This window comes from Dermacentor andersoni, chromosome 1, assembly GCF_023375885.2.
Source record: "Dermacentor andersoni chromosome 1, qqDerAnde1_hic_scaffold, whole genome shotgun sequence".
NCBI classification, from domain to species: domain Eukaryota; kingdom Metazoa; phylum Arthropoda; class Arachnida; order Ixodida; family Ixodidae; genus Dermacentor; species Dermacentor andersoni.
The window spans coordinates 316,086,043-316,158,131 of record NC_092814.1 but is presented as its reverse complement, the minus strand read 5'-3'; the positions used below and the strand labels follow the sequence as shown (position 1 = coordinate 316,158,131).

The 72,089-nt window shown below is 47.0% G+C and overlaps 2 protein-coding genes across 2 annotated transcripts; one reads left to right on the top strand and one right to left on the bottom strand.

Annotated features, from left to right (window-relative positions):
* Window positions 1-31,166: 31,166 nt before the first annotated feature.
* LOC126548249 (uncharacterized) lies at window positions 31,167-45,457 on the bottom strand. Its single transcript, XM_072285939.1, has 2 exons — window positions 45,385-45,457; window positions 31,167-33,656 (listed from the first exon to the last, which is right to left on the bottom strand). The coding sequence occupies exon 2, from the start codon at window positions 33,653-33,655 to the stop codon at window positions 31,358-31,360; it is 2,298 nt and encodes a 765-aa protein (XP_072142040.1). The 5' UTR covers window position 33,656; window positions 45,385-45,457; the 3' UTR covers window positions 31,167-31,357.
* A 3,472-nt stretch (window positions 45,458-48,929) lies between these two features.
* Window positions 48,930-71,340, top strand: LOC126548250 (uncharacterized). Its single transcript, XM_055063401.2, has 6 exons — window positions 48,930-49,797; window positions 51,424-51,533; window positions 56,326-56,435; window positions 67,690-67,848; window positions 69,467-69,564; window positions 70,222-71,340. The coding sequence occupies exons 1-6, from the start codon at window positions 49,397-49,399 to the stop codon at window positions 70,676-70,678; spliced, it is 1,335 nt and encodes a 444-aa protein (XP_054919376.1). The 5' UTR covers window positions 48,930-49,396; the 3' UTR covers window positions 70,679-71,340.
* Window positions 71,341-72,089: the final 749 nt, after the last annotated feature.

Below are 72,089 nucleotides of genomic sequence, written 5' to 3'. Positions count from 1 at the left end.
GTCGTCGTCTTCACACTGCTGGCCTTTCGTGATCGCGCATATTGTGCCGTAGCACTACCCCCGGCTGCAAAAGCGCCGTCCCGGAGCGACTAAAGATCGGACTCGGAAGCAGTGTAGTAGGCCTTGAGCCTACTGACGTGTACGACATCACTAGATGCCACAGGAGAGGACGAGGTTGAGGCCACAGGAGCAATTTCGTAAGTCACAGGCGTCACCTGGCGCAGCACGCGGTAGGGCCCTGTGTATCGCGAAAGGAGCTTCTCTGAAAGTCCGACGTGACGAGAGGGCGACCACAGGAGCACGAGCGCACCAGGTGAAAACTGTACGTCACGATGGCGGGCGTTGTACTGACACTGCTGAGTGGTCTGTGAGGCCGTCAGTCGAGCACGGGCAAGCTGGCGTGCATGGTCAGCGAGGGCGATGGCGTCGCGCGCATACTCGCTTGTTGAGACCGCAGCAGGAGGAAGTGCCGTGTCTAGGGGCAAGGTAGGTTCGCGACCGTACAGTAGATAAAAGGGAGAAAATCCGGCGGTGTCGTGCCGGGAAGAATTGTACGCAAATGTTACGTAAGGAAGGGCAATGTCCCAGTCGTGGTGGTCCTTGGAAACGTACTTGGCCAGCATATCGGTAAGAGTACGGTTTAACCGCTCTGTCAGGCCATTGGTTTGAGGATGGTATGAAGTAGTCAGTTTGTGTTGAATGGAGCAGGAACGCACAATGTCAGCGATAACTTTCGAGAGGAAGTTTCGACCACGGTCAGTAAGCAGCTGTCGCGGGGCGCCATGAAGCAAGATAATGTCACGCAAGAGAAAGTCCGCGACGTCAGTGGCGCAGCTGGTAGGGAGAGCCCGAGTGATAGCGTATCGGGTGGCGTAATCAGTCGCGACGGCTACCCATTTGTTCCTAGAAGATGACGTGGGAAAGGGACCGAGCAGGTCTAATCCAACACGAAAGAACGGTTCCACAGGGACGGTGATCGGCTGGAGATGACCGGCAGGTAGCACCTGAGGTGTCTTCCGACGCTGGCAGGGATCACAGGCAGCAACATAGCGTCGAACGGAGCGAGCGAGACCAGGCCAATAGAAGCGGCGGCGGACGCGGTCGTACGTGCGGGTTACCCCAAGATGTCCTGAAGTGGGTGCGTCATGCATCTCAAAGAGCACAGTCTGTCGTAGCTGTTTTGGCACGACAAGAAGAAGGTCAGAGCCGTCAGGGAGGAAGTTCCTTCGATACAGAATGCCACCCTGGAGGACATATCGGCGAACGGATGCGTCGGTAGGTGTAGAGCGCAGACGCTCGATAAGTGCTCGCAGCGATAGGTCTCGGTACTGCTCATCGGCGATGTTACCGAAGGCAGAGACAGAGAAAATGCCGTTGGCGCTACTACTGTCGGCGTCGTCAGGCTCGTCGACCGGGTAGCGAGACAGGCAGTCAGCGTCCTTGTGCAGTCGGCCAGATTTATAGGTGACAGTATACGAATATTCTTGGAGGCGTAAGGCCCAGCGACCAAGTCTTCCTGTAGGATCTTTCAGTGAGCATAACCAGCAAAGCGCGTGATGGTCTGTGACAACGGAAAAGGATCGGCCATATAAGTATGGGCGGAATTTCGCAACCGCCCAAACTAGGGCCAGACACTCACGCTCAGTGATGGAATAGTTGCGCTCCGCGGGTGAGAGGAGCCTGCTGGCGTAAGCGATAACACGGTCGTGGCCACGCTGGCGTTGTGCCAGTACTGCTCCAATTCCGTGACCGCTGGCATCAGTACGGACTTCGGTAGGCGCAGAAGGATCGAAATGGGCCAAAACGGGAGGCGTTGTGAGAATGTCGATTAGATGAGAGAATGCAGAGGCCTCGTTATCGCCCCACTGGAAAGGAGCGTCTTTTTTCAAAAGGTCGGTTAGTGGTCGTGCTATGGCGGCGAAATTTCTCACGAAACGGCGGAAGTACGAACAAAGGCCGATGAAGCTGCGCACATCCTTGACACACTTCGGAACAGGGAAGTGCGTAACAGCATGGATCTTGCCTGGGTCCGGTTGCACTCCGTTCGCGTCAACGAGATGTCCAAGGACGGTAATCTGGCGACGGCCGAATTGGCACTTCGATGCGTTGAGTTGCAGACCGGCTCGCCGAAAAACGTCCAGGACTGCTGAGAGGCGCTCGAGGTGCGTAGCGAACGTTGGGGTGAATACGATAACGTCGTCCAAGTAGCACAGGCACGTGGACCATTTGAAACCGTGAAGAAGGGAGTCCATCATGCGTTCAAAAGTGGCAGGGGCGTTACATAGACCAAACGGCATCACTTTGAATTGATAAAGACCGTCGGGTGTGACAAAAGCAGTCTTCTCGCGGTCGAGATCGTCCACGGCAATCTGCCAGTAGCCGGAGCGAAGGTCAATAGAAGAGAAATAGCGAGCACCGTGGAGGCAGTCAAGGGCGTCATCAATCCGAGGTAGGGGATACACGTCCTTTTTGGTAACCCTGTTAAGGTGCCGATAATCCACGCAAAAGCGCCATGAGCCATCCTTCTTTTTGACCAGTACTACAGGTGACGCCCATGGACTATATGATGGTTCAATAATGTTCTTGGCAAGCATTTTGCGAACTTCTGCGTGAATAACTTGACGCTCAGCTGGTGACACTCGATACGGGCGGCGATGAATAGGAGGGGCATCGCCGGTATTAATGCGATGTTTGACAGCTGTAGTTTGGGCTAAAGGACGATCGTTAAAGTCAAAAATATCGTGGTAGGAAAACAGAACGCGGTAGAGTTCACGAGCGTGCTCGGAGGGCAAGTCGGGGGCAATCATTTTCCGTAAGTCAGCGATGGTAGAATTTGCCGACTGCGATGGTAGAGGAGTATCGGATGAAGTGTCGTCTACTGCAATGGATGCTACTGAGTGATCCTCGAATGAACAAAGCTGGGCCAAAGACATCCCACGTGGCAGCACTTGTGTCGTCAAGCCAAAGTTGACCACTGGCAGGCAGACGCAATTCGCCGTAATAGATAAAACTGTATGGGGTACTGTGATCCCATGTGTAAGGAGGACGTCTTGCATAGGAGCCGCGATGTAGTGACCGTCGGGGACTGGTGGGGATGACACTAGGCCAACGTAGGTCAGTGCCGAAGGTGGCAAGCGAACGAAGTCGGCGGAACTGAGGCGACTGGGGTGTGGTTCAGCAGGATCCAGAACAGGCAGGTCAAGGCGGAGAGTACTGGCGGAACAATCGATGAGAGCAGAATGTGCGGAAAGGAAGTCTAAGCCGAGGATGATGTCGTGGGGACAGTGGGCGATGACTGTGAATAGCACGATTGTTGAGCGATCGGCGAAGGAGACGCGGGCGGTACACATACCAATTACGGGGGCTGTTCCGCCATCGGCGACACGGACAACAGGCGTCGTGGCGGGCGTGATAATTTTCTTGAGCCGGTTACGAAGGTCAGCGCTCATTACGGACAAATGCGCCCCAGTGTCTATGAGAGCAGACACAGAAACACCGTCGACTTGCACGTCAAGAAGGTTCAGATGAGTGGGCAAAGTCAGTAGAGGATTTGGCGGCGTAGGGAGCAATGCAGCGTCACCTCGAGGCGCTGCATCGTCTAGTTTTCCGGCTGGGAGCGGCGTCCGAAGGGAGTCGGCGAATAGGAGCGACGGGGCTGGGGAGAGCGAGATTGTCGTCGTTGGGGCGAAGGCGAACGAGAATAGGGGCGGTTCGTTGCAGGAGAATCAGTGGCGGCATTATCGGAGCGTGCGGCATAGGGACGAGAAGGGCCACCTGAGGGGCGAGAGTAGGCAGTATAAGTAGGCCGGCTCGGGGAACTCCAGCGACTACGACAGTGCCGAGAAATGTGCCCGATTCGATGGCAGTGGAAACAAATAGGCTTGTCGTCAGCAGTGCGCCATTCAGATGGGTTGCGGAAACGTGGTGGGTAAGAAGATGCGGGACGGGGCGAAATCGAAGAAGCCGGGTGGGTATTAGGGCGATGGGCCGAGCAGATGGTGTGAAGACCCATGTTTTCAAACTCCTGGCGGACAACTGCCTGGATCAGTGAGACCGTGACTGCAGATGTGTTGGTGGGACTGGAGTCGAAGGCAGCCGGATAGGCGGCCTCGATCTCACGCCGGACGATCCTGGTAACATCGGCAGTGTTGTTGGGACGAGGAGCGTCGGCACAGGAAGATGTCGCTGGGGTGTTGGGCAGACGGGCAAACTGCTGGTCAATACGTCGGCTTTTGGCGAGTTCCAGGCGGCGGCACTCTCTTATAACAGCATCCACCGTCGCTACGTTGTTGCAAACGAGCAAGTTGAAGGCGTCATCGGCAATGCCCTTGAGGATGTGGGAAACCTTGTCTGACTCAGTCATGTGGGTGTCAACTTTGCGGCACAGAGCCAAGACGTCCTGAATGTACGTGACATAGGGCTCTGTTGACGTCTGCACACGGCCGGAAAGCGCCTTCTGCGCGGCAAGTTGTTGACCGTAGGGGTTGCCGAACAAGTCTCGAAGCTGTGTCTTAAGTGAATCCCAACTGGTGAGCTCATCTTCGTGCGTGCGATACCAAACTCGAGGTGTGCCACCGAGGTAAAAGACTACGTTGGCGAGCATAATAGTAGGGTCCCACCGGTTATTGCGGCTGACGTGTTCATACAGGCTGATCCAGTCATCGACGTCTTCCCCATCTTGGCCCGAGAATACGCCAGGATCACGGGGAGCGGGGAGAGTGATGTAGGTCGTCGAAGTGGCAGCAGGTGTCGGAGCCGGCGGAGTCGGGTTGTCGTCGCCGGGAGCCATGAAGGAAGGCTCGACGTACCGTCCACTGCGAAGCTCCGTGACGAGGTACAGGGAACGTCCACCTCCACCAGATATGTTACGTAGGAAGACGCAGACGAAAAGCTATGTACAAATATATTTACAAGGAAAATACGCTGCGCTTGGCCAAGAGGCAACAGCCCGCGCTAGCTTCTAATCGTCGTCGTCGTCTTCACACTGCTGGCCTTTCGTGATCGCGCATATTGTGCCGTAGCAATATATATATATATATTCATCTCATCTATGGGATCGCATTCGCGCGCTGTTTCTTTGTCTCTGTGTGTAGTAGAGTTAAGAGAGCCAGTTTAAGGGCGGAGAAGAAGAAAGAAGAGAAAAGCAAAAACTGCAGCGCCGTGGTTTTAAAGCGCACCCGTGGTAGAGAAACGGAATGCGATATAAGCGTGCGTAGCCATGATACGCACACGACAAACTGCCTTAAAATATTTAGACTTGAGGGAAAGCTTCGTTAGCAAACGATAGCACGGCAATCAGCACTCGAATATAATTTATAACCCTAATACTAATTGTAAATATTCATCTCATCTATGGGATCTAATGCGCGCGCTGTTGCTTTGTCTCTGCGTGTAGTAGTTGAGAGAGCCAGTTTAAGGGCGGAGAAGAAGAAAGAAGAGAAAAGCAAAAACTGCAGCGCCGTGGTTTTAAAGCGCACCCTTGGTAGAGAAACGGAATGCGATATAAGCGTGCGTAGCCATGATACGCACACGACAAACTGCCTTAAAATATTTAGACTTGAGGGAAAGCTTCGTTAGCAAACGATAGCACGGCAATCAGCACTCGAATATAATTATAACCCTAATACTAATTGTAAATATTCATCTCATCTATGGGATCTAATGCGCGCGCTGTTGCTTTGTCTCTGCGTGTAGTAGTTGAGAGAGCCAGTTTAAGGGCGGAGTAGTTGGAAGGCATACTTTCTAGGAAAAATGGCCGCTCAAGGAGAAGAGCGAACTCGAGCGGCTTTAGAGGCTAGGAAAACTGCCTTAAAATATTTAGACTTGAGGGAAAGCTTCGTTAACAAACTATAACACGGCAATCAGCACTCGAATACGACGAGAGAAATTACTGAGACGTGGAAAATTCCCTTGAAAAAAATCTGGTTTGCTAGACAAATGCTTGTATGTATTGAACCTCTTAAAAGATGAGGGGTGAAATATGCGCTCACCGAGAGGGCATCTTCAGCACAAGACATCCACAAGGCACCTTACAGAGATGTGGAGAGCTTCGCGGCCGGAACGAAGCCTCCCTTCTCCGCCGGCCAAGAGGGGGAAACGCGCTTTCCGATCGCTCAAGGTTCGCAATATTCGCAAGAAGCTCTGGGAAGCATCCTGCTCTCATAGGGACAGTGGCTCATCTGTCCTGCTTCGGTTTGATCATGTATTTATTGACAGGATACGATACGATTGGGATAGCACATTCAATACTCTTGTCAGATCATCTTCTCGCTCAACTAAACCCGCCGAAACACTTGCTAGGACTAAATCCCCTTGAGTATACGGTATACTGGGAATAAATTTTCCATTTTAAACATTATGCAAGAAGCCTAGTCAGCAATCTTTCTAAATTTTTTTCCCTTGGACACGTCTTACTCGCCACATATTATTGCTATTACTAAGGCTTGGGGCTCTATAACGTAAAACTATTCCAATATGTTTTATTCCAATCTCCTGACGTCAAATTTGCGTAACTGCCGACGCAACGATCGGGCAGTCACCCACCGGGTTGTCTAAACAGACCAATCAAACGTTCACCTCGTTAAAAGCAGGTCACATTTGTCTACTTCAAAAACAAATAACGTTGCCTAAATTTAGCTGTTTTTTTTTTTTCATTTGTAATTGGCTGCCAGGAGGCAAGGAACACGCTCAAGTGGAGGGGGATTCGATGGGGCTGAGCCACTGCACCGAAAATCTATAACCGGATGAAGAGGGTGGTGCCGGCGTCTTTGACTGGTCCGCTTTCGCTTACTTAGCATGCGGTGGCTGGTGGAAACTCGCGGCGGCATGCAACGGAAGCTTCAGAATGACGCTAAAACGGATCCCTCAGCAAAGAAGAGTTGGCAGAAGGAGGGCGTAAACGTACCGAAAGTGCAAGAAAACGTTACACGGCCACGCAAAAAGAAACCTGTGCTCTGCGGCAGATGCGAGTAGCCAGTGCCTGAGCGATCGGCGGCAGCCATCTTTTATTCCTTTCGGAACGGGGCAGCCTGAACAGAATTCAGAACAAAACTCAGTTTTGTTCGGCGTATTAATGCGTCATTAACGCGTATGCGTGTCGTATAACGTAAAGCTATTCCAATATGTTTTTATTCCAATCCCCTGACGTCAAATTTGCGTAACAGCCGACGCAAGCATCGGGCGGTCACCCGCAGGGTTGTCTGAACAAACCAATCAAATGCTCCCTCGTTCAGGGGGTGGGGGGGTCCAAAAAAGCTTTTGACCGATCGCGGTGCGCTGATTGCAAAATTGGAATAGAAAAGTTTGAAATAGTTTTACGTTATAGCGCTCCACGTCACTTTGACGCGGTTTTGCGGTTTTGTGACGTCGCGTGACAGGCAGGGGAAGTCGGTGCAGCCCGAAAACTTTTGACCTATAGCCGAGGGTTAATGGCGAGAAGGCGTCGAATCAGGAATAACTATTTTTCCTTTGTGCGGACAAATCATGCATAATCAGTGTGTACACGTCATATCAGATGGGGAGCTATCACGGTTTTCGTGACGTCGCGAGACAAACAGGTGAAGGGGGGGGGGGGGGGGGGTCCAAAAAAGTTTTTGACCAATCGCGGAGGGCTGATTGCGGAATTGGAATAAAAAAGTTTGGAATAATTTTACGTTATAGCGCCCCTGGCTACATGATGGTGTGCATGATTCTAAGGTTATCCCCTGGTGTCAAAGTGGCTCGGCATGTCAGAGAATTCGGGAGAGGAGGCGGTGTTGCTCTATTTCTTCAATCTCACCTTCACCTTTCTGTACTCCTTGCCCCACCTGATACTGAGTCTTTGTGGTGTAAAGTTCAACTTCAAAATATGTCTTTGATTATAGGGGTCGTTTACCGTCCGCCTGGTTCTAATATTGATCATGTACACAATCTGTGTGAATTTTTGCATAGTCATAATGTTTCATCCAACGTTATCTGCATGGGCGATTGTAATGCTCCTGGTGTTGATTGGTCTTCTATGAAAGTAAGCGGACACGAAGTAGCTATCAGGCGGGAGTTGGTCCACATTTCATTGTCCTGCGGCCTGCACCAGATCGTTCAGGATTTCACTCGGCAAACTTCAGTCCTTGATCTTGTCTTTCTTACTGAATCTCTTTTTAATGCCGATTACGAATACGATGTTATTGATGGCATATCTGACCACAATGTTGTGTTAATTTGAATTCCTGGCATCGTCCTTAAATCCCGCTATATCTACCGTACATTTCCTGACTTTAACCGCGCTGATGATTTAGCAGTAACAGACGCCCTATGCGATTATTTTCATGAGTTTGAACTAATGAGTACCCCTAGTGATACTAATACCTTGACAACATTCTTCGAAAATCTTCTCAGTAAGTGTATCAACCATTTTATTCCTTTAAAAGCAAACAAAACACAACTGAAGTTCCTTGGATGACTAGGGACCTTTTGCATTTATCACGTCGTGTAGCCAGATTACGTCGATCGAAACACTCTGACGACTCAACAAAACTCATGCAATTCCATAGCGCTAAAAAGGAACTCTGTTCTAAAATGGTTGCTGCAAAATAATTTTATTACAAGGTAACCTTGCCGAAATTAATGATGGCTAATTCCGGAAAATTTTGGAAAGCTATCCTACCACCTGGGTCATCCTCGCACACATTAATAATTGACAATGTTGCAGTTTCTGATTCGCAGACAATAGCTTCTTCTTTTAACACCTTCTTCCACTCTGTCTTTACGACTGATAACTCTGTAACCCTTCTTTTTGATTCCGAACCATACCCTCCAATCGATGGCATATCACTGTCTCCAGAGGGCATACTTAACTTAACCCTAAACTTAGACACCAAGAAGTAGAGTGTTCCTGACGGTATCCCGACTGTTTTTCTCGTTCGATACTCGCTTTGGTGCAGCAGATATCTAACAATTATCTTTAGGAAATCTCTCTCAACCGCCACCCTTCCTGCCTCGGGGAAACTTGCTTCAATTCTGCCATTATTTAGTCGCGTAACGTTCAATTATTATCTAACTATAGGCCAATCTCATTAACAGCACACTCATGTAAATTACTCGAACGCACAACCTTTAAACATATTATGGAATTTCTTAAAACTAACAAAACTTTATACACTTTCCAGCATGGTTTTAGACGTGACCTCAGCACTATAACTCAAGTCACATAATTTGTTCATGACATCAGCAGTTCTTTAGACTTAGGTGACCAGACTGATGTTATTTTTATAGACTTTGCAAAGGCATTCGACACTGTCTCACGCCCTAAGCTTATGCACAAGCTGTTTGCTATACTAAAAAATGCATCTTTGGTTGGCTGGATATCATACTTTCTTTCCCAGCGTTCTCAATGCGTATGTTTGAACTCTACTAACTCACCCTTGATGCCTGTTTCATCAGGGGTTCCCCAAGGCTCAGTACTGGGTCCTCTTTTAATCCTGCTTTATATTAATGAACTCCCCGTACACATCTCAGTTAAAATACGCCTTTCTGCAGATGATTGCGTTTTATATCATACCAATAAACCTCCTACTGATCATGTTGTCCTCAACAATTGTTTGGCTGTCTTCTGTAACTAGTCCAAAGCATGGCAAGTGAATATCAACTTTTCCAAAACTGTCTCTGTGTCCTTTACACGACGCCCATCCCATCCCTTCTTTGCCTAAGTCTTTAACAATATTGCTTTGAATAGGGTCTTAGAATTCAAATACTTAGGTATCCTACTAACACACGATTTGTCATGGTCGAAACACATTGATGTCACATGTAACAAGGCCCTTAAAATACTAGGTTACTTACATCGTACGCTGCGTCTTGCTCCTCAAGAAACTAAACTTCTTACATATAAAACCCTCATTTGCCCCATCCTCGAAGATGGCTGCGTTGTATGGAATCCATACAAACACTATGACGTCAAAAAACTAGAATCAGTGCAAAAAAAGGCAGTGCGTTTTGTTTGTAGAAGATATGACAAGCAATTTTCGCCGTCTAACTCTCTTCCCCTGCTTGGTCTCACTCCTCTTGCAGAGCGTCGCAAACCTGAATGCCTAAAATTCCTTCACATGTTAATCAATTATCCTCGCCTCTCCTCGCTAGATAACTATTTGACTTTTTCCAAACCCTCATGTACGAGGAGTCACCATGCTCTAAATATCTCAAGCCTTTTTGCCCACATGGATTCCTTTAAACACAGTTATTTTTTTCATCAACTATTGAAGTCTGGAACGCATACTGGGTAACATCCGTTCACTACCACTGAAACAATTCACGCAAGCTTGTTTATAAATGTTAGTTTATTGTTCATCGCACTCCCGCAATAGCCTCAATGAGGCTGCAGTATGTATAAATAAATAAAATAAATAAAATAAAATGCAACGCAATGTGTATCGCAGCCCCAGATTTGGTTTGACAAACAATGTGCAATGATAAATTTTTGTAAAATAAGTCCCCTTGCACATATTTCAATAGGAAAAGGCCACAACTTACATGCGCGTTTTTTCATCCAGTAATCCGTAACTTTTGTTTCACACGTCGCCTTACAGCGATTCCACTTTGGAGGTCAGCTAGATGTTTGTACAGCTGCGGCGGTGAATGTTGAATCCGTACTGTTTCGACGTCGCCTGCGTTGGAACCATCACGATCCCGCTCGAACGCACCAGCAACTGCTGCGGCATTTATACGGCGCCTTGAGCCAGTGAACAGAACCTCTAACACTTCCGAAGAGTGTGATGAACTCACTTATGCAGTTTCACCACGTTTTATTACTCGGTTCTCAGATTGGCCTATGAATGTGAAGGGAATTTTATTTATGCGCGATATCGCCATACCCATACATTTATTGCCGCCAGACGTCAGCTACTACTACAGTCCCCACTACGACGTGTCTCATAATCAAATCGTGGTTTTGGAATGTAAAATCACACAATTTATTTTTATTAAAGTATCTTATAAGCACTGTCCCATCCTTCGTACGAGCTAAATGTCAGGCTGTGACACGCGAGAAGCGTGTCGTATTGTTTCTTTACGAATTCAATGCAAATGTGTTGGCTGTTCGCCTGACGTGGAAAATTTCCGATCCACCGAGACTGGAGCGCTCATGCGGATCCGTAATTTACGAAGAAGAGGAAAACAGCCGCACGAAATCCAAAAATAAAATTATGGGGGTTTTACGTGCCAAGACCACTTTCTGATTATGAGACACGCCGTAGTGGGGGACTCCGGAAATTTCGACCACCTGGGGTTCTTTAACGTGCACCTAAATCTAAGTACACGGGTGTTTTCGCATTTCGCCCCCATCGAAATGCGGTCGCCGTGGCCGGGATTGTTCACGGCCACCCTGGTAAGAAAGCTGTAAGCATAAAGCTTGACGAGGGGACCACCACCAGGCAACAACAGCAGTGCACACATCCGCAGTACAATGTTTTTATAATGGTAGCTTCGTTAATACAACACGTGGTATATATGCGCTTCCCTGGGCATAAATATATCTACGCACATGTATATGCATTACGAGCACGTTGAAGTAGGCGTACATAACATAACCACCAGGGAAATGTATTCATACTGGCGCCAATGTGTGTGTGTGTGCGTGTGTGTGTGTGTGTGTGTGTGTGTGTGTGTGTGTGTGTGTGTGTGTGTGTGTGTGTGTGTGTGTGTGTGTGTGTGTGTGTGTGTGTGTGTGTGTGTGTGTGTGTGTGTGTGTGTGTGTGTGTGTGTGTGTGTGTGTGTGTGTGTGTGTGTGTGTGTGTGTGTGTGTGTGTGTGTGTGTGTGTGCGTGCGCGCGCGGGGGGGGGGGAGGGGGAGTGAATGGTGTTTTCATTTCTTTTCACATTGAAAAAGAGGCGACAGGACTAAAAGCTGGAGTACAGCTTGACGAGGGTCCCGTCCCCTTATACGTTTGACAGCAGAGCACTGCAGAAACATCACGAAAAATGCAACACTTGAAACAAAGTAATATTGAAAACAAATGCACTTTCAACAAAACAAAATCTAGTATAAAAATTACACAAAATACATACATACTTATATACGCATACAATTTCGCATTTATGCATACACACACATGCAGATACATACTATATGCACAAGCAGTGCACACAGATTTATATACACGTATGGACAGGTGCGCTAACATGCACTCATGACTGTAATATGTGAATAAAAATATTATGAGATTCTAGTATATTTGGCATAACTGACAAAAATAGTCTTATTTCATTATTGGAGTTGCATAAAGGATCAAAGTCTTCCTGTGCGAGTTGATTAAGTAGAATGGGTACTGTAAGTGTTAATGATTGTTTATCGTAATTGGTCCAAGGTGTGCGTACGTGCCATTCCTCTTATGCCTAGTATCACGGATGCTACGGTTAGCTTTTAAATCAGCCATGGTAAACACAATAGAGTTATTAGACTTCAAGTATGACCTGTAGTTCAAAATTAAACGATAGCTGTATAAAGAGAATACAAGCAAGATTTCAAACTTTGAGAACAGATTTTTCGTAAAAAATAAACGAGGGACATTGGTAATGTATCGCACGGCTCTTTTATGGAGTAGGACCATTTCTGGAGCAAATGCAATTTCCTAAAGTTTACCTTGCTAGTAGTGCCCCAAACGAGGTTACAATATTGCAGAACTGACAATACTAAACTATTATAAAGTAAAATTTTAATTTTAACAAGAAGAAAGGATTTCAATAGACCTATTATACCTACAACAGAAGATAGCTTTATACTTACATGTTCCACGTGATTATTCCAACTTAAGTCTTTAGCGAATGTTACGCATAAGATAGAGACCGTGTTAACAATTTCTAATTGATCCGTATCTATTTTCATGTTTATTTGTACTTCGTAACTTTTTGCCTCTTTGCATATAGATAACAACTTTCGTCTTGCTGGCATTTATTCGCAAACAGTTTCCATCAGCCCAATCTTTAAATTCTCTTAACGCTCTGTTCCCCTGAAGCTGTAGTTCAGTTTCTGACGTAGCAGTGATAAACATTGCTGTATCATCAGCATAAGAAAAAAATTTTGCCCGTTTTGAACTTTGTGGCATATCGTTTACAAACATTATGAACAGGAGTAGTCCAAGGATGCTTCCCTGAGGCACTCCAACTCTTACAGCCTGAAGACTGGACTTTTCCCTTTCCAACTCTACATATTGTACTCGATGCGATAAATAAGATTCAAAGAGCTCCAGAGCGATACCACGGATACCATAAGCTAGCAGCTTAGCAAGTACGATTTTGTGATTTACAATATCGAATGCTTTGGAAAAATCTATATATGTTCCCATAAGTAATATTTTATTGTTGAACGCTTGTGCGTGCGTGCGTGCGTGCGTGTGTGTGTGTGTGTGTGTGTGTGTGTGTGTGTGTGTGTGTGTGTGTGTGTGTGTGTGTGTGTGTGTGTGTGCGCGCGCGCGCGCGCGCGCGTGTGTGTGTGTGTGTGTGTGTGTGTGTGTGTGTGTGTGTGTGTGTGTGTGTGTGTGTGTGTGTGTGTGTGTGTGTGTGTGTGTGTGTGTGTGCGTGCTTGTAAACCTTACAAAAAATAACAACACTGCGTATGGAACGGTGAAAACATTTCTTGTTCACATTTATGTCTCTTTTAGCTCTTGATAGGCGACAGCTTAAAAGACTTGCTCAGTACACGCAGACAGAATTAACCGCATGGAAGCAAATGAATGGGTTGGTACGCATTTCCGCGATTTACATGTGGTCACCATATGTGGTCACCATCGGGGGAAGAAAAGAGGCAAGAAGAAAGCAGCACGTGGGGACAATTTGTCTCCAAAGAATGGAGCTCGAAAACGACAGATGGAAACAAGCGGCAATTATGACGCACCAACGAACATGGCCAATATTCGAGCGACGCCGACATTTACGTTATGGAAGTATGCGTCACTTGCGACGACGGTTACCTTCGGCTTTAGCCCATAATTTCTTCCCAAAGAACCCTCCTTTTTGTTGCGAGAATCTTAAATTTTAGCTCCCCAAACAATTGGACACTGCACAATCTGAGTGATGAACAGCTCGTTGAAAACCGCGCGAGACATTGCAAACTGGCAGCGGACTTTATCGGCTACAAATGTCCTCCGATAGAGTAGGATACAACTTACAAAAACAGCAGTTGGCAACCAAGGCACACGGACCGCGCGAGGTTGTTACACCGCCAGCCAATCACAAAAGCAAACAAGATCGTCCTCATGCGACAATTTCAAAATTGCGTCGTACTTGATACCTCCGGGGCGTCTGCTGTTCTTGAAGAGCCTTTTCATCGGCGGAAGCGATGAGGTGTGCCAAACATGTGCACATGGCCAAAGCGTATGGAGTCTGAGCATTTCACTCTTCAAAAGCCCGCGATACAGTTAATTTCACTGCTGACTCCGTTTTACTCATGCAACTTCACTGCCAACTGAAGTGAAGTTGACAATAAATAGTTGCAGTGTAGCAAGCGTTTTATTTCAGTTCAATAAACAATTAGGTTTTCAGCATTCCGCTATAATAGACGAATGAAAATGCCCAAAATTACACGCTTATAGTTTTATTATTGTGGTTACAGCCTTATTTAGGTAACAGGGAAAGGTTGAAGTACAAACTATTCGCAGTCTCGCGAAGGAACAGTGGCTGGCGGTTATGAGAGCGTGGGCGGGGCTTTACTGCAGGCTTGAGTTGTATCCCACTGTACGTGTAGTGCGCGCCGATGAACGCGCCGCAGATGGCGGCCTTACGAAGGGCGCTCGGGAAAGGAGGTAGCCACGCGCCGCAGTTTTCTGCGTCATTGATCGTGCTTCTGTGTCTTATTCACGTTTTCAGAGCAAAATATGCAGCACCTTTCGCATGTGTGGGGTGGCCAAGCTTCAAGGAATGTCGAAGATGAATTGTTGTGCGGGGGGTGCTCAAATACTGGCAAAAGCGTGCCAACGATACGGTCCCAAACATTCCCCGCAAAGCTTCATCAGCGGAGCAATGGTCAGCGGAGCTTTCTCCCAACTAGCGTGTGTTATGAAGATTGGTTCATTAGACGCCGCTGATTCCGAATTCGATTGTGGATTTTATGGCTCGTAGCCCTAACACGGCTAAGCATGGCTGGTGAAGGCACGTAAAGTTGGTTTGCTCAAAACTAAGCTCAACTGATTGTTTGCTGCTTACAGAATAACCTCTAAATTGTAATTAAACGCAAATACACGCAAGTCATAATTACTATTACTATCATAAAATGGTACATTTTATTTAATTATTTCTAATAGTTTTCTTTGACGCCGTAGTGGCGCTGGCAGCGCAACACGCTATCCGCAATCGCAAAGCCCCATTCTAAAACTCATCACTCCTGCGTGCCCCAACGCTAGCACCCGCAAAGCTCTTTGGGGCCCCAAGCTATTGGGGTCCCTATTCCAAAACTCTCTCATAGTGCTTCTCTGACTTATTTACGTTTTCGGAGCAAAATAAGCAACACCCTTCGCATGTGTGGGGTGGCCAAAGCTTCAAGGAATGTAGAAAAATAATTGTTGCAGGGTGGGGGGCTAAAATACCGGCGAAAACGTGCTGGCGATACGGTTCTAATCATTCCCCGCAAAGCCTCATCAGCGGCAGCAACAGTAGCATTGGATCGCCGCTTCGGCGGGAAATTTCTTGTTCTCGTCCTTTCCTTTGTCGCGTCGGTGTTTTTTTCCACTCGATCATAGACGCGCAAAGGACGAAGTTCCTCTGCAGTGCAGCATGCGGTTTAAAGGCATTTCGCTAAAGTTCGGAATGCCGCTTGCCGCTTCTCTACCGCGTTGCGCTAGCTGGGCAGCACGACGACACGAGCGCATTATGTTGTATGTTAAAGCTACTGAAGCTTGCAAGAACTGAAATTGTTAGTTTTATAAGGCCCGGTAAATCATCGCACCAGCTGTCACGCACTTCATGTTTTTACATCTATTTTATGCTTCGCTTCGCACATGTTTAACTGTTGCTAGTTGCTTCATGCATAACTCTTGTTGATTCTTTTGGCCTACGATGTTTTCAGCGTGCCTCGTTTGTAAAGGGTCTAAATCATGCTGTGTCTTATCGGAACGATACCAGGCAAGTGCTTCTTTAACAGATTTGCTCTTCTCGCCCGAGGACATCTTAGATAGTGTGTTTTCTCGGGAAATGTGTTAATAGGTAATTCAGGGCCAGCATGGCTAATAGTTGCTGCGTATGGTATTTCTGTTCTGCGTATGGTATGGTAATTTTCGCCTTGCCACGCCGAGTGATTTGTTTGTTTCACAACATAGCCCCTTTTTGCATGTGAATTTCGTACTCAGTTGAAGTCTTCCTGATTATGCTTACGCCGCAGAGGACTAAACCCGGCCTTGCCGCCAGCGCCCATCTACTTTGGCTGGCGCTGCTCTGCCTTTAAATATATCATGTGGTATCATCTCTCTCTAGTAACATTCGAGAAAAAAAACTATTGAAAAGTTGGTCAGAACTTAGCTTTGTACGCTTCCAAGCAGCTCCCTTAGGGAACTTAAAATTGCAAAAACTGCAGCGGCAACGGCAGTTCATCGGAGTATTCAGCAGAATTGCATCGGCGGTACAGCGCTAACACGCGCTCATATTAACCCGTGCGTTTGGTGACTTTATTGACTAGTCTACCCGTTTCCATCAATAACTTTGCAATTACTCTTCTTGAGGCGACTTTGGCTGCACTTGTTCGGCGATGTCACATGTATTCATCGGCAGAAAAATCACAACGGCATATGGAGAGATCGCACCATGCGGATTTGTTTGATATAAGTCTGCACTAACGACGGGTGCTTATTATTGAGGTACAGAAGCAGCATTACGGCAAGGGTAGAATTAAAAAAAGAAAGGATCGAGACATCGCATTACTCAACAAAATTTATCCGCTAGTTAACATGAGCTCCAGTTCATGTAAATGGGGTTCATGGCGTTTGTCTGTGGGACCCACCTGGCACGTATGTGGACCATGTTGTCCCAAACACCGCTAAAATCGTGTTCATACCCACTCCCACAGAGGTCAGCCTCTTCCCTACAGCTGTCACCACAGAAGAAGCAGTCTGGCGCCCGAACAAAGGAGAAATCGCGGCCGCGAACTTCAGCCATCCTTGCTGCAAAGCGTTGTCGTCTGCTACTGCTCCCGCGCGTACGGTTGGAAGCGCCCGCACAGGAGACGTTCATTTTGATTTGAGGGATCGCCAGCCGTTTGTGCCCAGGCGCGAGTAAGAGCGAGCGCGAGAGAGAAAGTCTGGGGGCTTTTGCTCCTTGAATAAATGACTTTGCTTAGGCACTACAGAGGAGATTTCTTGGTGGGTGTTGTAGGCGCTTGTCCCTTGACGTGACGGCATTGCGGAGTGGGGTCGAGTTTGTTTACGCTCGGACGCTGGCTGCCGGCGCGGTAAAATAGGTGAAGCAGCGGGCACTGACGACCGATTTGGCAACCACTGTGTCGGACAGACTGTCTCGCACCTGCGGCGCTCGTGTTAAGTCAGTCGTGGCAGATCATAGCTTGCGACCGTAGTAGTTCCCCGACCACATATATTGAACATCTAGAAGGCAGAGCGCCTTAGCCACCGCGGTTGAACACAAATGGGTGAAAGGCCGCCGGTGACGATGACTGACTCAGCACCAGCGGTGCAAGCGTGAGAAAGTCTGTCCGACATACGTTCAGAGGCAAAGTTCTGACTGGTGTTGCAGAAGTCGCGGGGCGCGGTAGTGCTGAACTTGACGTCACAAGTTGGCACCTGGGCGTAATTATATTTGTTCAATCGTGTTTTTTTTAGTAATTGTAACAACGTGTCATTACTTCGCATTATTGGCGGCGCCTCCAGGACACCAAAGCTGTACCCGGACTGGTAAGTGGGTTGGGGCTCGCCTAGGCCTGCGCGTGCCAGGGATGTATAAGATTGGCTGTCCGCGATTTTTTATGCGAGCACCCCCTGATACGCTTCGGCCTCCACGGCTCCAACACACGGACCGCCCTGCTTCCAGCTTTGATCCCCCGCTACCCCTTGGGTGCCCTGGAGATCCTGCGCCACCTGCTTTATTATAACCTCAGGTGCTCTCCTGAGGCCTCCATTTGCCGGTTACATGTGTCCTCCTGGAGCAGTGCTGGTAAAAATGCAATATATCGTCGCGACGAAAAAAAGCGACCCGCGACACAACGCCAGTCAGAACCTTGCTTTTTCAGACACAGCGATCACCAAATGGGGCGACTGCTCCACTGCCTCACCGCGCGGGCAGCCAGCGGCTGAGTATAGGGCTGAGCGTAAACGCGACCGCACTGGGACAAAGGAATGCAACACGCGCTAAGAAACTTCCTCCGTTGTGCCTAGGCAGAGCCATATATTCAAGGAGAAAAAGCCCCCAGATTTTCTCTCTCGCGCCTACGCACAAACGGCTGGCGATCCCTCAAATGAACGTCTCGTGGCGGTGCACTAGAACCGTCTGCTCGAGCGTGCGAGTTGCCCGATTCCCCGGGCCGCCCGCGCTTTGGCCACGCCCCTTAACGTCACTGCTCAAGGTGCTCTGCCATTGGTTGCCGCTCGCGAATTTTTCCAAATGTTGCGATCGTGATCGCAGCGGCGCGTGCCATTCGGAAAGTTGGTATTGGGAAAGGAGGCTTCGTCACACGACGGGCGCAGCACCCTTTCTGGCCCAAAATCGCTTGCATGTAAAACAGGCTTTGTAGTGTTAAAATGAACAGTAATAAGAGCAGTAAATAGAAGCAACAGTCAAGAATGTGCACGTGCAACTTACAAGAAATGAATACACATGTGATGAGTAGATTCTGAACAGGTATGAACACGAACGAAATTTACAAGTTTCAGACAGGCAAGTGAAATATATCAAAGCGAAAGATATAGCGTGCGCGATAGAAGAGTATCTATAGTTACATACCTCTGCAGTTGATTTAATTGTGCGGCTACGTTGTAGCTCAATGTTTGCATAAAGCAATTTGTTTGAAGGCGCTTATCATCCATCTTTCCTATCCTCGTGTTACACTGGTGCAGGGGCGTGCTACGAGGGCTGACACATTTCTTAGAAATTGTGTGGTTCTTAAGCATGAAATGCTTTTAGCTCCCGTAGTGGGCGACCTACGAGTGACCTTGAGCCAAAAGCCAGAGCCGTTATTCGGACATCGTTATGAGAACAAAATGAGATTATCCAGGCAACGAGTCAAAACTTGAGAGTGCGGTCCCTGGCCCCCAACCCTTTGTACAGGACCGCTACATACGCAAGTTACTGCCCAAGCAAGTTACAAAAAAAATTGCTTTCGAGTTCTTCCTAATGTTTCTTCCCAACATCACTTGAGCTGTAACTCCTAGTACGCTGAAGTTTTATTCGTCATTTCCAATAGGCGACGATCAAAATGCAGATATAGGGCACCATCCACTTCACTGTCATCTTTTAGCGCTGAGACAGGCTTGCCTGTGCTCTTTTGAACGCCAGCGGTTTCCTCGAGAGATGGCGCCAAGCTGCGTGGCGCCTCCTTCAGGCGCTTTTCTTCTAGCTGGGCAGTGCGCTCTGTCTACCTGGCGTCTTTCGCTGCTAGTCGTGCTGCCCACAGCCGGTTTTCTTCTTCTAGCTGGGCAACGTCCTCATGGGCCAGTACGCATTATGGCGTGACGTGGTGCGGTGTGGTGTGATGGAGTGTGCTGTTCCGGACATGCACTACACCCATTTCAAGAGTGTGGCTATGGTATCATCTCCGACCAATTTGCTTTGCCGGTAGCCATTTCATACTTACATCTACTCTCGATTAGTGGAGAGCCAGTAAATTTTTATATGCAAAACGTAATTGGCGTAGGAGACGATATTCGTAAAGAGCTTTGACGTTCATTATTCAGTTTTCTTGAAATAACGGTTTTGTAAGATGTAAATAGTGAACATTGTTAATGCAACGAATAGCTTTCTTTTCGAATAGCAACAACCTGTTATTGTTACACTGAGTAGTTGTAGCCCATACTAAGGTGCAATAGCCTATAGGCGAACCAAAAAGGGAATGATAAAGCTGGAAGATTACACCAGGTGGGAACATATGACGGGCATCTAAATAGCACAGAAATCGCAGCAGACAATGTTTTTACAACAAAGTCTATGTGTGAGTTTCACATCATGTGTCTATGAAATACAATGCCCAAAATATTGAGTTCCTGTACTACATCAAGCGAGTGGGAACCTTTGTTTAAGTCAAAACGTGACACAAGTTTGTTTTTTGTAGCAAAAACAATGGCTTTTAGATTTTTTACTTTGATTTGTAGACTGCAGTGTTTACGTAAGGACCACTCGAACACTTTGTACAGCACATTATTGGCGTGTAAAAACAAGTCTGATTCGTTATCAGAAGAAACATAGAGGCTAGTGTCGTCTTCGTATAAAACAAAATTTGTACACTTAATGGTCAATAAAATATAAGTCACTTACATATACGTTAAATAAAAAGGGGCCCAAGATGCCTCCCTGGGGCACGCCACTCAGTAATGGGCGAAAGGATGACGTAGAACTGTTTATAACTACGCACTGCTGTCGACAGGAGAGATACGACTGCAAAATCGAGTGAACGACACCTCATATGCCGGATTGTTTTAGTTTTGTTAAAGTCTGTCATGATAGCATGAGTCAAATGCTTTGCTGTAATCAATGAAGATTCCAAGAGTCAACTTTCCCGCTTCAATGTTCTTGAGAATGATTTATTTTTGTACCAGGAGCGCAGACTCAGTAGACCTGCCATTTGTAAAACCGTGCGGACATTCAGACACCCTGCTTCAAAAAAAACAGTTAACTATGTAGTTGACATAAAATGATCTTTTCAAGGTGTTTGGAAAACATAGGCAAAACAGATATTGGTCTGTTTTCTCCCAAACCTTCTCACAAAAGCTTTCTCCCATAACATCTATAAATATATACTGTTCGAAATCTAATTTAGTTTGTACAAGCCTGATTTCGACGCAGATTCTATGCTTAAACCAGCCAGCTTATTTCGGGTATTTTTTTTTTGCAAGCCTTTGCCAGACTTGTTCTAAGCCAGCTTGTTGGCGCGATCTCCTTTCTATACACTGATACTGAGGTCCTCACCATGACACTCCATGACCTTGACGTGTAAGATCGATGACGCTTTCTTTTGGCTGAATGAGATCAGCCGTCGAGTGTCTGAGCAAGCTCGACTGTCATAATTTCTAGCATCTAAGGGTTACCGCAGGCCTTGATCGCTTGTCGGAAGGACCAGCAAGGCAGGACCAGTTCATTGAATACAAAGCTCACACAAGTTTTTCAGTGCGACGAAATTATGTGCAAGAAAGGCGATTGATTATTGATGATTTTATTTTTGGTTCATGGATGTCACTATCTTGGACTGTTTTTGAGCAACTTGTCAATTTTGTCCGCAATTTCCATAAGCTTGCCTAGTCGTGAATCACCGAACGCATTTGTACAATTACTTTTGCGCGTGTGAATCGACCTTACTTTCGTGCATTTGTTGTAACAGATAGGAATCGCTCTTTGGAATAGCCCAAGACGGCTGCACTACAAGGCTTCCGTAAATTAGTTTGTACTCATGCAGGTCCCCTAAAGTGCAGCGATTCACAGTGACTGTGGCGTCCCGATGCTGGGGAGCACGAGTTTGCAAGTTCGATACCCCCACCGCAAATAACCCATTCCGGTGGGGATGGTTTGCAAAAACGCTTGTGCAACAACTATGCTTTGAGTTCACGATAAGGAACACCAAATGGCCAATATTATTTTCGGATCCCTCCATTCTAGAATCCCTCATATATAGGTACTCTTTTGCTTTTGGACATTAAAAAACCAATCAATAAGTACGCCTCCGTTTTTACAATGCGGCCCTGCTTTGGGCCCGTCGCATGAAACGCAAGCGTCATCTGCGAACGGCGAGTCACCATTTTAAGTCATCAAACAAGCCTGTAAATGTAAGCCTCGAAACTTTTGGGCAGGTATGAACGACACCGGGAATGACTGAACAAATATGACAGCATTATCAAATGTCTTTCAAATTCTGATGAAGCTGTTTCACTACTTACTTTTATATTCTAAAATAAATTTTAGAAGCTGTTCGCACTAACACAACTACCGTCCGATGCAGGAAACATTTTAAGTTTCCAAGCATTCCTTGGCTAACGAAAGGTTTACCAACTAGTATGAGAAAAAAGAAAACCTATACAAAACGTCTAAACAGAAACCTTTTAATTTACGCTGAGCTGCACGTTGTTAAAATTATTGTAACATACTGAATAACTTGCTAAAGAAGTCTAAACGAGAGTATTACGAAAATGAATTTGCAAAACACAACAACAATCCCCCAAAGCAATGGCAACTTCTTAACGCGTTCATGAATTTACCTAAGTCCGTTAGCACTGCTGATAAAATAAATTACAATAATAAAACCCTTACTGATTCTTCAGACGTAGCAAACGCTTTCAGTGACTACTTCTATAAAATATACAGCAGCCGTCAGATGACGACTGCTTCTCCCATTCATCGCTGCACTCAATCCTTTTCTGTCTTCCCCGTAACTGCAGATGAAGTATGCTCCGCGGTATTAGGTTTGAAGAATACAAACCCTGGCTTCAGGCACGTACCCAAGGGGGGGCCCCGGGGGGGCCTGGGCCCCCCCCCGAAATTAAACGCCCCCCCCCCCCCCCCCCCATATCAACCCACGCCACCACTCCTCATACACGTTCCTAAAGCGCCGACAAATCAATCTACTTGGCGGTCAACATTTTGCCGCCTTTTACAAGCGAAAGCAATGTATGAATGACTTCTGTAGTTTTTTTGGGCGTCCGTTAACAGAAAAAATCATGATGTGGACCGATCCTGGTGATAGTGAAGAAAGGGTCGAAGATCAATGGCACATACCCCTTTGGACTCAGGAACCACAACGCGCCTTTCGGAGTCTTCGGGATGGGCCCACATATGGGGAGCTCTTAACGCCTGCTTCGCCTCCGCCGCGGGTGGGCCTAGTATCGCAATATCTTTGGAATGTCCTACGTATGGGGAGTTTTTAATGCTTGCTTCACCTCCGCCGGGGTCGGCCCGGTATCGCACTATCTTCGGGATCGGCTCACGTATGCGGGGTGCTTAACGCCCGCTTCACTTCCGCCGCGGGTCAGCCCAATATTGCATTATCTTCAGGCCGACCCGCAGCGGAGGTGAAACACTTTGCTTCTCGTTTGAGAGCTTTAACTGTAGTCAGCTTTCGCAGCCATGCCATCTTCACAGAGTGAAATGGTTGTCAATTTTTGCACTGCTTTCGGATGGCGGTAGTTATCAGCATCTCCTGGGGTGCGGAGACCAGTTTTCTCATCGGCCCGCGCTACTAACACAAGGTGAATTCAGTTGTCACCATCTGTTGTAGCAGGCAGGGCGTAGTTTGCTGTTTTAATTATAATATTTTATTTATAATGCCCAACAAAATTTTATCTGACCATCTATTCAACGATCACGCGCATCGCTATTGCTTCGTTAGTTCAACCTTCCTTATTTAGACTGATCCAGGGGCCAGGAAATGGAATCGGTTCATAGTCAGCTGGTCTGTATGCTCGTAGAACGAGTTGTTGCCGGAGAAACTGTCAGTTGCGTTTAACTTTTCCTTTTGCTTCATTATTTGCTCTAGTTACGGCTCGCCGCGACGCTGGCAGATCTTCAGAACCATATATCCGCGATATGGGTTAGATAAGGTGCAAAATTAGATATTGCGAAACAGCGTCCATCATCAGACCCTGCAATAACCGTTAAACTCATAAGCAATATCACTGTGACCCATTACCTCATCTGGTTTTTCCCTACTTGTACAGCACTTTTCGTGCTAAATTGGCAACTGGAAACAAGAGTCGCAAGCAGATGAGAAATTAAGCGATCTACTTAGGGAGAAAGCCCTAACACAGGTGTACCCGCTCACACAGGTGTGCCTGTGAGATGCACGTTATTTCAATTCTCTTTTGCGGGTTAACGCGTCTTTATGGCGAATGGTGGGCATTATTTACATTTGTATTAGTAAAATTACCCTCCCCCTCATTTGCATAGAAGATTTACCTTGGGTTGGGCCCCCCCCGAAAAGAAATCCTGCGTACGTGCCTGCCTGGCTTGGATAACGTTTCTGTATTTCATCTAAAACTTGTTGCCCAATTTATTTCTGATACACTTTCTATTACCATTATTCATATTCTTGAATAGGCTAATTTTCTAGCTTCACTTAGAAGAGTAAAGATTGTTCTGGTATATAAGAAAGGTCATGAAACGGAGGTGTTTATCGTCCCATTTCTATAATTTCGTCGATTAGTAAAGTTGTTGAGAAGTTATTTTCGTAAGCGCCTAAATATTTACTTTAAAAAATTTAGTTTCTTGCAATCTTCTCAATTTGGTTTTCGCGTTGGCAGTTCGACTAGCTTTAATATCCCTAACCGACTACATTCGTAACTCGACAGATACTGGTAACTTCGTTGGTTCGGTATTTTTAGACGTTACTAAAACTTTTGACACGGTTAATCACAACATACTTCTTACTAAGCTAGAAGCCCTGGGAATTACCGGTCCAGTACTAAACTCCTAAAACGTTACCTGCATGATAGAGAACAAACAGCTTCTTCAGGAGGTTCTTACTCTGATATTAAAGTTAATAATCAAGGTTTACCACAAGGTTCCCATACTAGGTCCCTTACTATTCTCCATTTATATTAATGATTTACCCACGTGTCTTAAATCTGCACATTGTGTACTATACGCAGACGATACTACCATCTCCTTGTGTGACAAATCTTTAACCTTAATCTTTAAACTAAACAATGAGCTTGAACAGATTGCTGCATGGTGTTCTTCCAATTATTTAATTAATCCTACCAAAACTCTATTCATGATTTTCCGATCGAGCCAGTGTGTGCGTGCGTGTGTGCGTGTGCACGCGTTCTGAACGAAGTCCTCGTCTACGCACTGTCACCATACGGCAAGGTTCTGTCGGTCAGCGCTGGTCTTATGAGCGGACGACGTGGCGTACTCACGGACACCCACTTCTTTCGGATGGAAATGAGCACCACAACCCCTGTTCCCAATTACCTGCGAGTCTCTGGTCATCGTGTGACTTTTGAATACCACGGCTTGCAACGCGTGTGTCGTCGGCGCGGCTCCAGCGACCACTACCGTGCACAGTGCACCGCAGCGTTCTGTGGCCGTTGTGGTATCCATGGCCACGAAAGCGATGGATGGGACCATCCTTGTCGGCGTTGCGGAGATGGTCACCCTACGGTCGTGCGCCCTGTGCGGCGTTCATACTCGGACGCTGCTGCTGGAGCCGGTTCCCCTTACCGCCAGTGTCAGCTACGATCGCGACCGCGCGGGACGCCGCAACCAAAGAAATTGCCTTGACACCGCATCAACCAGCGTCGGCAAGTGACAAGAAGAAGCTCGCAGCTCGGGCAATCACAACACTCAATGTTTGCCATGTTCCACAGCCAGGCTCCCAAGTGATCCTCTTGTCTCGTATCGGAAAGGGGATGGGCCACACTTTCACTGCTTGTAGTGCTTGGTTTCTTATATAGGCGCGTTTTTTTTTTCTGGGGACCATGAATGCCGCTCTCCGGTCCCGGCGAGGGCTCGCCCTGGTCAGCTAGTCGTCCCACTGAGTCGGTGGTCCTAGAGTGTTTTCTTCGGAAAGGAGTCAACAACTTGCCAGTGGCGATCGTTCCCACAGATGGTGGATCCATTCGGTTGACCGCATCAGAAATTTTCCAGGAGGAGCTGCATGGTATAACCAAACACTTCTTTGACATCTCAGCAGTGAGGCGTTTCGGCAAGAATGGCATTCTCTGTAAGTCATCTAGTGTTCAGTGCGTCAATGATTTGCTTAACTGCACGAGATTCGCTAGCATTACGGTTCGTTCTTTCGTGCCTCCACATCTCGCATGCGTGAAGGACATCGTTCGTGGCGTACCCACCGATATCACTTCTGAGGCGTTCTTGAAGATGCTCTCTCCGGATGGTGTTTTTTCCTGTTTATAGATGCAATAATCAGTGGGTGCAATACAGATACAGTTTACAGATGCAATAATCAGTCCAACTGAAAGCGTTATCGTATCATTCGCCGGTTAACGCGCCCCTCTGAAGTGAACGCATGGCCGTATTTGTTACGCGTGGAGGCCTTGATTCCTAAACCACTGCAGTGCCGAAACAGCTCGAGATTTGGACACAGTGCCGCAGATCTTTAGTGAGATGTTGTAATTGTGGCGGCTCCCACTCCACATCAGCCTGCGACGTAGATGCTCCGAGGTATTGCTTATGCGATGGCTCTCATAGTGCTACGGATGCTACCTTCCCCGCGCGAGGCCATGAAATGCAGGTGCTTGAGATCGCGGAAGCAATAACAGCAATAAAGAGCGTGAAGTCGGTTACGCAGCCGCTACATCCCGTCAGTACACATCTCTAGAAACCACAGTTTGAGCCGCAGTAGCCGCAGCTATTGACAAGGCAAACCCGATAGTTATGGAGCGACTTTTTAACTCCTTGGCCGAAGGTATAACCCCGATGCTGACATCCAAATTCAACTGCCTCCTCCACTCGCACTTTGCTACAGCAGCCCCCCCCCCCCTTTTTTTACTAGTATTTCTGCGCAACATTCAAACGAAACAAAGCTTGACAGCCAGGCAGAAGTTGCGTCTGATACCTCCATGTGTTCTCCACTATCAGTAACTGCGCAACCTAGCCACTCATTTGGACACACGAGGCTTGGGACCATCAGCAATAGACGTAAGAGTTCCCCACTTTCTCCCACTGATTCTCATAAATCTAGGCCGAAAAAAGGGGAAAACCGTGATCACCACGAGCAGGATGCGTCGAGTTCTGCTGTGGGGTCATTCATTTTAGGATCGCCACAGCACCAGTAAAAGTTCTTTAATGGAATTACTACTCTATATCCTCCGGTTACGTTGACTTTCTTTAATCTTTAAGTACACAAGCTAATTCCAGATGTTATTTTACTTCAAGAGTCATGGCTTTCCGTCACATCAAAGCTTTACTATTACTAATTTTCGAGCATTTCGTTTAGATCGCCCAGGTAGAGGCGGTATGCTGCTAGCATTAGTCTCATCAAAAATGTACCAAAATGCAACTGTCTCTTTGGAACATGTGTGTTCAGACTGCTAAATTTTTGGATTAGATTTTTTACTGCCTGGTTGTGCTGCGTTTACAGTGGCTAATGCGTATTTCCCGAACAGAGTCAAGTGCACTGATCACCTGGACTTGCTGTGCCGAAACTGTTCAAATGCAATGCTCCTGGCAGGAGACTATAATTATCATCATACTTCTTGGAGACTTAAAAGGGATGTTTGTTTAAAAAGGTTGTGGAATTGGATGCATGACAACAATTTTAAATGTTATAATTCAGGTAGAATACCTCTTCTAGGTGAGCGGTTCTCTTCTGCATTAGATCTGACTTTCTCTTCTGCTCGTACGTCTGTTTCATCTCGGGACACCTTTGAAAATGGAAGAAGTAGCGGACACTTATCCATTCCTGTTGAAATTTTGCTTTCACGTCAGGCTCCTATTGTGTGGCAAAGACGGCTCATTAATTATAAAACTTATTAATATGCTAGCAATGCAGGTTTATCATCGTTGGTCACTTGTGATGAGCAACGGAGAGCTGACTTTGTGGTATCGCTTTTGAATTCTGCTATTCAGCCCGCTGAGATTACAGTTATGTCTGGCAGCTCGCCGTCAATCTCATCTTGGTGGAATGAAACTTGCACACGGGATAATAGGCGAAGAAAAGCAGGGTGGAAAAGTCTCCAACATAATCATTCACCGAAAAAATTGGATGGACGATGAGTTCTATACAGCTGTGTTTAATAGAACTGTGGCGTTAGCTAAAGACGAACGAAAAATGCGCTACATTCAACTTTCTCGAAACCAGAAAGAAGATCGGCACTTTTTAGGCTTTTACGAAACAAAAAATCTGTTCAACAGTCCGTATGGTGCCATTCTGCTTTTCTATCCCCCAAACAAGCACCGGATTCACTAAATGAGATCGCGAAAGGGCTTGAAGCACGCTTTTATTCGCAGTGTCCCAGACCTAGGAGGTACGAAGGTTCGGCATCTGAGTTTGTAAAAGTTTCCATGTCAGAATTATCCGATATCATCCTAACTACACATAAATCGGCTCAGGGAGGAGGAGGAAAAACTTTATTTGTTCTAATTGCTTAGAAATTAGCGGTGGCAGATGTGGTCGGCCGTCTTCACGGTCTTCTTCCCCATCTGCGCAGGGTCGACGCCCCTATTTGAGGGCACCACTGAGGGTGGCTACTCGGTGAGCGTGCCTTACTAGTCCATGCTGGACTTTCGGGTCGCTGCTGGAGAGCACCCTCTCCCACTGCTCCGCACTCGGGTCTTTTATTTGAAGGAATTGTTGATTCTGAACGCATCCCCATGTAATGTGATATAAGGTGGGCTTGGCGCCGCACAAGGGGCAAATGTCTCTATACTGGGTAGGAAACATCTTGCTTAGTGTGCTCCTGGACCAAAGTGTATCGCAACTGCTATGATTAAATTATTGTTTAACTCTTTTCCAAATGAGCTCTTGAATATAGTTAACTGTTGTCTACAACATACATGGACCTCGACCTCTTGGAAAATTGGAAAAATCGTCCTTTTACTTAAAAATGAGAAGATCGGATATATCTTGGACAGCATTCGGCCAATTGCCCTTACATCGATGCAAAGTAATTAATATGACGTTTTTTTAATCATCAGTGCAAAAGGTTGTTTCGCCTTTTTATGCAGCCAAAATCAAATGATCGGCTGCATCGTTTAAGGTTGAGAAGGCTCGGCATAAACATAGACAAGACCAGAAGACGTTTATTGGAAAATATCACTAGCTTAGTAATGAGAAACGCTCTTCTCAATACATAAACAAATGCAGAAAAACGGGGCGTGGCACAGTATTAGTATAGCAAAGCTAATCGCAGATTCTGTGTCGTATGCTAAGGATGCGCAGTGATGGAAGGAGACTTTAAAATCGTCTTATTGTTCAAGTTGATTTGAGTGGAACCAAGGCCAAACAGCGCTTCGGGATTTAGAACCATAGCTGGAACAGCAATGATATTTGGTACCTTAGCTTTGCTCGTGCTCTTATGTACGCCTTATTCACTCTTGTCAGGTGGAACAGTAGCAGCGGACGTAGCTTAATATCTCGGCAACGCTTTCACAATACTATCAAGCTTTCACGACTTGGAATTTCCTGCTGACTGACAACTCAGTCGTAGATTACGGAAAATTCCGGCAGAATACAATTTGGAATTATTATCTGCGTTACACCATTAGCCATTCACCGAGCTCACAAACTGTTGAAATTTCATTACAGCCGATTGAGCAGTGCATGATTCTGAGTGCGCGTCCGTTTGGCTTCGTCGATTTTGCAAGCCAAACGCGCCGCGCGTCTCTGGCGACCTGCCTTCCACGCGCCTTCCAAGCGTCAGCCGCGCGTGTCGATTGAGTCGATTGAGTGCAACGTGCAAGTGCGTACGTTTGGCTGCCTCGCCTTTAAAAACACACGGCGCGTATTTGCAGGCCTAACCATGAACAGCGCGTACCGCGCTTGCGCGTCGACATCATGCTAGCACGTCGGCGGCGGTGCTAAATTCCGTTCTACCGTCGCACGTATTGCGCGCCCCTTCGCTGTTGGAGTAGCGTCGAAGATAGCTACCTGCTAACCATGCTGCGGGTTCGGGCTTGGGTTCGATTCCTCGCAGGGCATATACATATATGCGAAATTATCTTGATGCAAAAGCATTAGATGACCCATTACGCGAAAATACGGTGTTGTAGTCGGCGGCGCGACCGCATGATGGTACCGAAAATGGCCGACGGCAAAGGGTAAAAAACCACATCAAAGAATACTGGCATTGACGTCAAATTTTGCAGGGAGGCTCCCCCTGAAAAGAAAATTTGGTAAATTTCGGTCTGCAGGTGGGAACCGAACCCGGGCCTCCACGGTGTGAGATGAGCACGCTTCCCCGACGCCACGGCGGCTCCAGGGTTCTGGTTGTCCAAATAGAGGTTTAGAATAGGGGCCCCAAGAGTTTGGGGCCCCTAAGAGCTTTCCGGGTGTCAACGTTGGGGCACGCAGCAGTGAAGAGTTTTAGAATGGAGCTTTGCGTTTGCGGACAGACTCTTCCGCTTGCAGCGCCACTGCGGCGTCAAAAAAAGCTATTGTAAATAATTCAAATATGCCACTTTATGATGAGAATTGACATTCGTGTTTCCGCGTTTAATCACACTTTGGGGGTTATGTTAGCAATTATATTATTAATTGCTCTTGGTTTCGGGTAGCCAGCTTTAGGTGCCTCCACCAGCCAAGTTAAGCCGTGTTAGGCCTACGAGCCATGAAATAACAATCGAGCACGGAATCGGAGGAGTCTAAAATCTTCAAAGCACACGCTAGTTTAGAGAAAGCGATAACCGCAGTCGCTTCTATATAGCTTGCGAACTTCACGCGTTACCGCGAATCGAACCCAGTTTTGTGCTAGGTTAGAGCCGTCGCCATGGGTGCCGCCATTTTCTTGAGAAAGCTTTTGGGGCTCCCGCTAAATAAGTGAAACAGCGTGCCCGACGCAAAACCCAAATGCGCCTCGCACATGCGCAGTGGTTTCGACGCTATTTCTTTGGGGCGCCAAACGTTTGGGGGCCACTATTCTAAACCTCTAACGTGTGCGTACTGCGTGCGTCACAGCGCACGTCCCGTAGCAACCAACTGACTGACTGACTGAATGTGTGGCGTAATGCGTGCATCGATGGGCACCTGATGGTGCAGCCAACGTGTAGCAGGTGGCGTCACGTAAAGAGTGTATAAAACTAGTGTATAAAATAAAAAAACGCATTAAAGTCCATATGAATTCCGCTTAGTGGTCCTTCGAGTTACGAACTCCTCGCGGGCAAGCGAGCGCGTTGAGGCGCTTCCCGCGTTTTCACTTGGCCTTACCGAGGCGTAGTTAAAACGCAGGGGAGAGTTTGCGCGGTGAAGGAACATTTCGTCAAAGCGACTGTAACGCTTTCGCATTCCCATACTTAAAGAGTCGTGTCTCTGCCGAATTATTTGAACTCTCGATCGAATCGAAGCCAATTAAGAAGGTGAGCTAGGGTAGCCAAAGCAATGCACTCGCCCTATAAAAAATTCGCTTGTTTTATTGGGCTTTGTCAGTTAGTAAACGTTTTAAAATCCTGATATTTGATAAAGACTCGCATCACAATAAAATATTCCTATTTAAAAGCGTCTCAGAGCAATTGTCAACACAATACATGTGTTGCATGTCCACTGAATATCCACACTGAATGTCCTGCAAGACTTGCAGATTTCGCTACAGGTGCCCTCCAGTTTGCAGCAGAGGCCGCTTGGACCGACGTATACCCGAAGTGGCTCGCGGGAACGTCCTCTTGCGCCACGTGCTGGTAGAAGGCGTGCATTGTAGGACGTCGCGAACCTTGATGAACTGTCTAATGTGAAACCAGCACTCCTGTGGCAGGACCTCCAAGCGTTCTCGGGGTTCGACGCTCTCATCCCATGACAAGTCATTCTTGACGACACCCGTGATCTTCATGAAAGATTTCATTTCAAGCAGCCAGTGTCTGTTATCTCGTATCATTTCTTTCACTCGATCAGTGCATGGCTCGGCGGCCATTTCTTGTACTCTGGTCACTAGTCCACGGCAATTCGCGACACGTTCGAAGGCCTCGGCGAAGTGTTTGTTTTTCGTGCCGAGAACGAAGTGCGCGGCGCAGTCAATAAGAGCAGCGTTGCGTCTGACGAAGTCCTTCACAGCGGTAGAGTGCCTTATGACCGCGCGGTATTCGCTGATCTCCAGTGACACCAGAGAAGTGTTAGATGGAAGGCACTTGGCAAGGTAAATAAGCAGAAGGCGGCACGAAGCGACGCAGTAAGCTTCGTACTCGAAGTGCCAGATAGTTTCGCTATTCCCAACTATACTCGCAAGTAATGCCGCACTCTGTTTGTCAAGGATGCAATTTGTGACACCCAACGTTTCCAAGGCAGTGTTCTTAGAGAGTCCTCGTAGGATGTCTAGCAAAGCACGAGGCCTAACGTAGAACGACATGTGAAATTCTCGTAGACTCTTGCTTTGTCCTAGGAACATGGAGAGAAGGTGCGCTTCTGCGTTGCCCACTCTCTTATCTATGTTAAGGTTGAGTACGGTCAGGTGGGTGCAGAGCGTCAGAACTGTCAAGCATTCTCGTCTCGCCCTCGTGCCACGGGTGCCTATATTGAGCGATATTTTAGTGGCCTCTGCGCAGGACGTTCTTACGCGCGCGAGCTCTGTCCCTCTCACTTTGACGAGGTTAAAGTGCACCCTGTCTATGGTGCCAGTCTCTCTTATTGCCTCGTACAGAGAACTCGCGCTGGCGAAGTCCAACCTTTCCACGTTCAATTTCCTGAGAGTAGTATTCGCAGCGACTGCGTAGAGGAGGGTCTTCTGATCGTAAGCGTTAAAGCATCTTAGGTCGAGAGTGATTTCCTCCAAAGAGCATTCCGGTCCGAAAGCACAGACGAGTGGCGCCGTGCGCCTTGCAGGACGATCTGTGTGGCCAACTGCAAGCGTGGTGTATGTCCAGGTGGAGGCATATTGGTGTGGATGCATTGAAAGGCTCCACAAGCATCCGATGAAATTTACGATCTTCAAATTATGATTCACATTTATTAAATCGGCAAAAGACCATGCTTCATCAATGCCTAGATTAAACCAAACGAGGTCAATCCTCAGGACGCTTTTGTTGTTTGATACGGCCTGAAATACTGGCACCAAGGAGCGCGGAAAGCAAGGCGAAGAGTTTGTTATCTTAATGTAGCGAAGTGTCGCAGTTCGTCCCATGTACTCGCCAAACCAGTCCTGGGTATCTGCATCAAGACAGTCACTGTGAATTGAAAGCTGTGTTACGCAACTATTCATGTGCAGTGCATTCAGAAGTACTGAGGGATTATCGGGACTATGAAAAGCGTACGCCACGGAAAGCTCTTTCAAAGTGACATTTGATTCGAGGTACTGTATGAAGTCCTGAGAGGAGAGGTCGAGTGCTTCGCAGCGGAACACTTCGAGGTGTCGCATGCTGATGATGGAATTGACGAGAGACCTAGATGCATCGCGACTGCAGGCCCACGCAGACACTTTGAGGTCCCTTACGCTAACACTGCGTTGAAGGGCGTCGCAGTACAGTGGGAAGTAAGCAGAGAAATTGGGGATCACGTTGTCGTCTAGTTCAACGCTTGTGACACACCGGTGGACGGTGAGAAGCCAGTGAACCAGGATGGTCGCATGGCGCTCGCGCGCTTCCACGCCAGAAGAGCCATATATGCCATGGAGGCACAGTAGAGAAAGTTGACCGGGAGGACCCTCGCGCAGTTCCATGTTGATGAAGACGAGGGCTTCGTTCCATGTTGACAGCTGCGCGACGACGTGACAGACGCCGTCAGCAGATGACCGAGAACCCTGCAAGCAGCCAAGCTTGTAGACCACGCTCCTCGCGGTAAAGGGTGTTGTCGACCACCGCAGGTCGGCGTAGATCTTGGCGACCGGCATCAGCTTGGGACAGAGGTGGTTCAATGAGGAGCAGTAACTCCACAAGCTTGGTGGTTCCGAGCCCATCATGCTAGAAAAGACCGATTCAAGGACGTTAAGAAACCTGCCTTATTACAGACAGATTAGCAACAAACATTCACGTACGACATTCAATCCATGCATATAAATTTACCTTAAAGTCAATATCATACGAGGTGTAGCAGTGTGTCGTAGCACTAATGTAGACCTCTAACGTAGCTTTACACAGTAAAAGTTCGTGTATGGTGGTGCAGTAACGTTTATTATTGCCCGGTCTGAATTTTCAAGCATCGATATGACACCTAACCATGCATAGCTACCTCGTCGGCGAAAGAGACGCACCGCAGCATCAATTCTAACGTCGTTTGAGGTTAACAGAACGATCTCACGTCTTCGCATTACGCGTGGGATCGTTCCTCACCTGCGGCAAGTTGTTTTTTCATCCACTTTCATTGCCATTAATTTATCATTTCTTTAATTCAATTAGTAAGTACAAGTAGTTTCCCTTATGTTTTCCTTGGTGTGCTTGTTTGTTGGCTTCTCATGATATGATTAAAAATAAAAATAAATAAATAAATAAAAATAAAATAGGATGCGGTACCAGCATCCTACATGCTGTTTTGTCTTTTATCCTGTTTCTCGAGGGAAGACGACGAAGTGTCTTCTTGACAGAACGCTTGTTTCTGTGCTCTCTGCATTTTTGGTGAACTCTTTGCCTTTCGGGGTGCCTTACCTCCCCGTCTTGCGACCATGGACGCGGAGCATGCCACAGGCCCTCCTGGCCAGAAGTCATCACGGCTGTCAACCGCAAGGAAGCGAGTTGGCTCCCCCAGCGACACCGAGGACACCGAGCTGTACTCTATGTCGGAAGACGACTCATCCGACGACGGCTTCATACCCGTCCGGAGTAAGAGGGCGAAGAGAAAGATCGCCAACACAGCGCCGTCACCTCCTGCGAGCACTACGACTATGAAGTCAAGGCCTGCGCGCTGGCCACACGTCATCATCTTTATGCCGGAAGAACCGTCAAGCAACCTACGGTTGCTGAACAGGCAAGCCCTATCCATTTTTCTGGAACGTGCGGTGCCGGATCAAATTAAAGACATCAGAATAAACCCACGCAAGAATATACTCGCCATAGACGTGTACAATGCGAGTGCGCTTGGAACACTTCAAGAAATCACTGAGCTTGGCGGAATCAAAATGCGCCCCTTCATCCCGATCGACGACACATCGATAGCCGGTGTAATTTACGACATTGACATTGCCATTCCCAATGAAGATTTACCTAGCCTCATCAAGCCGGCAAACGAGGGCACGATCATTACGCAAGTGCGCCGTCTTGGGAATACGCGCTGCGTAAAAGTAATCTTCAAGGGGGATTGCATACCCTCCCACGTTAAAGTCGGACATTTTCGACATCCAGTTCGACCATTCATCCAGAAGCCGCTTCAATGCCATCAGTGCTTCAGGCTAGGACACGTAAAGGGCGTGTGTCCGAACTCGCTTCTGTGTCCCCGTTGCGCTGAACCTCATGCAGAAGTGACCTGCGGTGCCACAGTTCTGAAGTGCGCCAACTGTAGCGGCCCTCACGCAGCCTCGTCGAAAGATTGCCCCCGCATCAAGAGGGAGCGCGCGGTTCTGAAGCAAATGGCCAGAGACAATTCGGCCCACAGGGAGGCAGCCGAAGTAGTCCGGCGTCGGCGTCGACGTCGGCACCGTCGTAAGTCTTCAAAGAAGGCGCATGAGCGAAGCGATAGTACCCGCTCCACTACGGTACCACTTAGTCGCGACGCAATAGGGCCCACCACTTCCACGAGGACATCAGATAAGACTCTTTCTTTAGAGGAATGGCCTACGCTACCGAGCCGCTCCCTTGCTAAGGAACCTCAGAAGGTCACGGCGCCACCGGAGCCTTCTCCGGCCATTGATGATTCACCTAAAACAGATCAAGTCATCTCGGTGCTACGTTCCCTCATGGAGGCCATCCGAACGATTTTAGTTGAGATGGGGACACCGTCTGCTCGAAGCGCACTTAAAGTGCTGGACGCCTTAAGCCCAGTGCTTGAATCCCTCAACTAGAAAGATGGCTACCCATACCCCATCCTTCCGAAAAGAAGTCAAGGCAGCGTCCGTCATGCAGTGGAATGCCAGAGGGCTAAAATCACGAATTTCAGATTTCCGTCAGTATGTGTACACCAATGTGTTTCCACTCATCGTCATTTGTGAGCCCAACTTGTCGAAACCAATCAGACTGTCAGGGTACGAATGTTTCATGTCATCAACAAATAGTGCATGCAGCAAAATCATCATTTTTGTTCGTCGGGAACTCACCTATGTTTTGCAACCGATTGCGCCCCACGACGACAATCAGTATATATGCGTCACAGTTAAAAAGAACAAACTCTTGTTTACTCTCATAGGCGTGTATATATCGCCTTCCAACAATTTCGACACTAAAAGATTAGCGGATATCTTGAGTGTTTGCCCCGCTCCATGGGTCATCATAGGAGATTTCAATGCACACCATCCAGCATGGGGAAGTACAAAGACAAATGCAAGAGGACGAAGATTATCAAGCATCGCCTACAACTATGGCCTTACTCTCTTGAACGATGGTAGCCCCACCTTTCTTCGAGGCGTGACATACGGCAGCTACCTCGACCTTGCTTTTGTCTCCAACTCTCTCGCCAGATATGTGAAGTGGTTTCCAGATATTGAGACCCATGGGAGTGATCACATTCCCACCTATCTGAACATCAAAGGCTTGATGTCTAGATCTGGCCCACGGAATACCATTCGGAGGATTCATTGGGCCAACTTCAAATCTGATATGGAAGATGCCTGCAGCGAGGGCCTGCCCTCTGGGTTAGAACAAACAATTAAAAATACGATGCGGAACGCCACTCGCATACTGACGATCTCTCACACACGAAACGACTTCGACATAGAATTAGAGCGACTTCGCGCACTTCGTCGCCGGGCGGAACGTCGATATCGGCGTACAAGATCAATCCATGACCTTAGGGCAGCCAGGAGGATACAAAAGAAGATTCAGCGTCGAATGAATAGATTAGCGTCGGAACGTTGGGCAACGTTTTGCCAAACACTCGACCCCCGCAAGCCGCTGTCTCACATTTGGAAAACGGTGCAAGGTCTGCGTTGCCTTCCGGAACAGCGTTTTCCATTCAAGGCACTCGCGCTTTTCCAAGGGCGGCAAGACATCGATGTCGCAGAAGACTTTTGTGTGCGAATGGCAGACCAAGCGACACGCCCAGATCCTCCAGCCCGAGATGATGTCCCCCATTCATGAGATTGCCGCATGGACCTTCCTTTTACAATGGAGGAGCTCGAGGCGGCACTAGCTCTCTGCAGGCGCTCATCATCTCCGGGTCCAGATGGTATATCATACCGAGCCTTGTGCTATCTCGGAGAATCCGCACGGACAGCACTATTGAGTCTCTACAACACCTCATGGCAGGAGGGAAATGTTCCTGACGAATGGAAAGTGAGCCGCCTGGTGCCAATATTGAAGCAGGGCAAATCCCCACTAGAGCTCAGCTCTTACCGCCCGATAGCGTTGGCCAGCTGTGTAGGAAAGATAATGGAACGGATGATCCTTGGCCGCCTGGAATGGTACCTTGAACACTACAAGATTTATCCGAGTTCCATGGCTGGTTTCCGACGTGACCGCTCTTCCATCGACAATGTAGTTGATCTCGTTTCATATGTCCAGCACGAAAGGTCCCGTAAACGTTTATCTGCAGCTTTATTCTTAGATGTGAAAGGGGCATACGATAACGTATTGCATGAGGCTATTCTCGACGCTCTTGTGACGGTTGGCCTAGGTGGCCGAGTATTTTTATGGATTGCAAGTTACCTATCTGCAAGATCATTCTATGTATTAACTGACGATGGCCCAACTACGCGACGCTATACCAGCAAGGGCGTTCCTCAAGGCGGTGCTCTCAGCCCGACGCTATTCAACCTCGCTCTTATTGGGCTTGCTGAACACTTGCCAACTACCACCAAAATTTCAGTATACGCAGACGACATCTGTCTCTGGACTTCGGCAGTCACACGTCCTCAGATACGTGCACGGCTTCAGAAAGCGGCTACTTTGACAGCGAGCTACTTGTGTGAACAAGGTCTCAGCATATCGCCAGAAAAATGCGCCCTAGTGGCGTTTACTCGCAAACCAATGACGCCTTATGTCATCTCAATCAACGGGCGGACCATTTCCTATGTCAGAACCTACAGATTTCTAGGCGTAATTATCGACCGAGACCTCTGTTGGAGCCCGCACGTGGCTTACATGAAACGACGCCTAACAGCAACCTCCCAGTTGTTTAAATACCTGACAGGAAAGACGTGGGGGATGTCAGTAGACGCAATGCTGAGACTCTACAGAGCTCTCTTTCTCGGTTTTTTAAGATACAGTCTACCTGTACTGAACAACACCTGCAAGACAAATATTCGTGTTCTGCAAGCAGCGCAAGCTCAAGCACTCAGAGTTTGTCTTGGTTTGCCGAGATGCACGTCAACTGAGGCAACTATTGCGATTGCTCGGGACCATCCAATGCAGACTCACATCACGGTGGAAACCCTGAGAACGCATATCAGACATTTGGCACGGGCCCCCTATCACCACCTTGCAACACTACCTTCAGACAGGCACCAAGCATCATTCTCAAAAACTATTGTCAAGTACAACGACAAACTTCCCTCGGGCTTCACCGCTGCATCTAAACCATCGATGCCCCCTTGGTGCCTTGTCAGCCCCACAGTCCATCTCAACGTGCCAGGAATCGGGAAAAAGTCTGAGCTGTCGTCGCCTGTGCTGAAACAACTGTCTCTGCTTCTTCTGCACGAGAGGTACGCAGACAGTGCACATATTTATACTGACGGTTCCACAAACATCCAGTGTTCGTCCGGTGCTGCAGTCGTCCCAGAAAGAGGTATTACCATCAGCTTTAGGACTGACCACCCAACGACATCTACATCTGCAGAACTAGCTGCTCTTCGAGCTGCACTTTGTTTTGTCAATCGGGAACCACCTCGACAATGGTCAATTTTCAGCGACTCAAAGGCAGCCCTACAATCTATACTATCAGCTCTGCATCGCGGGCCATCTGAACAGCTCGTATTCGATATTAGATGCCTACTTCATACATCACATGAGAAAGGACATCACGTGACGTTTCAGTGGCTGCCAAGTCACTGCGGCGTCATCGGAAATGAAGACGCCGATAAAGCCGCTCGGACAGCTCTTGAAGACACACAGGAAGAGGCCATACCACTTTCACGTTCCGACGCAGCCAGCAGACTTCAAGTGCTTGCACAGGAGATCACGCTCTCTCTATGGTGCACACCAAGCAGCCAGACCAACCGCAGCGATCATCAACACGACCTGCCCTCCTTGATGCATCTCTGTATACCAACCGGACTCCGCCGAAGTGAGGCCACCCTGCTTTATCGCTTATGGCTAGGGGTGGCCTTCACGAAATCTTACTCGTTTCGCATTGGAATGGCCGACAACGCTCTCTGCAATGCCTGTCTTTGCGAGGAGACGCTGGAACACATTCTGTGCGACTGTCCTGAATATATTGTTCAGAGACAGTCCATGGCGTCCGTTCTAGCGCACCTTGACAGTAGACCATTGTCAGTTGCAACCATTTTCACATATCGCCGACTGAAGACATCGCAGCTGAAGGCGACGGAGGGACTACTTCGGTTTATGAAGGATACGGGCTTGGACAAGCGACTGTGACAGTGATGTCACGTACCACACAAGAGTGACAGACTGTAACCAACGATGTGTGTGCCGTGTTATGTGCCCTCTATCTCTTCTCCCCATCTTTCATCCCCCCCATCCCCCTCCCATGTGTAGGGTAGCAAACCGGTTAGGCAAAACTGGTTAACCTCCCTGCCTTCCTTCTCCACTTTTTCCTTCCTTCCTTTTTTTATCCTGTTTCTCTAAAACTCAGGAAATTCCTGAAATGTAGGTATTCCTACTAGACCAGTTGTCGGCTTTAAATTACTTCACAACTATTTTCATCAATTTTGCACTAGGTAGTTTATTACAAGAAGCGAAAGTGAAGAGCAGCCTTGCAGTTTTATTTTGCGCCGAAACCTCAGTGCAGGTACGTCCATTGCATTTTTTAATTATTCTCATATGCGCCACTGCTACATAGTAAAATTTCTTGAAACCTAAGTTCTGTCTTTGGCTCTTATTTGTGTATTATTTTATTCATTGTACCTCTGAGGTCATCATCATGTGTTACATAGCGGCAGTCACAGCACTATCATGGAACAATCTAGCGTTCAGAGACCGAAAAACACGCTAGTGAAAATTTAACACCAGGAAAAAATACGTATCAGGAGCATTCACATAAAACGAACACAATAAAAAAAATATTGGAAACAATACAAAAGAGTGTTGATTGGAGCCATGTCAAAAGGCAGCACAGGTGTTATGAATGCGTATAAGTTCTTGGAATTTAGCTATGTCTGTTTCGATGGTGACGTTCGAGGGAAGGTCACTCCAACCTTTCATGGTATGTGCAACATATCAGAAGCTTTATTTTGTTTCGATGGTCTCGGTGCTTTAAGAGCAGCTGCCGGTTGAAGTCATGAAGCGATGAGTTATCATAAAGCTTGTGAAATGGTGGTAAGCACGAAAGTTGGCGCCATATATAGTGATAAACCTTTGACGTCGGCAGGTTCTTTAAACCTGTTCAGGCGTCCACTGACTTTGTTGAGTTAAAGTTTACTCCCACCGCATCTCTTACATCTTCAGGATAATAAAAATTGTGCAGCTGCAGAATACATTAGGAATTTTCCATTTAGTGAGTTTTGTCAAGTATAGAGAATATGGATTCCGTGCGAAAACTCGCTGCAGGAATATCAGATATGAGAACAACTATTTCATCTCTAGCAGGCTTGAAAAGCACCTATCCAGGCACTTTAATATTTCTGGTTCAACACATCGCGAAGAACAATGAAAGAAGTGAACGCGCTACATACAACAGCATACTCACACCGAACAAACATACCTATAGCCATCTACATTCCTACCCGTTGAACTAAAACATATTGCACGTGTTATTGAAGCTTGCAGCACAACTACAATAAGTGCTTCAAAATATATCTGACACATATTAAATATTGCTTTCATCAGTGCCATTGCTGTTGATGCACGTTCTTGGCGTGCACAAGCGTGTATACAGCGCCTGAAAAGGTTAACGCTGTTATGCTTGCGTACGTTAATATTCGGAGGTAGGTGCAGTTTCGCCAGAAAGACGAAGTGATAGCAAAGTATTACGCAACTACGAGAAGCAAGGGTCATAGTTCCTACAGGGCGTATAAACTGCACTAAACAATCGCTTCCCAATTAAAAAGCACGTTGCACGTGTGCACAGGCAAACATGAACAGATATCATGTGATCACCGCCGACATCTGTTGTCACCATGCTGGCGTGATGAAGAGCGAAAGCAGCGGCGAGTGAACGCTTTGTGCTGCCTCTTGCTCCAACGAGTATCCAAAACTTTATTACGCGACCTCCAACAATAGGCACGCGAGAACACGGTGTACACGAAGCTACCAGCCATCTCGGCTCGCCAATCTGCCGCAGATTACCTGAAAGGCTCGCAGAGCCATGCTCAGCTGCGCCGTGCGTATCAACGGCCTGGTTAGAACAAACGCGCGCTCACCGGCCTCCCGCCATTTTGCTTGCACAACACTGGGAGAGCGGAAAGCCGGCGCGCATCAAGCCAACATCCTAATGGTTCATCCTCGTCCGCTTTCCCTCACACTCGCAGCACACGGCGCGCGATGGGATCTTGTCACTCCTGTACTTTATACAGAACATCACGCCGACGACGATGATGACTGCAGAAAGTCGCCTGGAGTGTCCCTTTAATTGCTACCACAATAAAAAAAATGAATAGCCTGGTTATGTTGGGATTCAATATCTTTAATAATGTGTTTGCTTCGGGTCGCAAATAACTAATGCCTACTCAATTTTGGTCCAATTATGTTTTGTCAGCTTTCGAACGCTTACTGGAGCTTGTTTGAGGCTTCGTCTAAAAAAAAGACCACGTGATAAGCTAAGGAAAGGGGAGGTTAATACGATATTTCCATGTTTAATTTGGCTTCAAATGCAGACAAAGTGTTCTAGTTATCAGTAAGTTCTGTGGTACGTACTGCTGTTCAGCGTCTAGAAAGGGAGAATTCCATCAGTGTGCTTTGTAAAGGACATCGCTTTGGTTTCACACTTGTTTGGTGTTAATAGCCGAAAGAAGCCCCACGTGGTGACTGCATCCAAGTCAGACTGGAGCAGTAGCGGCGGTCGCTGTTAGAAGGAAATGATACAATATATTGCGCAGTAGTCTGCCAAAAGAAGTCTTCGGGAAGAAACTGTTGGGTGAGATGTAATGTAAACTAAGAAGCATAGAGGGCAATGCACGCTGTTTTGGGGAATGCCCGATACGTTTTCATAAGGAAAGCAATAGTTATTTATATGTGAATCGCTTGCGTGACGTTAGCAACTCTAGCCAATGCATGCGCGTTAGGCTCGATGTTAAGATGTTCCTAGCTTTCATAGCACCCTACAGTGTAGGACGCTATCAAATGCCTTCGAATAGCCGAGTAAAATGGCATATTCAAAGCCATCGTCAATGGGCGAGGCTAAGTGACTAATAAATCCAACTAGCTGGCCTCCATAAGAATAACTATTGCGAGAATGGTTCTTATGTTTACAAATAATGTTGCAATTCTCAAGAAGGTTTGAATCAGTTTTTAATGAATGATGTACTTTGGAAGTTTGTAAATGATTGCTTGTTAAGGAAATCAATTGACAGTTCAAGCGATGTGCGTTCACCGTATTTGTACAAAGGTGGGACTTTGGCTATGTTCCTGTCTTAAAAAAGAACCCGATTGATAATATCTTGAAAATAATTGGAGTTAATGCTTGGTTAGTACATTGAGATGCGCTCTTCAGTATTTTACTATTAAATATCAGCTAAACCCACGAAGAAGCACTATCAGGCTTATTGATTAGAGAGTAACGGTGGTTTGATTTGTCCCTATATCCGGCATGAATATAACAAGGAGAGCAAATCAACTCATCTAAAGCAAGGTCATGCGTGGATGTCAGTAGCGCACTGCTTTCGTTAGTTCTTTTTATTTCGATAGCAATTATATGGACACTCCAGGCGCATTTTCGCCGTGATGTTCAGCATGAAGGCGAAGGGCGATGTCGCCGCGCGTCGTATACTGTACGGGCGAGTGAAAGCACGCGAGGGAAGCCTGCGATCGGGCGGCTCAATCTGGCGCGCGCGAAGGAGAAGGCGGAGAGCTGGGCTAGCGCTTAACGCTGTGTATGATCTCAGACGAGTAAGGAATAATCGCAACTCAAGAAAGCCGGCAGCGCTTATGCAAACGCCTGCGTCACTGCACACACGCAAGACAAGAGTTGCGTTCTTTCCTTATTTCCATCAGATCAGCCCCAACGTTAGGCGCATTCGCGAACGAGCTGAAGTAAGTGGAAGCCGCGTTTTCAGGTAAATGTTAGTCATGGTCCCAGACAAAGATGCACCGCACTAAGCATAAAGACAAGTTCGTGTGGTCTACTGCATTCCGTTAGGGTGCAATAGTGAGCATGTCGGGCAAACTGGGCGGTGCATGAACTAACGTCTTCATGAACACAGACATAATGTTGAAAGGGATGCCAATGGGCACCTCGGGGTGCATCGTCGCGATTGTGACTGCCGGTCACTATTTGATAATGCATCTGTGATCACAAATAGAAAAGACAGAGTTACGCGAGAAACTGTCTAAACACTAGAGATTTCGAAAAGGGGCGAGACGTGCGTAAGTGTTGAATCGCCGTCATTGTGAAGGAACGAGTGCGAATCCTTATTCCTGAATGAGTGACACGTGCGCCGGGTTGTCTGCGGCTGATCACATTTTCTTGCCTCCCCTGTCTTTTGTGCGTTTCCTGGTCATGCGCTCATTAAAATAAAGTTCACTAAGTTCAGCTATGTGTGTGTAAACTTTCTTGTCCCCGTCTAATTCGCTGCAGAACACCTCAAGAATTCCGTAGATTACGCAGACGGATCCACGCGGTCAGAGGAGGAATTCCAGGCTGTCAACGGAAAGGCCAAGTGCATACTTAGCAATCAATAATTTTGTGTTGAAGTGCTACACCCGTACTACGATTACGCGAGCAGCGTTCAAGCAGTTCTCCATGGCCAAATGCCGGCAGAATGATCCAAGACTGGGGACATCACGAGCGTTCTAAGCGGGTACATTCAGTGTATATATATATATATATGTGTGTTCCAAGTGGCAAACATTCCAGTCGACGGGCTAAATGAGCCGAGAGATCCGCTGTCCCCTCCGTTGAAATGTCCCGTTCTCTCCACTGTTAACCATTACCCAGATAGCACCGTTTCTAGGCTGCACATGAACCATCAGCATTCTTCGTTGAGATATAAAGCAGAAAGCGCAATTCCTGCGTTAAATGAGTGAATGGTTCAACTGTGTCGAAAAAGTAAAAATGAAGCGGCAGACCCGCGAATTAATTGTCAGACTGCTATTTGTGTGTAAGGACTGCAAAAGTGGCTGCGGAAGAATGGCCCACACGAACTGCTGTTACGTCTTGCTTGCACACGCCCACTTCATCGCCTGTATATGCCACACAACGCAATACTACAGCGGACGTATTTTTGCAGACCAGTTCCTGTAGGCGAGGTGGACATAGTTTGGGGCTAATAACCTGAACTTCAGAAGACTAACAAAAACTTAATTCCCTTCTTTTTATTAGTGCCTTGGGGTCAGTTGTCTAAATAACAAATTATGAGGCAGTGACATTTTCATACAGACCCACATTTTGAAGCTCTTGAATATCGCACCTAATTCGAGATATTCCTCAAATTCCAAAGCTCATCGAGGCAACGTCTACACTGAGCATGGCCTGCTGCGCGTCCGACTGCAACGCCCCGTAAAGAATTGTGGGGTGAACTTCGAAGGATAGCATGCCGCGGCAAATCCTGACCCGGCACAGAACGAAACAGGCTTCCCAAGCGAAACGTGGCGTATCAGTAACTGCCGCGACTGGCCGAGACCGTTTGGTTTCCAACTTTCTCACGCTTGTCACGGGGCATTTCGGTCTGATATGATAGCGGGGCCGCCTTTTATGCGCTCCCGCGGCGCTCGGTTTCGATATTGTCTGGATTTACAGCTGAAAATCTACGACAAATAACGAATTAGGTGCGACTTCCATGCTTAAAAAAAATGGTACTTTAAAATGTGACTGCTTTCAAATTAACCGTATAAACTGCCCATAAGGCACCGATAAAATGCAATTTTTGCTAGTCTTCTAAAGCTCACATTATTAGACGCGAAGTATGTCCGCCTCAACCAGGAACTCGTCTGCAAAAATTCCACGTTCGCTGCGCTTATAGACTCTTATAAAAATATATTGCCTAAAAAAACAAAAAAAGACCCTGCATAATTCTCAGACATCCTGCCCTTACATATCGGCAGTACTGGCCCTTCAACGTTGCGGCAATATTATCGTCATGTCATCTAAAAGACAAGAAAGAAGTGCCTGTGTGGTATAGCAACAGTTGCTCACCAGCCGTGCAGACAGTCGGTGATTCTTGACAGCTGCTAAGTGCGAAGTGGCACTTCAATGTCGACGTTCCTGCTGTAGGTGCCCCGCAGTGGATTCCCCAACATGGGCTCTGCCCACCAGAAACTGAAGGGTGTGTACCCGCCCTGCTGCCACGCTCCTTGCCACGCTTGCGTCGAATGATCCCTGACGCACGTTGGGAAACGGAATAGTGACAGAAAGAGTGTGGCGGTCACATCACACGAACGACAGCGAGATAGTTCCGATTTTGTGATTTAATGTTGCTAATCTTGCTGTAGGTACGCACATAGGCACCCAAAGAATGAAGGAATCTACAAATTAATTAGTACAGAACTAATGCAATGCAATTATTTGTAGAACTAAAAGCTTCTTTTTTACTGAATTTGTTTATCTGTCGCACAATTTTTTGCACTGGGTGGCGTAGCTTACTGCCCCTGCAGGCGGCGTTTTATTGGTTTTGTACTTTCGCTACTGTCGCTTTGGCGGTGACTTCTGCTATAGAGCATCCTACGATAATTGTTAGGAGGAACTTTGGCGATGCGATCGTTCAGCATCCATGGGTTCCATAGAGTTTTCTGCAATATACTAGGGGGAATTCTGGCGTGGCCACCGATGAGCCACCATGTGAATGGTGGAAAGTACATGGATTTGTCTGATCTTCGTGCTTGTGGATTCAGACGTTCTTGTAGATTCGTTTATTATGCTTTGTATGCTTTCATTGTCGTAAATTTCAGAGCAATCTACTTTTCTAAGTGCAAAAGACGCAGCGAACACGCACACTCGCTACTATTTGCAACGGTTCAGCTTGTCCAGGTGGCCAAATCGAAACCCGCCAAGCGTCCCGAGGCACTGGCTCGCCCGCGATAAATTCATAAGGGCGTTGTATGTCGCTTGTCGATGCATGCGTCTGTGGCGTAATGGTGTCAATACCGGGCGTCTGCGCTATAGAGGTCCTGCATTCGAATACTCCCATCGGACAATTTTAATAATGTTTATTTATTTACTACGCAGTACATTGTGGAAAACGGCACGTTTACGAAGCCACACAGCCGTTTCAAGCTAGAAGGACGAAGTTAGGCAAGTCCATGTGCGTCCCTTAATTCCCATGCTGGCTGAAACGCTCCAAATTGCAGCTCCCGTAGACACTAGCGCCGGAGTTCCCTGTAACAATTATTGTACAGGATTCTGCATATTTCGCTGCGCCTCTTCGAAAGAGGATTTTGCGCTCACCGCTGCCCTGTTCGTGCTCAAATATTGCTGAAAGATCCCATTTTGTAGTCTATGACGTTTAGTGTAACATTTGACGCAGTTAAATGCCTGGTTTTTATGAAAAAAAGTGCAAATTTGCCTTCGCCTATGGGGATGAGAACTGCTGCCGCGATAGCGCCAGTATAAGCTTGTGTCCCCGCCTGCCGGCAGCTGCAGAAAGCAGCGTTTCAAGGAGGGCAGTCGCGTCTTGCCCGCTCCTTGTTGCACTTATGAGAAAGTGCCTGTTGGTATCCAAATTTTCATTTACGCCGTACATTTTTTATTCAACATTGTTGAAAGTAGCAAATTCCTAGAAAACGAAACAATCAAGTTCAGAACTCTAAATTAGCAAAGAAAAAGACATCATAAGTCCGTAAAATGTAAATATTAGGACATCTAAAGTGGTCAAAATTGATGTAGTATACATGGATCCCAAATGGACCGACCACTAATATGTGAGTAGCACTTTTGCAAAACACTTCTAAACAATGCAAAAATTTCAAGTAAAATATAAGTTGATATATCGAAGTTGTCCGCTTTGCAAGCTCTAACAGATGCAGTTTGTAGAACTGCGATATATGTTCTCGGTGCAGAGCTACAACTTTGTAAACTTCGTTCTTCTATTCTTTTTGAACTCACCAATTTCTGAAAACTCCTTTTAAGACATTCGGGCCCTAAATAAAAATTCCGCTTCCAACAGCCACTACAATTTAACATTCTCTCTATATTTCAACAAATTTCATTAAAATCGGCCCAATGGTTATTTCGGAAAAGCGTTTCTCATTTTCACATGTATTTGAATAGGCGGCATTGGAGTTGGGCCCGAGCTAAAGCTTGCTCTTAAAACTTAAAATTGGCCAAACTTAAAAAACTTAAGTTTGAAAAAGAGCGACCTTGATTATTTAGAGTGTGGGAATTTCCATTGTTGGTTCTCATTAAGGACCAGGAAATAGCTGCTTGCTTTGACATGTTTATGAAGCAATACATAAAATATTACAATTTCTCCATGTTTTATTTATTTTATTTTATTGTGCTATACCCCAGTCTTGTCATTCAATATTAGGTTGGCTCTAATCTATCTCATGTTACTCTAAATCAAGTGGCCTATTAATAATGTGTCATAACAATTTTCTTTTTTCGAGTGCTAACCTTCAAAATAGAGTTGCTTATTCTGAAGAATACTCATCTATGAAGATAATGTAGTTGCACATCCCATACCCACTATGTGCTTCTCTTATAGTTGGGCAAAAGAGAACAAAGATGCCGGACATGCTGGAGTGACCATTTGCGGCCAACCTTCTTAGTAGATACGCGCCATAATATAGGACGAAAGCAAGCTAGCGGTTGTCATGGGAGACTCAAGTCCCATACGTAAATTGGAAATCGCCCTCACAAAATTCAGCTGCCGCATTCTGCCATTCAATAGCTATTTACACAGGTCTGGTCGGGCGCCGTCCCCTCTATGCCACATCTACAAAGAACGTGAAAGCATTGCCTAGCACAGAACTGCCCGACACTACCCGGCAATAACGGAACCGCCAAACATACCTGCTTTAAGAAATACGCATTTTTCTGCACCATGCTGAAGCTAAGAAGAGACAGCACATGGTGAATTGCGGGATAGATCTTCAATTATTCAGTAGTGGGATTCTGCTGCGAAGGGACAAGGCAGCAGTAATTTCTGGTTCTTCTATCTCCTCCTCAATACTATGAACCACTAAACCTGCAGCTATGGGCAGGGAAAGCAAGACTGATCACAGGCGAGCAAAACTGATCACAAGCAAGCGCTGGCGGTAAAGTCAGCGCTTGACTGTGCTTGCCTGTGATTTTTTTTCTGCGACTTCGGGCTTATCCATGTTTCTGGCTGTCCTCATGGCACGTTGTTCTTCCCGTAAACTATGCGTACTGCTGCCGGCAATATGTTTCATGTCACACCATTAAAATTTCTATTGTGAATCGACATTTTTTCAACCCTTTGTGAACTAACCTGTGCGGTTGCGCTTTAATTATGAAGGACGTCAACTCACTTGGACAACTTGTCACGTTTCCAAGACGAATACCTTTCATTGGTGGCGTTTGCCCCTACACTGTCTGAACTACTCCGAGTTTGAAGGCAGTTCATCGGTTGTTCTATCGCCTTAATTACCTCCCCCGTGGCCGAGGCTCTTTCCCCTTAGCCGCGTACTTCTGTAGAAGAAACGAGGACGCTACGACAGTAAAGAATATGTTGGCCGCTCTTGTTTAAGAACACCCGTGAACCCCCGCTGATCAGGATTCCCCCATTTAAGGATACACAATTTTGCCGCTGCATGCACTGTGCAGAGCTGTTGATCAGTTCATAGTGCACGAATGACAAGCGAGACCACGAAGAATATCTGGCGTGTGACTGCATGAAAAAGATGTGATAGCGAATAGATATAGGGACAGATGTCCCTTGTATATTTACAAATCAACATACTTCTGACGCACATCGTAGGAATTTTCTTGTGTTATACATAAACAGCGGCAAAGCTTCTTCGCCATCGCTGATTCCCCATTGTCAGAGTTACCTTGCAACGTCGAGGGCGTTCTCGCATTGGCGAGTAACTGGCGTCATATTTAAGTTCTGACTACATTGCATCAACTTGCTCAACTCCTGGCCAAGTTCACTGCGTCACTATTCGCAAAGTGACGTCACGTAACTGAGCATATCCCTTTTCTTCGCGCCAATTTCTGGGAACATATCATTCGCGGCGGCAGCGCCACCGCAGAACGCACTGATACATCGAGCGCATCGAGGAAAGAGCAGTACGCTACTTAAGGCATCGAGTGCTTCTCTCCATAACAGTTTGTGCTGCAGCGTGTTCACCCATTCAGCGCTCCGCTTCGTGCTCGTGAAGTGCTCATGGAAACGGCAAGGCTCGAGAGGGGGGCGTCGCCGAGGCGTCTTCTGTGGGCGTCCATTAGCAGGGCTGCAGAACGCGTGCGTTCGCCGCCTTTTGATGATTCTGACCTCTTCAAGGAAGAGACGGAAAGCCTCCCACGTTACCTTAAGGAACTTCCAGGCTCCCTGGATCACAAGAAGGGCACTATTACGCCACTAGCGCACTCTCCAAGAGACTTCATGCGGCCGTGTCTGACGTCTGTGCCCGACGTCATCGCCGAAATGGTGACAGCGGCTCACTATAAGCTGTTGCTGGACACCCTGATGTTTCGCACATGTCAAGATGGAATCGACTACAGCAATGTGAACGCCGAGACCATCATCGGCAGCGATGGCGTTCTGTCGGCTAGCGTGAACGCAAGGTATGCTCTTATCTCAAATGCCTGTTTAGCTGTTCCTTTCGCTGTGATATTCCTGCTTAAGCGCTGGGCGTGGTCGGACTTCTTGGGACGACAGATGAAAGTTCACTAGAAAGATTTCAATGAACGGTGATAGCATGCAAGAGCGAACGGTGCGCTGCTCAATGGCTCGCTTTGCATCTTTTACAGCGGAGCTGTTAGCCTCTCGATAGTCGGCGTTTTTCGTGTCAGCGTCCGTTAGCAAAAAAAAATCTGATGGATGCCTAAGCTTCTTTACGAGTAGAACGCGACAGCATTGAAAGATCCCCGACTGCTTCTCGCGCTTCCCGGCAACTGCAGCTTATGTAACCTTAACGTTTACCGCGAAACGCTGGCGACGAACGCTGTGCACGGAGGCAAATTTTCTGGTAGAAGCGCGGCCTCTTGCATGAGCCGATCCCGGAGGTTGTGCACAGCCGCGCCAAAAAACCAAATCATTTACAGGTTGCTGATATTGTGTCGCGCTTTCAATATGTGGGTCTGAAGATTTAACGTAAAGGCATGCGCTGTCGGTGTTTCGTTTCATGACATTTGTTGTGGGCTGTCATTCCCAAAATTTAGAGAAACAACTTCGTCAAGAATGTAAGACAAGTTATGAGGAACTTTAGTGGTATAATGGTATGGCAATATAACCCGCATATTCCGCATGTCATATAACAAGGCGTGGCATATGCATATACCTAAATAGCTACGGAAATTTTCGCTCGCGGGCGAGTCCGCCGACGCCGGATTTTCTGCAAAATGAGGCCCTTGTACCGCTGTCGCGTTAAAACGTGGGCCTATCCCGTCGGCAGTGCAGGGCAGGATCACTGGTTCGTACTCCCGTAAAGCAGAGGCTTCATTAAGCTCTCGGCAAAGTGAAGCGAAAAGTGCATGCATTATATGGAATCGCGCATACCACATTACACCATTCGTTTCAGGAAAGAACAAGCCCAAAACAAGCAACCAAACCACAGAATTGATAAGACGCTCTTGCTAATGCCAAGCACGAAGCGCTCCGCGCATGCGTTTCCCTGTAAATATTACTGATGCGCAAGCTGCCGCGGCGACCGCAGCTTGCGACGTGCTGAGTGACGTCTCTATAGCCTTTCGTCCATAAGAGAACCAGCCTAGCAACTGATTTCATCGTTGTTGTAATACCGCTATGGGTACGCAACGTATAGTTACACCTGAGCAGCAGCGTGAACATGATGAGTGTTAAAGGGGAAAAAATGGCAATACGACCAGCAGTGGCCTGGTGCCGAAATTACATTTACTGCCCTTACTCTAAAACAATAACGCATTGTGCACTCCCTCAACAGTTCTAGTGGTTTTCAGCAGCTTCGCTGGCGATCCACTTTCGCAGGGCTGGGGTGGCGATTCAGATCACGTTCCTCCTCGTACTCTCGCCATCCCTTGCTATACCATTTATTGGTGCCACTAAGGTCTTCGAAGACAAAGTTATTGGTTTAGGAAGGTAACAATAACCGCATTACAGCTATGAACCTTCAAATGAAGGTAACAATATGCACCAGTCCTCAGTACGCCAGACCGTCAGTTCCCATGAAACTTTCATTTGGGTGAAAGAAAATGCTTTCCTCCCCCGTGCAGTTCCCGCTGCCTTCACGTGCAACTTCACGGGATGGAGGTGCTGCAGCGCTACTTCGTCTCCGTGGACGTTCAGATTTACGAAGAGACAAGTGGCTCGTCTGACAACGTCTGTGAGTTCGAGGGGGCGTCTCATTCCTGTTCAAAATGTAATTTTTTTTACTACGGCCCTAGAACCATTCTGGCAGGAAATTCCCTGCGGCCAACGCAAGTGTCGCGTTGTAGTGACGGTGAAGAAGGCAGCAAAACTGATTGGCGAAACTAGCGTTTTATTGGGCGAACTTCTGTCCGCAAAAGCAGGCTGCGCTCAAAGAACGATAGCGGCGAACACAGTCGGCGATCTTCGAAAATCTTAACTGCCGATCCAGCGCGTCGGCTTTTATACACGAGCCATCGAACGTTCCTGAAAAATCACTGGTGCTCGCATGTCCCCCAGAAAGTTCTACACCATTCGCGTCGCGCATACATGCCATCAGATTACGCAAGGTTCGGTGGCAACCAGACAGCGGATAGAACCATTGGTAATATTCCAGAAACTTGCGATACATGCAGGCGCGATCCGCGCTGCGCGATAGCGTTTGCTAGACGGTGAAAAGCGCTCACGCGAAAAAGATAACTAGTCCACGTGTCAATGTCCCCTCCCAGAAAGCATTGTCCCGATGTTACAAGCATAACAGGAAAGCGAAACACAAAATGACACTTCTCAAAGAAACAGTCGAAAGATAAGTCCACGTGTCAATAGCGCAAAAAAAAAAAAAAAAACACGAGGCTCATGTGACGGGGGCTGGTCCACGCCAGCATGGCTGCGAGCCGAGCGTACAAGCAGTGGTGACTTACTGAGGCACACTATTACGTCAATCTCGCAAACCCTTTGATGTGCTATGGTTGTGAGCAAGAAGCCCAGCATGGGTGAAGTGTTCCGTTAAAGCTAATAAGTATAAAAGCGCTCGCAGGACAATGCTGCTGAATGCGCAAGTGGTATAGCTTGGGCACCTCGCATGCGGCTGAGAAGCTTTTGAACGTGGCGCTCAAAAGGAGGAAGGACAAAGCAAGGCCGAGCGCGAAGAATGGATAAAGCAAGGAACGTTCCAACTTACAGGGAACTGTGGGGCAGGGCATAAGCCATAACTGCCGTCAATATGAAATATCATTTGGAGAGGTCCTATGGATTTTGTTGTCGGCCATTGCTGAAGCCGTGCCTGTAATTAGAGCATTTTGCTATAAGTGAAGTAGGCATTTTCTACTGTCGCGAACGCTTCTTCTTTTGTGTGTGTGTGTGCGTCACATGTATGAGAAAACAGTAAGTTTCTTGAAGTAACAGTATCGGTGCCTTAGGTTGAGCCACGTCCTGCTGAGAAGCACAAGGCCGACGTTTCCATTTCCGGCTCCGGTAAGAGCACCACATCCGGAATGCAGATATTCATGCGCTTCAGTGTTGCAATAGATTTTGACAAGTGAATATGTTGGAGGAAGTGAGGTTATTTTCAATTCGCTGGCTATCAACCGTAGCGAGCGCATTCATGCTTCACAAGTCAGATTGAAGCGGGAGGCATGAGTGCCACTATGGGCGCTTGAACGTAAAGCTGTTCCAAACTGTTTCTATTGCATTTCTGCAATCAGTCCTCCACGATTGCTCAAATTTTTCGGAGACACCCCACTTCACCTGTCCTCCATGCGACGTCACAAAGACCGCAAAGATTTGATATGACGTGTACACACTGATTATGCGTGATTAGGCCAAACAAAAGGAAAATATTTATTTACGTTTCTACACTTCTTTGCCATTACTCCTCCGCTATTGGTCAAAAATTTTCGGGCTGAGCACACTTCTGTCTGAAACGCGACGTCGCAAAACTGCGAAAGCTCAACACGTCAAAGTGGCGTGTGCGCATTAAAGATGCATTTGTATGCTGCATAAAACTGGTCTTGAGAGCGCAGCCCTTAACCCGCCGTGGTTGCTCAGTGGCTATGGTGTTGGGCTGCTGAGCACGAGGTCGCGGGATCGAATCCCGGCCACGGCGGCCGCATTTCGATGGGGGCGAAATCCGAAAACACCCGTGTACTTAGATTTAGGTGCACGTTAAAGAACCCCCGGTGGTTGAAATGTCCGGAGTCGCCCACTACGGCGTGCCTCATAATCAGAAAGTGGTTTTGGCACGTAAGACTCCACAATTTAAAAAAAAAAAACGCAGCCCTTAGGCTTCCGTTCCTGCGTCGGTGTCGGCAGTGTCGGCGGCGAAACCGAGCGAAGGAGCACAGCGAAAGATGAAATAGCGAACGTGGAGCGAGAGTTGAAAGACGCTAGCCGCGAACGGCGGAGACCAAGACCTCTCGGGGAGACTGGTATCATGCCGACCTGCCCAACCGTTCGATGCGAACTCGTATCTGGTCTCAACCAGACCACTCATTTAGTATTGTCTGCTTGTGTCAGCTCTCGTTCGCGCTTGTTTGGTTTGCTTGGTTTGGTTTGCTATTGTTTTGTAGTCTGGTGGTACGCGCGACACGAATTGTGTAGTACTTTCTGGAATCCACGTGGCACCAGCGATTACTTTACCCTTCGGCGAGTCTCGTATAAAAGCCCACGAGCTTGACCCGCAGGTCAAATGTTTGACGACTGCCGACTCTACATGTCTCTCAAATTCTTTGCCTCAATATATCGCGGAATGAAAACGCCTATAGAGCTGCGCTCAAATTTCACGTTAGGGAGCATCGTGATCGTCAGTGAAATTTTATTTTGGTATAGCGAGACTGACCCGTTCCGGAAAGAATAACTCACTGCCGACAGATCATTCAAACACTGGCTGCAATTTATTTGCGCATAATAAACATTTTTGTTTGCATGTATAACGTTGTCGAGCTCTTGATGCACATTTACGGCATCGCTCTGCCAACTTTTCTTCGCCGAGGATCCGTTTCTGTTCCATTTTTATCCTTGCATTGCACTCGGCCTCGATTTTCGACCAGACACCACAAGCTATAAGCAAGGAGAATCGAGCAAATCAAAGACGCCAGCACCACCCTCCCCATTCGATTATCTATACTGACACTGCACTAGCACGGCCCCACCGAAACATTTTCTACTGCTGCGATGAGAAGAGAAAAGCCGATCAAAGTAGGCAATGCTATTCGTTTTGAAAGTAAACAAAACTGGCCGCCTATAAACGAGGAGAGCGTTTCATTGGTCGGTCCAAACAACGCTGCAGGTCACCACCCGGTGCTTGCGTCGGCGGTTACGTAAACTTGAAGTCAGGAGGTTGGAATAGGTTTACATTACAGGGCCCACGTTTTACAACGTCATTTCTTAGCGTTCATGCGTTCTATACTTAAGCTAACATAGCTTACGTAAGCCACATAAATGCAATGCCCTACAGAGCACGGTGGGGGCGAAATGCAAAAACGCCGGTGGTGCCGTGCATTGGCTGCATGTTACAGAACCGCGGGGGGTCAAATTAATTCAGTCCCACACTACTGTGTGCCTCGTAATAATATGCGAGAAGAAAGGGGGTTAACCGAGGTTCCCGATTTTTATTAGTCATGCATAAGAAGCCAACAAACATTGACACCAAGGACAACATAGGGGAAATTACTTGTGCTTAATAAATGAAATAAAGAAACGATAAACTAATGCAAATTAAAGTGGATGAAAAAACAACTTGCCGCAGGTGGTAACCGAACCCACAACCTTCGCATTTCGCGTGCGATGCTCTACCAATTGAGCTACAGCGGCGCCGTTTCCCCATCCACTTTCTTGGGTATTTATGTGCCCTATAGTAGAACCCTGGGAGTGTTAGCCAGCGCCACCACTCACAGACCTTGACGGCGGACGTGGAACGTCCTTTGTGCCGCAGGCGTCACGAGAACGTGATCTTTTTGGGTGAAGGCAACTGGTCTTCGCGAAATGCGAAGGTTGTGGGTTCGGTTCCCACCTGCGGCAAGTTTTTTCATCCACATTAATTTGCATTAGTTTATCGTTTCTTTCATTTATTAAGCACAAGTAATTTCCCCTATGTTGTCCTTGGTGTCAATGTTTGTTGGCTTCGTAATAATATGGTGGTTTAGGCACGTAACACCCCCGAAATTAAATTTATTTTTAATGTTACACATTCTGGTAGGCTTTTGCTGCTGCGCATAAATTTTTTGGGTGTGGGCTGGATACGGAACGGCCACAAACGGTAATAATCTTGAAAAAATGAATAAAACGAGTCAGTTGTAAAGAACTCTTGGTGGAAGGTGTAGGATATGTGTAATGTATTCATGTCTCTCATGAGAATGAGTAGTTTTATTTTTGCCTCCTTTGTTACTAAAAGAGATCCCGAGTAATCCATGACTGCTGTGACTGTTATGATAGATGACTTGCAAATAGTGCGCACCCTCTTCTGTGCAGCAGCCAGAAATGGAAACTCTGGTTGGAAAACAAGGCATATTCCCGTTATCGCTCTCGGTTATATTAATCCTCCTTGGTGATATCTGGCCGTTTATCGGCCAGCTGGGGAGAGCTTCGTCTTTTGCGTTTCACGAGATCACGATAACGGGGCCTAGAACTCACGCTCTTCAGCACTGTAGTTGCGCATTGGCGCCAGTCTACGAAAACTTATTTTGTTTCTTCAACAATGAAGGAAAGCCCCCAATAGCTCTTTCATTTGGAAAATGCCTTTTTCAAACAAGCGCAGAATATTTTTGCAAATGGTATATTTTTCTAGATATGGTCATTCGGCAAATAGACTATACTGTTTCAGGTTTCAGTTCTCATTTTTTGATGCTTCCTCCCGGACTCGCTGATTCTTTAGTTTTCGAAGTTTCTCGCTTATTTTTGGGCCTTACTGCTGCCGTTATTATTCACCCTTATATCCACGAGTGTGGAGTGCGTTGTCTTGCTTAAAATCGGTGTCTTCACTTTCCACGCAGCGTCGTATGTAGCACTGCAGCCAAACCTGCTGGACGGTTTCAGTTGGGCCAAGTCCACACTGCACCTTGACTTGTCTGCGCATCTCAAGGAAGGGTTGCGGAGTTCGTCGGTGAGTGCTGTGGCGCGTATTATTTACACCATAAACTAATGAACAGAAAGGTGCATTTGCGATTAGACTGCACACATTTCGCAGCAAGCTTAGGAGGGCTATAAAGCTATACGGCTGTCTTAGGTCACGGAATTAGCGTGCGCAAGCCGAATCGTGCTATAGCTGACTCTGATCAAAGTTGCCGTGAAGATGCAGGGGCGTTAACAATATTAGCACTTATAATCGTAATGTGCCTTTTATTTTCATAAATCTCCTATAAGGCCACTTGCCATCAGCTGAACGATGAGCGCTTCATTGCGCGCGTGGCCATGCATACTGCGAAGTTCTTTTCTCATCTTTCAGTCCTCTTTCCCCCGTCTCATTTGCCGCGGTAGCACAGTGGCTATGGTATTGCGCTGCTGACCTAGCGGTCGCGGTTTCCATCGCGGTTTCCATCCCGGCCGCGGAGACCACCAAAACGCTCCGAGACCGTGTAGTGGGCGCACGTTAAAGAAACCGCGGGGGTCAAAGTTAATCCGAAGCCCTCCGCAATAGGGCGTCTCGTAATCACATCGTAGTTCTGGTACGTAAAAGCCAAGAATTTAATAGAACGGAAACTTCGGCGAGTTGGTCGTAATACATGTTTCGAAAAGCTCCTGTCTCGTGTTGTCCTTAGCCTATGACCTCGTCTGTTTGGCGCTGTATCTTTTCGAAGCCAAGAATTTGGTTTTTGAATTTTTCCCCTTTTTCTAGTGCGTAGTAGCCAAGGGGGCTTTATCTGGTTAGACTTGACCTTCTGGCCTCGTATCGCTTACCTCGCACCTCAAGCAGTCTGGATTGCTTCGCGCACTTGGTTACAGGTTGTGTAAAAAAGTTGTGCTCCTGTGACACACCCATTCGCGCCACTGCTGATTGGAGGCCCTACCGGGCGATGATTCAGATTTGAGTGGTGTGGATGCAGATGGGGGCAAATGTTGTGTGACCATCTAAATTGCGCGACTCTAGTAACGTCGATGGAGATGAAGTCATGTTACGGCAGTGTTGAGCACGCTTCAGGATAGTTGCTCCATGTTAGCCGCCTCTACATTGAAATTTTCGCTGAATAATCGTCTTTGCGTTGCTTCACAAGCAGACCTGCTGTAAGTTGTCCGTACCTTTCTCCGCCGGATTTCTTCGGCGCGGCAGGTGACTGGCTAGCTGCGCTGCGCAACGAATGCTGGATGACTGAGCAACGCGACATCGTTGCCATTCTTTCGGCGCCGACTAGTTGCATTCAAATGGCCTCCAGTTCGCTGAAACGCATTTATATGTAGCGCTTCCCCGTTGGCATCACGAAGCTTGTGAACGTACGAGTATACCCCGTCAAAACGTGTGCTTTTTGGGTGCTTTTCTTTTCTTTCTTCTTCTCCGCCCTTAAACTGGCTCTCTTAACTATACTACACGCAGAGACAAAGCAACAGCGCGCGCATGCGATCCCATAGATGAGATGAATATATATATATAGAGAAAACTATCAGTCATAGCTCTCGTAGTATAGCCCTCTGGGCCGTTTCCTTTTTTTTTTTTTCGGAAGTAGTCCTATTAGGATTATTATAATTACACGAAGGTATTTCGCCCTCATCAGCAGCAGTCCTTGGTATATTTATTCTGGCGGCTAGCTTCCCACGCTATGCGTGCCGCCATCGCACCTGGTTAAGCTTTTCCTAGACGCTAGAGTTATGCTTTGTCCGCGCAACCTTGAGCGATCGGAAAGCGCGTTTCCCCCTCTTGGCCGGCGGAGAAGGGAGGCTTCGTTCCGGCCGCGAAGCTCTCCACATCTCTGTAAGGTGCCTTGCGGATGTCTCGTGCTGACGATGCCCTCTCGGTGAGCGCATATTTCCCCCCCTCATCTTTTAAGAGGTTCAATACATACAAGCATCTGTCTCGAAAACCAGATTTTTTTTTTTTTTTTTCAAGGGAATTTTCCACGTCTCAGTAATTTCTCTCGTCGTATTCGAGTGCAGATTGCCGTGTTAGTTTGTTAACGAAGCTTTCCCTCAAGTCTAAATATTTTAAGGCAGTTTGTCGTGTGCGTATCATGGCCACGCACGCTTATATCGCCTTCCGTTTCTCTACCACGGTTGCGCTTTAAAACCACGGCGCTGTAATTTTGCTTCAGAGACTTTCCTTCCCTCCCTTCTTCTCCGCCCTTAAACTGGCTCTCTTAACTACTACACACAGAACAAAGCAACAGCGCGCGCATTAGATCCCATAGATGAGATTAATATTTACAATTAGTATTATGGTTATAATTATATTCGAGTGCTGATTGCTGTGCTATCGTTTGTTACCGAAGCTTTCCCTCAAGTCTAAATATTTTAAGGCAGTTTGTCGTGTGCGTATCATGGCTACGCACGCTTATATCGCATTCAGTTTCTCTACCACGGGTGCGCTTTAAAACCACGGCGCTGCAGTTTTTGCTTTTCTTTTCTTTCTTCTTCTCCGCCCTTAAACTGGCTCTCTTAACTATACTACACGCAGAGACAAAGCAACAGCGCGCGCATGCGATCCCATAGATGAGATGAATATATATATATAGAAAACTATCAGTCATAGCTCTCGTAGTATAGCCCTCTGGGCCGTTTCCTTTTTTTTTTCGAAAGTAGTCCTATTAGGATTATTATAATTACACGAAGGTATTTCGCCCTCATCAGCAGCAGTCCTTGGTATAGTTATTCTGACGGCTAGCTTCCCACGCTATGCGTGCCGCCATCGCACCTGGTTAAGCTTTTCCTAGACGCTAGAGTTATGCTTTGTCCGCGCAACCTTGAGCGATCGGAAAGCGCGTTTCCCCCTCTTGGCCGGCGGAGAAGGGAGGCTTCGTTCCGGCCGCGAAGCTCTCCACATCTCTGTAAGGTGCCTTGCGGATGTCTCGTGCTGACGATGCCCTCTCGGTGAGCGCATATTTCCCCCCCCTCATCTTTTAAGAGGTTCAATACATACAAGCATCTGTCTCGCAAACCAGATTTTTTTTTTTTTTTTTTTCAAGGGAATTTTCCACGTCTCAGTAATTTCTCTCGTCGTATTCGAGTGCCGATTGCCGTGTTATAGTTTGTTAACGAAGCTTTCCCTCAAGTCTAAATATTTTAAGGCAGTTTTCCTAGCCTCTAAAGCTGCTGGAGTTCGCTCTTCTTCTCGAGCGGCCATTTTCCTAGAAAGTATGCCTTCCAACTACTCGGACAAAACCGACTATCGCGGACAACATGAGTCTCTTTCCACGTAAGTGTGAGGCTCGGAGCAGGAGCTGTGGCGCTTGAAAGTAGCCTGGGGCCTGACGAACCAACCGACTGAGCTATCTTTCCGGGCAACATCGAAGGGTCACGAGTTCAAATCACCTGTTATGTTCCTTTTTTTTTTCGCCCCTTTTTCTTTCTTTTTTTTTCTTTCTTTTAATGTCTTTTCCTTTATTTTATCACTGTACGGGAACCCTCCTAAAAAAAAAGAAAAAAAAAGAGAAAGATATATATCTTCAAATATGTATGGCCTCACACTCACATGTCCAGGTCATAAATACCAGGATTTCTGAAGTGAAGGCGCTAAAAAGACGGAGGACAAAGAAGAAACACACACACACAGGGCGTGTTTTCTGCCCCGTTCAAGCTCTCTAAGCTCTGTCGAATGACCAACCCTTATTCCCGCAAGGCACCGGCCTGTGCTACTAAACACGATAACAAATACGTAGAATGTCAGGCAGGAGTTGTTTATGAGATTCCTTTAGATTGTGGTAAAAAGTACGTGGGCCAAACAGAGCAGTGCCTGAATGACAGGCTGAGGCAACACAATAACAAAGTGAACAATGGGAGGGAGGGCCACTTGGCAATTCATTGTAGAAATTGCAGATGTAAGCCAGACTTCCACGCCTGCGCTGTGGTCGCCAGAAGCCGTGACAAATGGGTTAGATTAATAATTGAGGCCAAAAGAATGATTGAAGCAGCTGATAACTGCGTAAGTGTTGCATCCATATCACTGTCACGCAAAGAACTGTTCTACCTAAACGCGAATGCGCCCTGAGAAACTGTGATTATGCTCCTAGTATAAATCAGTGGCGTTTTTTTCTGAGGCGCCCTGTGTGTGTGTGTTTCTTCTTTGTCCTCCGTCATTTTAGCGCCTTCACTTCAGAAATCATGCTTAACCAACACGCCCAACTATCCATCCTAACGTCATAAATACCAGGTTCTCTAGCCGAGTGCCATCCATGCGGTATAACCGAGCTCAGATTGGTCCACCTTGACTGACCAAATAGGGCACCACTGTAGGTTAAATGAGGCGTAAAACTCCTGCGGGACCCGCCGTGGTTGCTCAGTGGTTATGGTGTTAGACTGCTGAGCACGAGGTCGCGGGATCGGACCCCGACCACGGCGGCCGCATTTCGATGGGGGCGAAATGCGAGAACACCCGTGTACTTAGAATTAGGTGCACGTTAAAGAACCCCAGGTGGTCGAAATTTTCGGAGTCCTCCACTACGGCGTGCATAATCAGAAAGTGGTTTTGTCACGTACAACCCCATAAATTAATTTTTAATTTAACTCCTACGGGGACGGTAGAGTATCCGTCTCCAGTGCAAGAGGACCGTGATTCAAATCCCGGTGCCGCGCTATTCTCCACCGGAAAATACAAAAAAAAAACCGTGTGTTGAGAAAATTGCACAAACAGGCCTGGAGTGCGGCCTGATCCCGGTGACCAGAACCGGTAACGCACTCTTTCACCAGAGCAGGATTGGCCACCCTGGTGCAGTACTTGGCCACAACCTCCTATATAAATACAACAATCGAACCCCGGCCCTCAGTCCCCAGCAGCCGCGAAGCAACTGATCACGGCGGCGGTCAGATCTGTGACGCTGCAGAGGGTGCTAAGAATACCTGGGTCCGGACAGGCCGCCATTGGAATCTGAACCTGGCAACGTTTAACGTTAGAACGCTATCTAGTGAGGCGAGTCTAGAAGTGTTATTGGAGGAATTAGAGGGCAGTAAATGGGATATAATAGGGCTCAGTGAGGTTAGGAGGACAAAAGAAGCATATACAGTGCTAAAAAGCGGGCATGTACTGTGTTACCGGGGCTTAGCGGAGAGACAACTAGGAGTCGGATTCCTGATTAATAAGGAAATAGCTGGTAACATACAGAAATTCTATAGCATTAACGAGAGGGTGGCATGTCTTGTTGTGAAACTTAATAAGAGGTACAAAATGAAGGTTGTACAGGTCTACGCTCCTACATCTAGTCATGATGACCAGGAAGTCGAAAGCTTTTATGAAGACGTAGAATCGGCGATGAGTAAAGTCAAAACAAAATACACTATACTGATGGGCGACTTCAATGCCAGGGTAGGCAAGAAGCAGGCTGGAGACAAGTCAGTGGGGGAATATGGCATAGGCTCTAGGAATAGCAGAGGAGAATTATTAGTAGAGTTTGCAGAACAGAATAATATGCGGATAATGAATACCTTTTTCCGCAAGCGGGTTAGCCGAAAGTTGACGTGGAGGAGCCCGAATGGTGAGACTAGAAATGAAATAGACTTCATACTCTGCGCGAACCCTGGCATCATTCAAGATGTAGACGTGCTCGGCAAGGTACGCTGCAGTGACCACAGGATGGTAAGAACTCGAATTAGCCTAGACTTGAGGAGGGAACGAAAGAAACTGGTACACAAGAAGCCAATCAATGAGTTAGCGGTAAGAGGGAAACTAGAGGAATTCCGGATCAAACTACAGAACAGGTATTCGGCTTTAACTCAGGAAGAGGACCTTAGTGTTGAAGCAATGAACGACAACCTCATGGGCATCATTAAAGAGTGCGCAATAGAAGTCGGTGGTAACGCCGTTAGACAGGAAACCAGTAAGCTATCGCAGGAGACGAAAGATCTGATCAAGAAACGCCAATGTATGAAAGCCTCTAATCCTACAGCTAGAATAGAACTGGCAGAACTTTCTAAGTTAATCAACAAGCGTAAGACAGCGGACATCAGGGACTATAATATGGATAGAATTGAACAGGCTCTCAGGAACGGAGGAAGCCTAAAAACAGTGAAGAAGAAACTAGGAATAGGCAAGAATCAGATGTGTGCGTTAAGAGACAAAGCCGGCAATATCGTTACTAATATGGATGAGATAGTTCAAGTGGCTGAGGAGTTCTATAGAGATTTATACAGTACCAGTGGCACCCACGACGATAGTGGAAGAGAGAATAGCCTAGAGGAATTCGAAATCCCACAGGTAACGCCAGAAGTAAAGAAAGCCTTAGGAGCTATGCAAAGGGGAAAGGCAGCTGGGGAGGATCAGGTAACAGCAGATTTGTTGAAGGATGGTGGTCAGATTGTTCTAGAGAAACTGGCCACCCTGTATACGCAATGCCTCATAACCTCGAGCGTACCGGAATCTTGGAAGAACGCTAACATAATCCTAATCCATAAGAAAGGGGACGCCAAAGACTTGAAAAATTATAGACCGATCAGCTTACTATCCGTTGCCTACAAAGTATTTACTAAGGTAACCGCAAATAGAATCAGGAACACCTTAGACTTCTGTCAACCAAAGGACCAGGCAGGATTCCGTAAAGGCTACTCAACAATAGACCATATTCACACTATCAATCAAGTGATAGAGAAATGTGCAGAATATAACCAACCCTTATATATAGCTTTCATTGATTACGAGAAAGCGTTTGATTCAGTCGAAACCTCAGCAGTCATGGAGGCATTACGGAATCAGGGTGTAGATGAGCCATATGTAAAAATACTGGAAGATATCTATAGCGGCTCCACAGCCACCGTAGTCCTCCACAAAGAAAGCAACAAAATCCCTATAAAGAAAGGCGTCAGACAGGGAGATACGATATCTCCAATGCTATTCACAGCATGTTTACAGGAGGTATTCAGAGGCCTGGAGTGGGAAGAATTGGGGATAAAAGTTGATGGAGAATACCTTAGCAACTTGCGATTCGCTGATGATATTGCCTTGCTTAGTAACTCAGGAGACCAATTGCAATGCATGCTCACTGACCTGGAGAGGCAAAGCAGAAGGGTGGGTCTGAAAATTAATCTGCAGAAAACTAAAGTACTGTTTAACAGTCTCGGAAGAGAACAGCAGTTTACGATAGGTAGCGAAACACTGGAAGTGATAAGGGAATACATCTACTTAGGGCAGGTAGTGACCACGGATCCGGATCATGAGACTGAAATAACCAGAAGAATAAGAATGGGTTGGGGTGCGTTTGGCAGGCATTCTCAAATCATGAACAGTAGGTTGCCACTATCCCTCAAAAGGAAAGTGTACAACAGCTGTGTGTTACCAGTACTCACATATGGGGCAGAAACCTGGAGGCTTACGAAAAGGGTTCTGCTGAAATTGAGGACGACGCAACGAGCTATGGAAAGAAGAATGATGGGTGTAACGCTAAGGGATAAGAAAAGAGCAGATTGGGTGAGGCAACAAACGCGGGTAAACGACATCTTAGTTGAAATCAAGAAAAAGAAATGGGCATGGGCCGGACATGTAATGAGGAGGGAAGATAACCGATGGTCACTAAGAGCCACGGACTGGATTCCAAGGGAAGGGAAGCGTAGCAGGGGGCGGCAGAAAGTTAGGTGGGCAGATGACATTAAGACGTTTGCAGGGACAACATGGCCACAATTAGTACATGACCGGGGTAGTTGGAGAAGTATGGGAGAGGCCTTTGCCCTGCAGTGGGCGTAACTAGGCTGATGATGATGATGATCAACTCAGGGTGGTACTATCACTCGTGGGTACAATTTGCTTGATAATTGAATAAAGGCGTATGAAATTTGCGCATCTCTTGCCATTCCCGGCATATCTGGTTGATTTATTCGTGTTAATGTTGTTGGACATGAGCGCAAGTGGATCCGAGCAGCCTAGGGTGCCACTTTGTTAGCGATTAGCTAATCCCGTCTGGTAGCTAGCAGCGTTCTACCGTCGTTATGAGATTAACTCGCATTACAGTAGTGATCTCATTGCCATTCTTAGTCGGTGTGAGTATACATTTAGGTGACAAAATATGTGCTTTATAGAGCGCCGTTCCCTTACATCGTTATCAGCGATGCAGTAAAAAAACAAGCACGACTTATCAACCAAGACCGCCGTACCTGATGTCAGTCGTAACAGTGCGATTATCTCCCTCATTTTTTTTTTTCGTTTTTTTTTTTTTTTTGCGGATAAATGCAGTGGAGTGTCGGTTCGACATGCGAATAAAGATGTAGAGCACAATTAGAGCTAGCGCAGCCAAACCAAGGGCTCGGGACACCAACAACTACTGTCGTCTAGCAGCCGTAAGTGCTGACAGCTGTGGTCTAAGTCCTGCATTTGGGCAAATTATCACAGTGGGCATCCTTTAGGAACGTCCGGAAGAAAAATTCCGCCGCCTGAGCTCTCGATCCCAGATGCGCCATACTGTATTCCGTGGACGAAAACGCGTCCAAATTTAAAGATTGGGAGTCGACGGTAACAGTCAGAATTCCGAGGCAATTTTAGTCGGACGATTTGCGGTTTAGTTAGTGTCACTTTAAAATGCTGGGGCATCTACAATGTCCGAAGACTTTACTGTCAAGCCGTATTAACCGCGTCTGGACACAGCCCAAAATTACAAAATTGCCATTATCGTAACATAGACGTGACGCAATCAATGGCAAAACTAAAGATCCGAGCCTGCAGGAGAGTCGCTGCGATTGATCGGGTGGTGGCCGAGCGTTTTCATCGAAGGGAGATGAAACTCGTAGATAAGATTAAACGCTAGCCCAGATTAAATTCCAGTAGGCGTTTTTCTTCTTCGCCTCGACCACGCACTCAGATACAGAGAAGCGCCGACTCCGGCATTGGCGAACGCACTTGCTCTGCATTCTTGACAATGTAGCGAATTCTCTCACCCTCAGCGTGTGCAGCATGCCGCCGTGCTATCTGCCTCAGCTGCTCTCCCTCTTCACAACAAACCTTCGCAGTTGTTTTCCTGTGGCGCAAATGGCACAAGGACGTAGAAGAAACACACACACACCGTGCTATTTGCGCTACAGGAAAAAACTGCAAAATGTTACGCCAACAAGCCTAAGTATCTACACTGACAGACCTTCGGTAGTGATTCTCCCATTGTGCTCTCATCCAGTCTGCTGGCCCAGATTTAATGCGTCGTGCGCCGAAAAAATCTTATACCAGCCAGTTTGAGAAGTAGCTGTTACGCGGCCACGTAGTTGGCAAGAACCACGCTGCGTGTCAATGTCTGATCACAAAAAAAACACGCTGTGCATTGTTCCGTTGTTCGATAAGTGTTGCAAACATAAAACGATTGCTTTCATTTGTTTCTGTATGAAATACTGCATGTAATCGGTTAGTGAAAAAGTAATTGAATTGCGTGTGTTGCCCAGTTTCCGAAGTAATTAAGTTACAAAATTACTAACGAACGTAATTGATCATAAGTAAATCTAATTCGTCACGTACAAGCCTGATTACTAGATTATTCTTATATTACTGTTATGAAAAAAGTAGCCGTCACTGTTGGGTGACTACATATTTCACAATTATTTATTTCAATAAAAGAATAGGGTGGATATGGGAGCCTTAATAATCAAATTTGTGCCAATTGGGGTTGCGCTCGGTGGTTGCCGCAGGTATAGAACGTTTGCAGCTAAGGGGTTTCCGTAGATGAACTTTACGGTAGCAAATTGGGTGTTTGTCCTTCGGTTCACCACCCCGCTTTCAGAATCTCATTTCTCTCCAGCCAAAAATTTAGTGGGTATTGGGAAGAACATGCTACGAAATTTTCAGTCTTCAGGCGCGTGAGGAGCGCCGTTCTATATTGCTAAGCTGGCGTGAGGGGCCTTAAAACACTCTTTCGAGCAGTTAATTAAATTTTAGAATCGCGACGGTACGAAAATTGTAGCAAATTTCTACATAAATCTTTGCGCACATGTGCAGGAGACCTCGCAGCTTCGAATTGACTATAAAAAAAAGTAGCTCAGTTGCAGTGTTAATATGAGGGCGTTATTTGTAAGTGGTTGCGCTTTCGAGAGCACCTGCTCAACAGCTGTAGCTCTTACCGTATGTAGACCCGGTGAAGTGGGTGAACGAGGACGGTGAGAAAGTTTTACAGGAACTGGAGAAACTTCAACTGGAAACGTTATCGTGCAGGTAACCCCTGTCTTCTACTGCACATTAATTTGAGTCTCAAATAGTCAGTTGCGCAAGGTTACCATAGTGTTATATTAAATATGCTAGAATAAGTGGTACTACATACATGTTTATCTTTCTTTTAAACCCCTACCTGTTTTCTTTGTAGCTTCGTGCTACATTCCGGTAGAAGACAATTTTTCCTTTCATACGCTACATCTCAGCATTGCCTGATTTTGTCTTTTACAGAACTTCCTTTTCCGGATCATGTGGTTTCCGAAGGTGGCGATTTTTTTTTCTGCGAATTATGTCCATGCGTCCTATATCCGCATGACAGCATTTCTACCTTTGCAGAAGGATATGGAGGCATTGCTTCAGTTTAATAAAGAACTGATCTAAGCGCTACGCATTCGATGATGCGCCATTGCTAAACGCATGTTTAAAAACACCAGTGGCAAAGTTATTCCTAAATATTCTTCTGAAGGATAGATTGTGCTGTGTACGTCACGTTGAAAATGTTATGCCTTCTTAATATTGTCCGTAATCCAGTAGCAATACTCCTTTTTCGTTTGGTCGTTCGGGCAGAGGTGATGCATTTCTGCACACTTCAATTAAACTAAAATCTATATTTCTGTCCTTGTAGGTTTCTTACTTAATCCGTTCTGTATGGGTTACTTAAGTATGCCTAAGCCGTATTTTAAAGGGGGCGAAATGGAAAAAGAACGCTCGTGTACCTGGATTTTGGGGCGCATTAGAGAGCCCCAGGTGTTCAAAATTTATCCCGAGTCTCATCACTTGGTGTGCCTTGTAATGACAACGTGATCCTGGCGCGCAAAACTCCGCCATTTATGTTTTACGTACGTGTCAAATGTTACGTAAAGATTAGGTAATCAATCCAAACTTTCAAACGCTCTTGTCTTTGGCAGCCCTAGGGTGTTTTCAGTTTAATCCCTTCCCTCAGTGGGCGCATACCGAGATGTGCTTCTGGTAATCTCCTCGGGCATTTCCCACTTTTTCTCTTCGTCGGTTTTTCTTTACGCTATGCTTACGTTTACCTTTTTTATCCATTGCTTTTGAGGAAATTTATAGGTGTGGGTCATTCATCGTTGCTTATTATTCGCTTCTCTAGTTCTGTGTTCGTGCTGCTCCCACACGCGCCGACATCCGCTACCAGCTGACGGTGCGCATACTCAAACTGTCGGAGGACTGCTGGCCTGTCGGCGCGAAGCCTGTGTTGATTCACCTCAAAGAGGGCTTCGTTCACGAACTACTTTCGTACAGCCACCAGGTGAGACCATAGTTGAGACATAAGCCTCCCACCTTTGTTTCGGCGGGAATGCCCCGCCGTGGTTGCTCAGTGGCTATGGTGTTGGGCTGCTGAGCACGAGGTCGCGGGATCGAATCCCGGCCACGGCGGCCGCATTTCGATGGGGGGCGAGATGCGAAAACACCCGTGTACTTAGATTTAGGTGCACGTTAAAGAATCCCAGGTGGTCGAAATTTCCGGAGTCCTCCACTACGGCGTGCCTCATAATCAGAAAGTGGTTTTGGCACGTAAAACCCCATAATTTCGGCGGGAATGCACCGAGAGCGACCTTGCATAATGGTAATACAGATACACGAGCTTGAATTCGTACCAGTGTATGGTTACTCCCGCCAGAGAAATACATCGGTTATGTTATGCTTCTCTTGGCATCGGTGACACGGCAGTCCTCTCATAAACTGAACGCGGAAAAAAGTAGCTTACATTTCGGTTTATTCCCTTCCGGGACTTGTATTATCCAGTTGAACTTACCGCGAATTCTAACGCGACAGCTAGTTCACAGCCTAAGAATAATTTCGAGCACTGCGTTAGGGACAGTTGCAGTGACAGACACGTGTCGCTGTCTTTCCGTGCTTCTCACGAGTGTGCGTTCCCTAAGGCGTGGTGAGCAACGAAAGTACGTGATCTAAAGTGAGGAAGCAGCTAAAGTCCATGTATAAAAGGTATCGCTCCACTTCATCCTTGGCACCGTTACGGCTCCATTGCCTGTAAGAGCTAACGTTAACGGCGCCGACATACTCGGCGAGGGAAACGGCTGCTAATTGAGAGTGGGACGTTGCAAGCAGTCAAACGGGCTGCGCGGATCACGTGAAGAGAAGCGTCTCCCCAAAGATGTTACTGATCGAAGCTGCAAACACAACTGAAATTTCATAGAAATGTCCGCGCCTTTCTTAAAGAAGCTCCTCGGCCCGCCCTCTAAATAACTTCACGCGTAGAGCGCTTCCGCGTCGCGAGCGTTGACCCTGCAATGAGGAGCAGCGCGAACGACTCTGGGACTTCCACGAGAAGCAAGGGGCACAAAACCGCCTCTGCAAGTGCGCCGCCTTGAGAGAGAAAAAAGTAGACGGAAAGAAAACAGCAATTCCAACTACTTGATTTCTACGCAGAAGCTGCGGCCGCAGATTGTGTAGCAATCGCTAGAGCCAAAATTGTCGCAAATAGGTTTGTATGTGTCTGGCATATGCATTACCTATGGAAGAATAGCACCCGCAGCGGTTGCCGAGTGGGTATGGCGTTGCGCTGCTGAGCTCTAGGTCGCTAGTGGTCACATTTCGACCCGGGTGGTCACATTTTGATGAGGTAGGAATGCAGAAAACGCTCGTGTACTTATATATTTAATGCTCGTTAAAAAAAACCAGGCTGCCAAAATTAACCCGTGGCTCTGGCACGCAGAACGCCAGAATTTAATTAATGATAGGCACGTTCGCGTACTGCCGTGACTAAGACACCTTCCCAGTGTCAGAATTATTGATCGAGTAAATAGCTACTTCCTTAATTTCGTCTTTTTGAGGCAGTGCAATGACGAATATAGGTGGAAGTCGCGGAATATGACAAAGTTATGTTGGTCGACCTTCCTTTGCAGACATTGAACCACCCAGTAGTGTTTCCTTGTGGAATGCAGGACGTCGCATCTCTGGGCGATCGCACACCGGTCACTCTCGCTTCGTTGGGACCCTACAGGTTGGTGAAATTACTATCACACTTTAGGAAATGATGCTTCTATTTTTTTAAATCAGGTTTCTTTCTTAGCTGATACTATAGTTTGCTGCAAAACATCAGGGCACTAGTGTCCAATATCGTGGCGCGTGTTGAAATGGGCCAATTTATTCTTTAGTGAAACAGAAGTGAGTAGCCTAATGGCCCTTGAGAAGATATTGATATGTAAACACAACAGTAAATAACGACCACCATTAATTGCATTACCACGGCATTTTAAATTTCTAAGGAAACGGCAACGATATGGCGAATATAGGTTAGCTTGAAAACAGTTATTTCCTGTGCCATAAAGCATTTTACCTCCTCTTATATGGCGCAATGATAGAAAGCGTTCTTTCACGTTTCATTAATTCACTAGTCTTGCCATCCATTCGCTTGTCTAAAACAGTGGTCACGTACTGCGTTGCGGAGATAAGAATTGAGGAACCGCGGACGAACAAGGGATGCGCCAGTCTGGACGTAGCGTTTCGAAAGGGGATTTGCTTTCGTCAGAAGCAAGTCTTGGCCCTGATAAGCACAAAGTCTTCTCAGGAACACTGGCTCGAGGCTGAGATTTCCCATGTTCGCCCGCCATTAATCAATGTCTCGTAGAGGGAAAAAAACTCTCCTTGCTTGTTGCAGCATCCCCTCCCCGACGACGCCGTTTCACGACAGCTGTCCGTGGCAGGAAGGGTTCGACGCACGGGGCACGTGTGGACAGGATTTGTTCCAACGTGAAATCCTAGAACCAGTTGCGGTGCAGGGCAGTTACCAAGAAAAAGCGCAGTTTCCTCTTTTTCATACCGTTATTGGGAACGGCTTCACGTCTGAAGTCTCCTACTGCGACGACGATTTCACTGTGGACAGGGGCCAGGCGACCTTTTTCCGAGACCTGGACAGTGAGGCCTTGCTGCGCCAAATCCATCTGAGCCAGCGCCGTCCTCCGACCACGCCGCCTCCGGGGAGCCGCTGGCAGCAGCATCGGCGTTGTCCCTGCGACGAGAGGCATCAGGCGGTGCGGTTCGGCGTCGGTACCTGCAAGGAAGATCTTTTCCAGGGGCACATTTCTAGGCCATCGGCTGAGCCGAGGTTTTTTTAACATTGTTTTATGCAACCTTTATTTATTTGTAAATTTCTTTACCAACATTTTGTTAATGTAATTATTTCCTCTGGTTTGTAACGATATGTTTTTATTGTCTGACCTTGCGGCGTTGTGTTCGCGATAAACGCATTGTAGTGGCGTTTGTACTGTCGATGTCAAATGAAACGCTGGCGCATGGCCGAAGGTAGTTTTATCCGCCTTCTGTAGTGATATTCGCTGTTTGTCTGCGGGGCCGCGCGCTCAAGAGGGTGGCAATTGCTTATTTCTTTGAGGGTCCTTCTCTCGTTTTGTCGCTAAAGCGACACGCCATAAAATGTTCCCAACTGCCTATACTGGTGCAGTAGCACATTGTTTGCAGCCAGTGCAGTTTCGGTGAGAGCGCTTGGCATCGAAGAAAAGACACCACGATATGTTTATTCGATTCCTGCAGCCAAACAGAATATGCACGGCTGTCTGATGGTCACTGGTAGAAGGCGCACTCTACCTCCGGCCATGCGCTTCAGTTTTCCCTTTTAGTTTCAAGTCGATACGAGTGTCTCTTGCTCTTTACATTCTAAGTTGACTTTGTTTGATCGCATTCACTAGTCGATCTTAACTTAGAGCTTCTTGCGTTTCCTTCTTTATGAGTTTATCTGAAATAAAATAACCGTGTTATTGTTTTACCGTTTATCAAAAAGTGCTATGCACAAACGTTCATAGCTGGCTGATATTGGCCGGCACCACGGTATTGTGTAAGCTCTACCCGCTGCTGCCTGTTTCCGACGTAAGGAATGCTTTTCGGCACTGCAATTCCGGAAATGGAAGATACTACAAAAATCAAGACGGGGCCCTGAACATGTGATTTACCCCGTAGCAGCTCTCTGCCTATAGACAAATCGAGAGCGCACGCGTCAGAACCGAACGTCGATATTTGCTGTGCGGTCAAAACGAAGCTCGGAGCAATGCTAAGCGAAGCTGGACAGGAATGTCCGCAAAATTTTCTAGCGTTAGACAGCAAAGACTTATTTACGTTTGGAATTGTTTCAATGGTTTGCTTCAGTGCACTAATAGTCTGAAGGCGGAGCAGAACAGTCTTTTTCTAAACTTTACCTTTAAACCTCAGCAATTTCCTTCCCTGTTATAGTGTTCGCATCATTTTGCCTAAAAGTGTAGACCTCTTTGATCTCTATAGGTGACTCTCGCCACAGCATCATTGCGCGCATCTGTGAAAGTATCGAGATCAGGCACATGTGGGGCGTAGAGAATCCTCATGTTCGATGAACGACTGCATATATATAGTCTGTTTCATTGAGCTCGACGTAGCCTTGCTGCTCATCCACATCTAACGCTGGAACAAATGCGCGCTCGCATTTCTGAGCCAGCGCCGCGTATATAGCTCTTATGAATCTGCTGCGCTTGATCGTCTCCC

Coding starts and splice junctions, on each gene's coding strand:
- LOC126548249 (XM_072285939.1), bottom strand. CDS start 33,655: ATGATGGGCTCGGAACCACCAAGCTTGTGGAGTTACTGCTCCTCATTG.
- LOC126548250 (XM_055063401.2), top strand. CDS start 49,397: ATGGAAACGGCAAGGCTCGAGAGGGGGGCGTCGCCGAGGCGTCTTCTG. Junction 49,798..51,423: donor TCGGCTAGCGTGAACGCAAG/GTATGCTCTTAT, acceptor TCCCCCGTGCAG/TTCCCGCTGCCTTCACGTGC. Junction 56,436..67,689: donor AAGGGTTGCGGAGTTCGTCG/GTGAGTGCTGTG, acceptor TCGCTTCTCTAG/TTCTGTGTTCGTGCTGCTCC.